The 72,089-nt window shown below is 37.5% G+C and overlaps 2 protein-coding genes across 4 annotated transcripts in view; one reads left to right on the forward strand and one right to left on the reverse strand.

Annotated features, from left to right (window-relative positions):
* Nucleotides 1-23,817: 23,817 nt before the first annotated feature.
* LOC121386180 (ATP-dependent RNA helicase cgh-1-like) lies at nucleotides 23,818-55,144 on the reverse strand. Its single transcript, XM_041516992.1, has 11 exons — nucleotides 55,109-55,144; nucleotides 47,141-47,399; nucleotides 43,786-43,846; nucleotides 42,604-42,838; nucleotides 40,546-40,689; nucleotides 37,010-37,104; nucleotides 32,546-32,668; nucleotides 32,032-32,160; nucleotides 29,740-29,920; nucleotides 26,173-26,326; nucleotides 23,818-24,402 (listed from the first exon to the last, which is right to left on the reverse strand). The coding sequence occupies exons 2-11, from the start codon at nucleotides 47,215-47,217 to the stop codon at nucleotides 24,249-24,251; spliced, it is 1,353 nt and encodes a 450-aa protein (XP_041372926.1). The 5' UTR covers nucleotides 47,218-47,399; nucleotides 55,109-55,144; the 3' UTR covers nucleotides 23,818-24,248.
* A 3,931-nt stretch (nucleotides 55,145-59,075) lies between these two features.
* The window catches only part of LOC121386492 (A-kinase anchor protein 9-like), a 15,601-nt gene continuing 2,587 nt past the window's right edge, over nucleotides 59,076-72,089 (forward strand). Inside the window, exons 1-5 of one of the 3 annotated variants that reach the window (XM_041517405.1) lie at nucleotides 59,076-59,136; nucleotides 62,773-62,832; nucleotides 64,513-64,631; nucleotides 67,892-68,018; nucleotides 69,460-69,645. In XM_041517405.1, the coding sequence (XP_041373339.1) occupies nucleotides 62,773-62,832; nucleotides 64,513-64,631; nucleotides 67,892-68,018; nucleotides 69,460-69,645 (492 nt within the window). In that variant the 5' untranslated portion in view covers nucleotides 59,076-59,136. Of the gene's footprint in view, nucleotides 59,358-62,772; nucleotides 62,833-64,512; nucleotides 64,632-67,891; nucleotides 68,019-69,459; nucleotides 69,646-72,089 lie in introns of all 3 variants that reach the window. The other 2 variants (XM_041517406.1, XM_041517408.1) reach the window with 2 other exon arrangements.

Consider the following 72,089-nt stretch of genomic DNA (forward strand, 5'->3'; position numbering starts at 1 on the left):
TTTTTTTTTGCTTAAGCAGGGGTGTTTCGACCCCGCACCAGTTTATTGACATATACAAATATTTTAAGAATCATCAAAACAGAAGACTTTGTTGATCTAAACTTTACATACCAGTACTTTTATATACATTGGATCAGCAAATATCTTAATATTGTCATAGAGAATAATATGTTACTGTTTAACTTCACATACATTTATTTTGGAAGTGATACTTTCTTTTTTTAACATACACGTGTAGAACATAAATGTAATTTGTTTTTAAAAGTTTAAATTCAGTTTCTTAATAGTTTCATCTCTTCATAATGTATTTTCCACCATTAATTTCAGCAGCATCATTGTCTGTAATAACAGGTTCATTCCTTCATTTGTGTGCTTAATTATATCCAGTTTTGGTCGAAGCATACTGTGCATGTATCATATACTCTTCAAAAAAAGTAGGGGAACTCTAATAAGAATTTACAGTGGTCACAATTGTAAGGTATATTAGCTGTGGAGAATGGTTATATGATAATTTTGAATTAATTGGGCAAACATTACAACCGGTAAATCAATATTACAGTAGGTTTTATGACCACCAAAGATCTTGAAGGACGATTGGGGTCAGAAGTCAAATTTGAAAGTTGACCTTTTGTTTTAGCAGTAAACCGACCCAGATTCTTAAGGAGAGACCTGTTTACGCCAGTGGCAGCATATTACATTTGACATTCATGGGTTAATTATGCAGAAATGATTTTTGTAATTATTTATTACAAATACAGATAAAAAAAAAATATCAGTAGTAAAATGACACTTGCAACATTGACAATGAACCTTACAAGGACGGACCAGTTTCTAAACACTATGCATATTTTTGACCTAGACTCGAGTAAGTTTGGTTAATTTACAAACCTGTAACAAATTTAGATACAACAGAGTGAAACACGAGTGTGTGACATTGAAACCCTTAAAAATAGACTAAAACGCAACTCTTATACGCGTAACTTCTCAGACGCACATGCATTTTTAAAAATATGAAGAAAAAAATGCATTTTGTGGTATTAGAAACACCAGAATGACCAGAAACACTTTGGTTATACGAAAATGGATTATCTAACTAATAAAATATAAGTGATGTTTCATTTCAATTATCATAAACGGCTCTGACAGTGATACATATGACTTGGGTGTTTAAAAACTAGGTCACTTTATTATGCATGCATTTAACACACATCGGTTTCATGTCCAGACAGGTTACTATATCTGCAATGTTAGGTATGTATTTTAGTGAGTAGATGTCAGTATTGAGGTATTTCTTGGTAGTACAGCATTACCATTTATGTTTATGTATAATGTTGTTACGTGCAAATAATTGTTGTAACAAATTTCAATAAATAATTTAAACATATTTGTTGATTTTGTAATCACCGTAGATTTTCAGTTTGCTTGGTCAGGTACAGCAATTCAATACACCGAGGATCAAAAATAAGTTGCTAAATAATGTGAGTATCCAACTGAAATTCGGAACCTAAAGTCTACCACATTAGAGCTATCAGCTAGGGCAAAAACTTACTAGAATGGCTAATTTTGCCAAGGGTCATCTTTAAATGGAAAACAAAAAGTTTGGTTGTTTAATGACACCACTAGAGCACATTGATTTATTAATCATCGGCTATTGGATGTCAAACATATGGTAATTTTTGAGTCCCAGAGGAAACCCACATTTTTTCATTAGCAGCAAGGGATCTTTTATATGCACCATCCCACAGAGAGGATAGCACACACTACAGCCTTTGATATGGCATCGGACTAGAGTTATCCACCCATTTGGTTGTCCAGAATACGGAAACTAATGCGAGAAAATATAGTTTTCTTCTTATGTGATTAATGGCTGGGGAGCTGCTTTGTATGCTGGATTGTTACACTGGGTTTGACAGGTAAGAGGATGCAGTTAGTGAATATGTGCACTTGATTTACACTGGATACTGCATAATGTCCCCCAGAGCACATTGAAGTCGTGCAACATTTGTGTAAAATGCACAGAAATGGGTGTGATTCGGTCCCTTAGCCCACGTGTGTTTGTTTACATTGATATAACGCGGAAAAGACCTGGACAACAGAGGTCGTCCTTTCGAGCGTTCATTGGGCCCCAGGCAGGTAATGTTTCCTGTGAAAATTTGGTAATCGCAACTCAAGAGAAAATCTGCTAGTCTTCCATTAGCTAAAATGGCTCTTTTATATGCACTTTTTAACAAACCGGATAGGAAATAACCTTTGATATACCAGTCGTGGTGCACGGGTTGGCACAAGAAAACCCCAATCAGAGGAGCCTACTAAGAGGATTCAAACGTCTGACTGAAGTATCTCAGGGGAGGAGAATTACCAACTGAGCTAGATCCCTCCCGACCCCGCAAATAAACATACAAGACACTTAGCTAAAGGTAGGGTTTTGTTTCACACCACCACTAGAGCACATTGATTTATTAAATCATCTGCTATTCGATGTAAAACATTTGGTAATTTTGACATCTTAGAGGAAAAGTTAAAGTTTGTTTGGTTTAACGACACCACTAGAGCACACTGATTTATTAATCATCTGCTATTGGATGTCAAACGTTTGGTAATTTTAACAGTCTCAAGAGAAAACCCGTTATATTTTTCCATTAGTAGCAAAGGATCTTTTTTACGCACTTTCACACAGACTTAAATGTGCTGATATTTCTTTACTTTGAGGAGAGAAACGTTACATTACACTAAGGCCAAACAAAATAAATGTCTGGTCTCTGGTCAGTGCTTACGTCAATTTTAACCCTCGCACGTCAATTGTTTTAGAACCCCCTGTCAGGGCTCGCGCTGTCGGTAGCCAAATTAGCCATTGGCTAATTTTTACAAAAAAAATGGCTAATAAAATTTGCAAGTGGCTAAAATTTTGGCTAAGCCATTTTCTGTCTTCTGATGTGAACAAACGGTTACATAATCTATCCGACACCTCAAACATAATAATACTACCAAATATTCAATTAGCGTAATAGCGATCTCGTGACCGGTAACGAGAAACGGTGTCATGCAGAATACAGCGTAGGCCTTATAATGTTTGCTTATTTTATTCATCACGGTTATTAATTTTAACGGCATGCATTCAACATGTATGACAGCAATGTCTGGAAAATCTGTAAGTTGTTATTTTTACGTTATAAAATCTTTGAACCAAAGTAGGCTAATAAAAACAGACCGACAATGCGTGTCAATTTGAATACACGTGCCAGTTCAGGGCCGAAAGACATGTAGGCCATCTCAAGGTCCGAGTTCAGCCAGACCGAGCGAAAACAAAACGTTCGCCTGACTGGTTTGTGCGCTTCATGTTAAATCAAATGGACACGACGAACACCAATCAAATAGTTCGCGAACGTTAGGAAGAACGTTCGTTGGCTGAACTGAACAGCTCTCGGTGGAATATACGTCACGTCTCAGTCAGCTGACACCCGAGTGTCAAGAGACATCGTTGCGGACATTAAACAGTACGATTACGCAAAAGTAAATCTTGATGTAAATTTGTAGAAAAACAATAGTTATTTGCATCAATGAATACCTAACTGCAGTTTTTGTTTATTCCTTTGTCTTTGTTAATTTCGTACCCATGGTCGAGAGCACGCATGCAGATCGCCGGAAATAAACATGCAGCATTTAAATTATACAAATTGCAGTTAAATGTACACTGAATAAAATTAGTTTACAATAATCATATTTGTTAGATAATTTTAGATATAAATTGTAAGACTGTTAGGTGACATTTAATAAGTTAGACGGATTTTTAAAAAGACCGTAAATTTGTATTTTATTAAAGTTTTTTTTATTTTTATAAATGGAGTATACTATGAAGTCGGCATTCTTAGCCGAGGTATTTTGTAAGCAGAAATCACAACAAGCATTTAACACGACGCTGAAATCAACCGCAACAACATGGCACAAATTATGAAATTATTTGTGGTGGGGAATTGATGGGTCACTTAAAAAAAGAGAGAGAGAGCAAAAAAAGCAATTCAAACTAACATAAATATTGCTATTTAAAGAAATAATGAGCTCTATATATAAAAAAAAAGCTCTCGAATTTTTATTTGGAAAAAAAAGGAAGAAAAAAACAACAACATCCATAAACATCCAACCCACCCCCATATTTCTGTATGTTTGTTAATTTAATGCCATATGCCTTAGAAGTGGGGGTGGGTGTATGGGGTACTGGCTTCAAACTCTGAAGATATTGCATAACCCCATCCCAACCCCATCCCAACCCCACCCCCGCTGAAAAATCGAAGTAATATATTAACTGCCCCTACCCTCATTGAGGTTTTGTTATTCCTATTTATTCCAGTTTGTACACAATTAGCTGAAAAAAATATATTTTCATATTCATATATAAATACTCTATACAGTACTGCGTAAAACAAATTTGGCTAAAGCATTTTCAATATGGCTAATAAAAATTCCATTTGGCTAATATTTTGGCTACAGGTATTTTTGATCCAGGGTGAGCCCTGCCCTGTGCTACTGTTTAGGAAAATATTTAGGGTATCAAGGCAAAGGAGGGGGCACCATGGCCATTGAGGATGGACCAAGGTAAATGAGGAGGACGTTAAAAAAAATCCTAAATATACCCACCTTTTTTGTGCAATCCATGCTTTAAAGAAATTTTTTTAAAAAGTCGCATTGCCGCATCAATTCTGGAACTTTGGTCTGACTAGGGACAGACTTTTCTCTTCTGTTTTTTTTGGCGTAAGACTGTCTTTTAAAATTTAAAATAATATCATAAAGCACATTTTTCATGAGGCATAGCTGTATCAAATGTATTGAATGGAAAAATAGCTTTAAAACTTTTAGTTACCATGAGACTAAGGTGGAGACTAAGGTTTTAGCCTTTTGGTTGATTTACCATAACACTTAATGTTTTATCATTTTAATCACAATGTTATTTAATTTTTCGTTATCTTTATACGGTTGTTTTTAACTTTTTGTTATTTTGAGACTAAGGTTTTAGACTTTTAGTTGATTTACTATAACACTAATGTTTTATCATTTTAAATCACAGCAACACCAGTGTTATTACATTTTTCGTTATCTTTACACAATTGATTTAAACTTTTAGTTATTCTGAGACCAAGGTTTTAGACTTACAATTGAGCTACTGTCAAACTAATGTTTTATTATTTTAGTCTGTGCGTGACACCTATGTTATTAATTTTTTAGTTATCTTTATTGTTTTAAACTTTTTGTTACCGTGTTAGGTTTTAGACTTCACACCATTTTAGTCACACTGACACGAATGTTCTTAGATTTTAGTTATCTTGTCACTAATGTTTTCTATTACTTTTTGTTACTATGAAAGCACAGTAATGTACTCTTATAACAAACCAGAAGGAACCATGGTCATTATAGCGGTAGTAATTTTTACACATTTGTGTAAGTCGGTTATTAATGTATAGGGAATAGAATACAATAGATGTTAAACAACACCCCAGCACGAACAATACATCAGCTATTGGGTGTCAAACTAATGTACAGGGCCCCGTTTCACGAAGCGATCATAGCGCTAAGATTACCGTAGGCGCATAGCTACCATATGCATTAAAGTTGATTTTAGGGCTAAGATTGCTTCGTGGAACGGGCCCCAAGGAGATAAAGTGGGACTTTATGATCAGTTCGTTCTATGCAGTAGTTCGTTCTAAGCATGTTCGTTATAAGCATACTTTACTGTAATGTTATTAAATTTTGGTGATCTTGAAACCTAGGTTTAAACTTTGACTTGCCGTCACAGTATACTTTAATATCCCGTGATGCCACCATAGGTTAGCTTTGGGTCAGCAGAAAATTTCGCCAAATAATCTATTAAACTTGCAAAAATTGCAGAAAACGAGTTATTTTCTATGAAAATATCAGTTATTTCATGAAATTATTTCACTAAATTAAAATAAAATTCGCCATTTGTTTTTGAAATTCGCAATGCGCAATTGTCGAATTTGGCGAGTACCAGAGCTAACCCTGCCACGACAGTATAGAGTTAAAAGTTGCATCCTGGCAGCTTCCCGCCAAACTTATTTATTATCTTTTGCTTTGAAATGTAAACAATATACCTTCAGCTTTATATACCCATATATTTTTTTACACCCAAGTAATTTAATTCACTAGCAGAAAAAACCCCAACAACACATTATTGGAGAATCTTTCAAAGATGGCCAATGGAATTGGACTCGTTCAAATGAGGCATACACACTATAACATTATGCTAATTGGATGTTTCCGACAAGTTTGCCGTCTTTGTGCATCTCATCTCTGACAGCCCTATGCAGCTGTTCACGGTCAATTTGCCATATTTGATGAATTCTACAATTCACCCCCAATTTATTATGATGTTGTAACACCAGGGGGTGGGACGTAGCCCAGTTGTAAAGTGCTCGTTTGATGTGCAGTCATTCTGGGATCGATTCCCGTCGGTGGGGCCAATGGGCTATAGGCCTATCTCGTTTCAGCCAATGCACTACGACTACCGGTAGTATATATCAAAGGCTGTGGTACATGTATGTGCTATCTTGTCTGTGCGATGGTGCATACACCAGATCCCTTCCTACAAAACTGTATGTTGCAATTACCGAATGTTTGACATCCAATAGCCGATGATTAATAAATCAGTGTGCTCTAGTGGTGTCGTTAAACAAAACAAACTTTAACTTTGTAAGACGGGGATCAGTCCCAAGCTCAAACGGCAAATCTTGAAATGGTTGAATCACTATCTTTCGTGAACTATTTGATTGGTTCTCGACATGGCCATTTGGTTTACTGTGAAGCGCATAAACAAAACTAGTGGACGTTTTTCTGCTCTTGTTTGGTTGGTATGCAAGCTAATTGTAGGTTCAATATGCCCTAATTATTTATGCATTATGTGCGGGATTGCATAATTTGTAGTTATTTAACACAAGTACATGTAAAAACAGCAAAATATAGCACATGTAACTATGATACTGTACTTTTAACATTTTGTGTTCCATGGCATTGTAGTTTTAGCAATAGCCGATGTATTTTTCGTGATGGGGTGTCGTTAAACATTCATTCATTCATTCATTGTAGTTTTAGCTACCTGTACATGTACAAAATTTATGTAAATCATTAGAGTCATCTTTAAAGCTGGGCGGATACCGAAATTTTAGGTTCGGTATCGATATCTGTATTTTGCGGGGTAATTTACCTCTGTATCGGTATGGTATTCGAGCAGTATTTTCGGTATACTCTACTTCAAATGCATGCCTGAGTTAAGACACACACTAATGTCATCTAAATAAAATTAATTTCCATACACAAGCCTCTCGTATGATTTATACCCACCCATTTTCATTTATCAGATATATTGTTAGTGCTTTACTAAATGGCGAGAAACATTTTTCAATACCGAAATTTCCGTATTTTGAAATTTGCTTGGTACAGTAAATAAATATTGATATGATGCCGATACCGAACGGTATATATGGAATACCGCCCAGATCTAGTCACATTTACAGTATGTTTAGTCATACCATGACAATGTTACCTTCTAACATTACTATTGTATTCTGGAGCAATAAAATAAAATAAAATACAAAATAATAAAGATCTCAGGAAATGAAAATATAAAAATAAAATTAAGTACCGGTAGCTTCACAAAGGGCAAACGGGTTATTTTTCTGTTGAAGTTCAGTGAATTAGATTCGTCTTGTCTGATTTTCATCATGAAAATGGTTAAAATAGTTGCCCAAATGTTCGCATCTTGCCCCGGTTTGTACAGCCATTACCGTTTCAGTATACATGTATTCACACATAATTTTGACATGTGACATCATGTTTAGCATTAGCCATCAAACTATGTAGTTAGTTATTATGGAAGTATAGTTGTAATTAACTTCATATGAAAGTATTTTTTACAACGATTTAATAGCTGTGGTTATTGACAAAAGTAACAGCTTAGTTGATATCACTGTAGTATAGTTGCCATGACAACTGTTTTATGTATGACATGCCATGTTAGCCAATCGCCTGGTCTGTATTATCTTATCCATGACATGTCGAGCTAGATATCACATACTATTATTTGTATAATAGTCTCGTTACCACTATATACTTACTTTCTTTGTAGTTTTATTTTACTATCCTAGTATACTTTTATATGGCGCTTGTGCGGGAATTTTAGCACGGGGTGTAGACTGTGGTGTACAAAGTTTATGGGAGAAGGAAGTTAAGGCTCCCCTGAAAAAATTATTGTACAATTTTTTTTTGCTTAAGCAGGGGTGTTTCGACCCCGCACCAGTTTATTGACATATACAAATATTTTAAGAATCATCAAAACAGAAGACTTTGTTGATCTAACTTTACATTACATACCAGTACTTTTATATACATTGGATCAGCAAATATCTTAATATTGTCATAGAGAATAATATGTTACTGTTTAACTTCACATACATTTATTTTGGAAGTGATACTTTCTTTTTTTAACATACACGTGTAGAACATAAATGTAATTTGTTTTTAAAAGTTTAAATTCAGTTTCTTAATAGTTTCATCTCTTCATAATGTATTTTCCACCATTAATTTCAGCAGCATCATTGTCTGTAATAACAGGTTCATTCCTTCATTTGTGTGCTTAATTATATCCAGTTTTGGTCGAAGCATACTGTGCATGTATCATATACTCTTCAAAAAAAGTAGGGGAACTCTAATAAGAATTTACAGTGGTCACAATTGTAAGGTATATTAGCTGTGGAGAATGGTTATATGATAATTTTGAATTAATTGGGCAAACATTACAACCGGTAAATCAATATTACAGTAGGTTTTATGACCACCAAAGATCTTGAAGGACGATTGGGGTCAGAAGTCAAATTTGAAAGTTGACCTTTTGTTTTAGCAGTAAACCGACCCAGATTCTTAAGGAGAGACCTGTTTACGCCAGTGGCAGCATATTACATTTGACATTCATGGGTTAATTATGCAGAAATGATTTTTGTAATTATTTATTACAAATACAGATAAAAAAAAAAATATCAGTAGTAAAATGACACTTGCAACATTGACAATGAACCTTACAAGGACGGACCAGTTTCTAAACACTATGCATATTTTTGACCTAGACTCGAGTAAGTTTGGTTAATTTACAAACCTGTAACAAATTTAGATACAACAGAGTGAAACACGAGTGTGTGACATTGAAACCCTTAAAAATAGACTAAAACGCAACTCTTATACGCGTAACTTCTCAGACGCACATGCATTTTTAAAAATATGAAGAAAAAAATGCATTTTGTGGTATTAGAAACACCAGAATGACCAGAAACACTTTGGTTATACGAAAATGGATTATCTAACTAATAAAATATAAGTGATGTTTCATTTCAATTATCATAAACGGCTCTGACAGTGATACATATGACTTGGGTGTTTAAAAACTAGGTCACTTTATTATGCATGCATTTAACACACATCGGTTTCATGTCCAGACAGGTTACTATATCTGCAATGTTAGGTATGTATTTTAGTGAGTAGATGTCAGTATTGAGGTATTTCTTGGTAGTACAGCATTACCATTTATGTTTATGTATAATGTTGTTACGTGCAAATAATTGTTGTAACAAATTTCAATAAATAATTTAAGCATATTTGTTGATTTTGTGATTTTGTAATCACCGTAGATTTTCAGTTTGCTTGGTCAGGTACAGCAATTCAATACACCGAGGATCAAAAATAAGTTGCTAAATAATGTGAGTATCCAACTGAAATTCGGAACCTAAAGTCTACCACATTAGAGCTATCAGCTAGGGCAAAAACTTACTAGAATGGCTAATTTTGCCAAGGGTCATCTTTAAATGGAAAACAAAAAGTTTGGTTGTTTAATGACACCACTAGAGCACATTGATTTATTAATCATCGGCTATTGGATGTCAAACATATGGTAATTTTTGAGTCCCAGAGGAAACCCACATTTTTTCATTAGCAGCAAGGGATCTTTTATATGCACCATCCCACAGAGAGGATAGCACACACTAGGTTGCAGAGAAGTAAATTGACCAATGAGCGTCGTGTTGCCCACGAAGATAGTGCTTTTAAAATACACCCCCTATTTGAATAAAATAATTTATGAGTTTGAAAATAGGTAAGAAATTGGATCTTTGACAGGAATTGCACCTACATTTATGGTGCACAGTTGTGTTGAATGAGATCTCACTTTCCATGAGTGATTTGTACATACCGAGTATGAATACATGGTCGGGGTGGAGAGACTTCCTAGCAGCCGTGAAATGGCAAAATGGGGGGGTGCCTCCAAAAATAAGAGATTATTTCCAGATTTAGGTTGACATCACCCAGTTCAGACATACTTGCTGCACAAAACAAGGACTGGCCATCATCACTACATGTGTGATTCACCTGGGAAAATTCTCTTTTTCTATTTTTTTAAATTTATGTTAATATAGTGGACAGTGTGTTATGATTTACTTCTCTGCTACCACTACAGCCTTTGATATGGCATCGGACTAGGGTTATCCACCCATTTGGTTGTCCAGAATACGGAAACTAATGCGAGAAAATATAGTTTTCTTCTTATGTGATTAATGGCTGGGGAGCTGCTTTGTATGCTGGATTGTTACACTGGGTTTGACAGGTAAGAGGATGCAGTTAGTGAATATGTGCACTTGATTTACACTGGATACTGCATAATGTCCCCCAGAGCACATTGAAGTCGTGCAACATTTGTGTAAAATGCACAGAAATGGGTGTGATTCGGTCCCTTAGCCCACGTGTGTTTGTTTACATTGATATAACGCGGAAAAGACCTGGACAACAGAGGTCGTCCTTTCGAGCGTTCATTGGGCCCAGGCAGGTAATGTTTCCTGTGAAATGCTAATGGCCTGGTGAAATTAATAAAAGTGCTACAGCCACTGGGGCTGCATGAGAATGCATAGTGAAATTAATTGTGGTCCGAGGTCATACACCAGTCGTGCTGCACTGGCTGGACTGAGAAATAGTCCAATGGACCCCACCGACATGCGGCTAAGAGTGAAATTCAGAACCTAAAGCCTACCACACAAGGCTGAGCAAAACGTTACTAGAGTGGCTAATTTTGCTAAGGGATCATCTGTAAGTACATATGCACAACCCCTGCTTCATACTTGGGATCATTACCCTCGCAATTGGGTGTACATGTATCTTCTATGTTGAAAATTATATCCGATACAATTAGGAGCTTGGATTGCATACATTTTACACCTAATAATTTTGGCACATTCTCGGTCGGCAAACCCGCCTTGCCCTGTAGTTTTAATATGCAATGCTCAATCCCCCTAACCCTTCTTAACATACACATTTATGGATGGCCCAAAATGTTCTTAATCATTTATTGCATGTCAAAATTTGGTAATCACAACTCAAGAGAAAATCTGCTAGTCTTCCATTAGCTAAAATGGCTCTTTTATATGCACTTTTTAACAAACCGGATAGGAAATAACCTTTGATATACCAGTCGTGGTGCACGGGTTGGCACAAGAAAACCCCAATCAGAGGAGCCTACTAAGAGGATTCAAACGTCTGACTGAAGTATCTCAGGGGAGGAGAATTACCAACTGAGCTAGATCCCTCCCGACCCCGCAAATAAACATACAAGACACTTAGCTAAAGGTAGGGTTTTGTTTCACACCACCACTAGAGCACATTGATTTATTAAATCATCTGCTATTCGATGTAAAACATTTGGTAATTTTGACATCTTAGAGGAAAAGTCAAATTTGTGTCAGGTCTTCCGTTAAGGCACTAAAGTTTCCACGTTTCATCCACAAAATCAATGCTAAAATACCGACACTTCTATCCACAAAACAGCAAGTCCACTTTTCATTTATTACTTTAAAAACATGATCACTGAATTGTTCTTTTTTTCTGGGAAGACCTGACACAAATTGTTCACATCCAGTTTGTTAGTACCGTTTCAGTAAATCTACTCATGTTTCAATGCAGGACACAACTTGGAACAGTTTATGCATCAGTCTATGTAACAACAGCCATTGTTCTTTTTTTAAATAAAAAAAAAATAAAAAAAAAAGTATTTACAATGTCTCGCACGTTGTGGAATGGAAGGAAATGTTTTATTTAACGACACACTCAACACATTTTATTTACTGTTATATGGCATCAGACATATGGTTAAGTAGCAAACAGATATTGAGGGAGGGAACCTGCTGTCGCCACTTCATGGGCTACTCTTTTCGATTGGCAGCAAGGGATCGTTTATATGCACCATCCCATAGATAGGATAGCACATACCACGGCCTTTGATGTACCAGTCGTGGTGCACTGGCTGGAATTGTGGAATGAACCAAATAAAATCAGCAACTTGGGAAGTGAAAGGTTTCAACCGTCAGCGGATCCAAATATGGTTTAGCAGAGAATACTGTCCAGACCATTAAACAAAAAAACAAAAAAAACAAAAAAACAAAAATAATAATAAAAAGCCCAAATTATACGAGTGATCTTTACCAAAACATGCCAATTGAATTACAGATTTCTAATTCAGTTTTTTAGGATCACCAATCTAGTAATTACAATGACCAATGCAAAAACAGTTCAAAGAAACAAATAACTTTGAAATGTACGATCACGTTGTTTTCACATCATTAATGTAGGTTACAATAAAAACATACTGGACAAAAGATTTTCAAATCAATTTTTTTCTAGCAAGTCGAGTCATTTCTACCGTGGATGGTGTTAGTTTTACAGGCAACGTACTCTGTCATAAATATGCATACACCATTTAACACTCTTTCAATTTTGATACTCCAGTCCGAGAAATTTACTTTGCCTAACCAAAGCTTTCATGAATTGGCAGAACTACTTCAATAACTATGAAAGGAGGAGTACAACTTAGTAATGAAATCTTTTTCAATTGCTCCTTAGTAATGAAATAATTTTTCAACTGCTCCTTGGTAATGAAATCTTTTTTCAATTGCTCCTTAGTAATGAAATCATTTTTCAATTGAAGATACTGCGACTTCTGATTAGATCTACACAGTCTTTTAGATTTGACTGTTACAAACATCAACTTGTGTATGCAAACTAGACCTCCATTTTATCGAATGATTAACAATTCAAATAGTTGGAGAGAATATTTGCTTCCATCTAGGTCTTGCACACAAGAGAATTTGCACATTCTAATGGTGTTCTCAACGTTATTTTTAACAGTGAAAAGTTTTCAGTCGTTTCTAACATATGCTAATTTTTCTCAAGCATCATGGACAATTCAGTTTTCAACTCCTACTTGACATAGTTGTGTAGTAAATGCATTTATCAACAGTGCACGTTGCTGCCGAAAGTTCCACAGAAAAAATTATCGTCTACCTCAACTTTAAGCAAATATCTGGACAAAATTACCGAATAATCAACAATTCACATTGTTCATATTGATATCAAAGTGAGGCTATTATCACTTTGTTGTGTCCAGATATGTGCAGTGTGTTCCCACTCGGTCAGTCAAAAAAATGAAATGCTGTTTTAATTGAGAGTATAATCTTTTGGCAATTATGGTAAAACTTCCAACCCTATTGTTCCTCAACGTACTATTCATGTGTTCAAAGTAGTTTATACAACAGAAAGGGTTAAAGTGTGAATGCCCATTCAGACGTAACTACATATATGCTGTACACAGTTGGGTGGTCTTTTTAAAAGGGACAGAGCATAGTTTCAACCCGTGAAAATTAACACTAAGTTTAGTTAATCTACAAACCAGCAACACATTTGGATAAAGTTGCAATTGAGTGAAACAGGAGTCCGATTTCGAAATGGTGAAATACCCTCTAAAAATAGCCTAAAACTCGACTCCATAATTGTTACTTCTCAGATGCACGTGCGTTTAAAAAAAAGAAGAAGAGAAATGTATTTTGTGATATTAAAAACACCAGGATGACCAAACCACTTCGAATGTACGGAAATTGATAATCTAAACAATAAAATCTAAGTAAAGTATGATTTTAGTTATCAAAAACTGCTGTAATAGCTAAAAATATGCCTTAGTGTTTAAAAACTTGGGTATGTCCCTTTAAGCTTGCACCTGAAACTATAAACCCAATGTTCATATTCAGTCTGGTTCTTATTCTTCACTGGCTGCACTGGGAATTTAATTTTTCTCTCCGCAAGTTTTTAATGTAAATACGTTTTAAAGCATCTACCAATTTTTTTTAATATAAACTTTCTGCAATAAACTACTTCAGAAATATGATCTCGGTGACACAGCTTAACTTGTTTCATTTAGAAAACATTAAAAATAACTACGACACATACCCAAGGAAATTAAAACAGCATTTCGTAAATTATGTATTTGCATTTTGTACATTATGATTTGACCATGGAGGGCAAAATCAACTGCAGGTAAATCCTGGTCTTGCAGTTAAAGAGAGTTAATTCAGTGTGAAAATTAAATACCAGGAATTTAAGAAAATAGGTATTATTTTGTGTTAAAAGCATTTAACATTTCGTACCTCCCGACGAAGTGAACTAGGAATAGCTGGGAATAAATTAACCTTCTTCAACAATTCATTTGTTTTAACTTTTTGTCAATTTTCACAATTTTTTAAATGATTGTTATTGCAAAATAGCTAATTTTATTTTATTTTTTTTCCAAGTCAAGGCTTTGGTCCCATAAATTTTTCCACCTTGTGTAATTTTCGAAAAACCCTTTTTCACAGGGTAGTTGTTAATATAGTTACATACATTTGGCCAAAATGTCACCTGCCGCCTTTCCAGGTGTAATAAATATTACAAGTGTCAAGTCAACGACAAGATGGCCACCGTCTCCCCACACCACAACACACTGCTTAGTCTGGTGGCGTGAGAGACGAGTTTTCAGAAAAACCGTCTGCATTCTACCTATTTACGCCTGATGCAGACGGAATTCTGGTTTCAAGCTTGTGCTCATCAAATTAGAAAACTAAAAGACAGAACGAAATAAAGAGATTAGTTTAACATTTCAAACCTGTTATGGTATTAATTCAAATATGAGCCACATTAATGTTGCATATTATCAAACTAGCCCCTGTTAATCAAGTTGGATAGGCTAGTGAACTAGCACATTTTGTACGTCATATTCCGAGTAATTTATGATCAACACAGGCTTTTGATTTTCTTCGCAACATATTGTTAACACGTTGGTTTTACAATTTGCCAAGTTATTTTCTTGCTTTAAAAACTAAAAGATTGTTTCTGTATAAGAATATCCCTATAGTTACTAACTAGACTCAGCATCTATTTTGATGAGCAGGGAGTATCAGCGAGTCCAGATGTTAACAGTTACAAATATCTGTATTCTTCAGAACAACAGTCAGGATCCAGAAGGATTCCACCAGGGGTCTAATGCACTAAACTCTCGCAACTTTGCAATCTTGCAGGATGCTTTGTTGTCTAGCAGAGCCTGAGAGACCTTTGTGAATTAGACCCCAGATGTGCCAACTGTTAAGTATTCATCAACCAATGTGTGTCCACCATTCAATACTTATTATTTAACCAATACACGACTCATTGTCCAACATATATTTGTTAAAGGCATACTGTCAGATTTAAGGACCTTATTTCTCTTAAAATGGATAATAAATAAAAATTACATTAATTGTTGGAAAGCAAATCTAGCTATTGCATCACCGTAACTGAACCATGATGGAGTGAAATACTTGTCATCCCTCTCGGCAATTTTAGTTTTTAAATTAGGGACCATTGCCATAATTTAATTATTTTTACAAAATGTCATTAATAAATGGAGTATGGTGGTTATGTAGATGGTTGAATAAAGTACATTTAGGGACAAATCAAATTATATTTTTTCAGGTAATACTTTGTTACACCATTAAATAGGTCAGTGGTCTGTGACAATATGCCTTTAACTAACAAGCAACTCGCTGTTTAGCACATCATCCAACTAATATTGGTCAATCACTATGCAATCACCATCCATCACATATTAGTTAACCAATACGTAATTTGACATCCATCACATCTTCGTCAACCAACACATAACTAACCATTCAACACATTAGTTGACCAATACGTAACTGACATTCAACACATTAAGGTTGACGACAGTCACTTTTCGCACCCTTGTTTTGGCTTCGTGCACAATAAACAGCAAATTTTACCGTAATTTCCACTTCAAATACATATTTCGTAAAAGGTACAATTTTTTAATCACCAGATGTTCTTAAAAAATTCAGGTGCATTAGTAACGTGCAAACAAAAAAATTTCAACAGCAACTTTGCACTGAAATCTTTCCAGGAATTCTTAAAACAGAAACGTCACGTACCCAGTTTATGGTTATTGTAAGAGATGAAAAGTGACATCATTGGAATACTGACCTCATTCAAATTCAAAATCAGACATATTTAATATTACTATGCTTCGCCACATTAAAATAAAAACTGGTCTACTAACCTTAACCCCTGTCAAAATTCTGTAAGCAGCAGACAACGCTGTGTACAGGTCGGTATTTTTTTTTCTCTCATAATTCTGGACAAAATATTATGTTTATGTTTTAAAAGATGACAGAAATAAAAAGTACCTTTTGTCAAATATATCATATTAAAAAATTACCGTTGCATAGGTTTTATTTACTGTATACGAAGCCAAAACCAGGGTGCGAAAAGTGACTGTCGTCGACCTTAGTTGACCAATATGTAAGTGATCTTCCGACTCCTATTCGTAAGACGATACATCTGCTGCCTTACTTTCTTCACACCAAGCAGGTTTTTACTGAGCTATTTAAAATGATTTTATCAACAAAAAATAAATCAGAATGACAATTTAAAAAAAAAAAAAAATGTTTCAACAAACTACGATTACCCACAACTGACCCTTGTCCATGGTACATGGGAAGAAAACAACCAACACGAAGAAATAAAATATTTTTCTAAATACCTTATCTAGAACTTATTTTATTGTTTATAAAACAGGGTTCATATACCTTGGCAACAAAAAATTCCAGACCTTTTCCACTTTTTCAAAGAAAAAAAAAAATATTTTTCAAGACTCACATTATTCAATAATCAGTGTATAAAATTACCTGAAATTGTATGTTAGTGCCGAGATCGGAAAACGTCATCAGATTCCGCCGGATTCATGCAACCGAAATTTTCTAGACGAGTCCTAAAGACGAATTTCCATACTTTTTCCAAACCAACTCGCAAAAAAGGTATTTTTTCATACTTTTTCCAGGTCTGGAAAATGGATTTTCAAAATTCCATACTTTTCAAGCTTTTCCAGACTCCGTACAAACCCTGATAAAAAGAATGTTTTACTGTTCAAACAAAAACTTGTATATCTGTAAACATTAATGAAATACTCCCCTACCTTCATAAAAATCCATTAAATTGCAGAATCAGTAAAACCGTCTTGGTGTAGAAGAAATGACTAGCGCACACACACTTCTGTGGTGAAGATAAACAGACATCAATGTTTTCATGACGACAGCTGCAGTCTGTTCTAACTTCACGCAACAGAAGTGCAACAGAGTGTTAATCTTACAAGACTGCTCGACTATTTGGGGTTTCTGAAACCAACTCGAATCAAGACTTCTTTATTTCAGGAACTTGCAACCCCCACCCATCCACCCAATAATATGATAAATGTCCAGCAGTTTCGCAAGTTTAACACAATATACATACATTTTATATATATATATATATATATATATATATATATATATATATATATATATATATATATATATATGAATGAGACATGTATACATAATTATTACATAATATAGGACAAAAATATCCTTTGTAAGTGTCTATTGGAAATTAAACCAGATCAAAGGAGTTTGCTGGTACTGACATCACCAACACCTGCATTTCTCAAATCAAAATATTAGTATTATTTTTTTCTTTTTTTAAATCACTAACTAGCTATTTGATATTAAAACAGAGCAATGATTTCTTCAGTAATAAGGCTAAAAACATGTTTTTTTTAAATAAAAAATTATTACAGGACTCAATATTAATAATTGCTAGTGACAAGTTTTAACTCGCCATTTTATAAAATAAAATGTTCTAAACTGTGAAAGCCAATTGAACAATCATCATTTCTTGATGTTTGAAAATCTAACATCGGATACCAACATAATTTTCTAACACACACCTGTTTTCGGTTTATTAAAAGATTTTGCCGCAATAAAACTACCATTTGTGTAGAGATTTGTTAAATGCAGGTGGAGTGAACAGTTAACGGCAGCATGTCTGGCTCAGCAGTGCGACACAACTAAGTTTTCTAAAACGAAATCTGCACACATCAAATCCACCTACTCCGATCACGAAGAACTAACAAGCCGGCTATTTTCTAGCCAATATGTTTTCGTCGTCTGCCAACTTGTTACTTCTCTCTTCAATTGCAATCCACCTACTCCGATCGCGAAGAACTAACAAGCCGGCTATTTTCTAGTCAATATGCATTCATCGTCTGCCAACTTGTTACTTCTCTCTTCAATTGCAAGCAATTCTTTTTATTGCTTCCGTTCATTTGATAGTAGCTGGTACTTTTGTTGTGTGCACACTTCTTCGTGTGTAATACTTTCAATGTCACAATCAAACGCAAATAATCACACTTTGCTCACAACTTCCCTTTTAATTCTGGACAAGGCTTAAATTTAAGTTTAAAAATGAAAAGAATACATTTTTTTGTTTTGTTATACACGTGATTAATTTCCACTCTTTCTTGTTCACAGTTAGCACCTCTTCAGAGTAAAATGCAGCCCTTTGAAATTTTTAACAGCAATCTGCAGTCTCAATGTAGAAAGCTGTTTCAAATTTGATTTGCACTCACATTTGTATAATGATAAAACTATCTTAATTATTAGTTGTACTAAGTTGCCTTCACAAGATGATGCCAAGTTCAAGGCTGTACAGTGTCATTCACTGGTATACGTGGAATGTTTTATCAGTGTGTCGCACACAACTTACAAAGACGGCAAAATCACCGTAGACTTATCGTTATTCTTTACAATCAAATCTATGTCCAGAAAAAAAGGGGACAGCTGGTTTTGCAAGTCAAAGTATGTTTCCATGGCAACAATAATATCAGCCGATTCAGTTTTAGATAAATGGGTAATACTGGTTAATCAGCAAGGTTATTTTAAGACTTCTGTAATTCTCATCTCAGATCTGCCAATCGTCATCATTGCCATGGCAACAAGCTCCTCAAAAGTGTGTGTGGTATCTATTGGTATGCAACATTTAATCATACATAACCCATATTCAAAATACACAAACACACATGTTGAGCATACAATTCTAAAGTTTGTTAAGCACTTCACACGTGTGACCATTTACAGGTGAAAAAAAAATCCCACACATTTTAGTCCACCTCTTTCATGTTATCTTCACACACGTATACCAATTGCACACACACACATCTTTAATAGCACACACACCAGCACTCATATGCACACACACACGCACGCACTTATACACGCACACACACACGCACGCACTCACAAACACACGCACGCACTCACGAACACACACACGCACTCACGAACACACACACACAGAGCACCACAACCAACAATTAACACCTGTGGCTACACGTAGGTGATAGATGTTTTTTTGTAATTTTGTTTTTTTCTATATTTCCTCCTCCTCCTCCACCCACCGATCGTGGTCCAGCAGATGACTGCGATCAGTCAGCCGTGAACTAGAGGTCCGTTTCCCTCCTATGAACTCGACCGTGTGTAGGATACAACACAACAGAGAGAGGGGTGCGAGTCTTGGTACAGTCGGTTTCTGTGACAATTGGCCACAATCCGAAATCATCTATGTGAGAATTGCCATCATTCAAGTATTTTCCAATCTAGTGTCCTCGTAACAGAATAGATTGTGATCCGATTCGTATTTTGCTAAGGAAGATGTCAAAAAGGACTTAACTTCCACATCTGGACTACATCCAACTGATCTTTAAACGGATCCAATGTAACAACTTGAAGCTGTGTCTGTTATCTGTTGAATGGTCTTCCTCATCTATCACACAACAGTATGCTGCCTTTCATTTCGTCGTCTGTGAAGAGAATTCACTTCTTTTCAATGTTGTAGAATTCACTTCTTTTAATGTTGTAGAATTCACTTCTTTCAATGTTATAGACTTCACCTCTTTCAATGTCGTAGAATTCACCTCTTTCAATGTTGTAGAATTCACTTCTTTTAATGTTGTAGAATTCACTTCTTTTAATTTCGTCATAGTCAGCATCACGTATACAACAGAGATGTTCTTGTTGATCACAATGCAATTTGGAATCAAGTCTCTGGTGAAAGCTGGGATGGGCATCGATGGTTACAGAATGAAAGTCTGCCAGTCGTATTCCAGCTAGGACTGTATTTCAAATGGGTGGTGGGCTGCCTTCTAGGGAATTAACAAAATAGCACTGGATGTTTTTAATGGCTGCAAATAGTACTCGAAACTGTCATGCCTACTCCCATCTTCAGTATCAAGCATTAGTCTTGTGTGATGCACGTTAACCCCCGAGATGTCACAAACAGCAGGCTTTTTTCATGCCAACAGAACTGTTTTACAATACATCTGAATCGCTGAAGACGTTTCTTCCACCTGTCCATCAACTGGAATCTACCTCAAGTTTCAATCGAGCTAGTGCTCGACATTCTCAACTGTCACAGCAGTCAGTCTTCAACGTCAAAGTCCTACACCGGTTTCCGAAGCTTGTACTCCTGGAATCAAGAGCTCTCCTACGACTGCAGTTTTAACAGCCAATCAACAAGACGAGTTGCTGGATGCGACAGAAGTGAATTAAAGAGAATATTACCCATCTCGTAGTACAGTCTACTCATCCCTTGTCTCACTCACACAGGAGACAAAACACAGAGATGGGCGACACGTTGCATTAGTAACTTTGGCGCGTCTCTTATCGAACATCCCATCACCTCTCGACAATTTGGAAGTTCATGTAGCACAAACTGTGAAAACCACCAACATGTTGAATGTTCGCATACACTGAATACGCTGCAACAAGTTGGGTGTTTACAGACTGGGCATGTGGGACGCGATGCATACAGCCTAGCGAGGGTTAATGTTAGCGCCGGGACCCCGCGAGGGTTAATGTTAATGCGAGTGATATGTTGGATGAGCGGGATTTTGATGACGTATTTACATGACACATGACTGGACACTTCCTGTGCAGACGATAGCCTCACGGTCAGTTTACTGAAATCTCATTTCTTTCGCAAATCATCTCTCCACCATGTTCATAGTCTGTAGTCACTTTTATCATTACATTCGTTTCATTACTTTCCCCCATCAATTCACTCAATAAGTAATCATCCACAATTTGTTATTTCTTCTTCCTGTCCAGTTACTTTGTCCCAAAACTGTCACTTTATTCTCATCACCAGAATCTGGCAAATATCATTTTTCCATGAGATTACTTTCTTGTCTAGTCAGTACACTTAATCGGCAACCCGACACAATTTGTCGTTTCCTCTTGTGCGGTTACACTCCGTCCCAGTCGTTAGTCAGTCGACAGTATCTGCGTCAACTTGGTCATTAAATACACAAAACACACAAAGTAATTTTTTCCATTTCTGCACACGGCTTCTTTCTAAGAGACAACACTTCATAAACCTACTACAACCTCTCCCATAGAAATGACAGAAGTACTTGTGCTTTCTTTTGTTCCAGTGTTAAGGTTTCCGTGTCCTACAGAGTCAATGAATGAATGTACACAAAAACTATACTTCCCAGTGAGTGTTCAATCGGGTCATGCACAGCAAGGCTAATGGAAGTCCCACGAATGATGTGAAATTTTGTACAAAAATATAATTTACAAATGTATCCGTTCTTGAATTCACACCACGCATCACACCTCTGCCTTGCAAAGTCAACTAAAGTACGATATACCCTGGAGGGAGGTAGAGGCTTATTGGGGGGGGGGGGGGGGGGGGGGGGGATTTATAGACCTCAAGCAAATTCTTTATTTCATTTTTAAAAGTACTGCCACCCACAAACTACCCTTTCATCTGTCAGTTTTCAATGCCAAGGTAGAAATGCAACCATTTCATCTGTCAAGTTTATATATATACTTTTAGCATTCTTTGACAGGCAGTCATTTAAAAAAAATAATTAGCGCATTTCATCCGTTGCCAGTATTATTGAAAACAATCTAGACTAAACACACACAACCGTGATTTAACCTCCAGGTATTTCTGTCAATTTTTTTTGCTTGGGCAAAACTTTGTAAATAAAACATGGCAGGATCCCCATACACCTCGACCTCAATCCAGTAAAAGTACAATGTTTAGCTGAATCTGCAAGTTGAGGCAAAGCTGTATTCAGAGTTTATGTACATCAGTTCTTTAACACAAAACCATACTATGATTCTGTAAACAGTAAGATAAAATTTTGTTTTTGGTGAATAAACTAAAACATTGCGACAGGTGGCATGAATTCCAGAACTTTTCTTTTGCACAAAATTATTCTATGTACATCATCAAATATTGTTTTAGCAAGGTTTTTTAAACATATTTTTAATCGTCGTCAACGCCTCATTGCATTCCAACAAATGAATGGCACAGCTTCAATAACAACACCCTTGTGTCACTGAAATTTACAAACTCCTTTTCACCATGCCTACATTTCACTGCAGCAAATGTAACATTCAATGCTTTGTACTGAGAAAATAAATTCATGAGGACAACGGCATTCTCTGCATTTCAGGAATACAACAACATTAAATATTAAAAAATAACATCTTCCCAAAAATCCTCCTATATTTTTTTACACATACAAAAAATGTTGTCATAGTGATAAGCTCTTCAAACGGGGTTAAAAACCGACAACAATAACCATTACTTTTGCCACTGTGAAAGAATGCGATGGTGAAAAATGACTGTCCACTTCAGCTTTAGACCAGTGTGTTTAAAACTTAAAGGGCATGCACCCACGGTGGACTCTAGTGTCCATCGCTGTGCATATCAAGATATACTTTGGCGACTCAGTTTGTCGAAAGTTTAGAAACATTTTTGTCATAATCTAACTCTTCGACAAATGCATGGTAAACCAAATAAATTATTTTTGTCTGTACAGTTAATAAATATAGCAATAGACCAACAAACTTTGTAGATCATAAAACGGCCTACAGGAATCATTTTAGCACTTGTATTACCCACCAACTCACCCAGAAAATAAAATTACAAGAAAATGATTTCAGCAAATCTTCCAGCTTTCTTTTTCTTCGTTTTTTTTTTCTTTCTTTCTTTCTTTCTTTTATCACAATGATGTACTTGGGTGCTATTTTTAAAAAACATTTCACATTATTACAATAACTACATTGCAAACAGGTGTACAGTCTTAAACTTCAGGCAAATTTCATTATTGTCGTTTCAAATAAGCCATTCACATTTACCACCTGTCAGTATATTTTAGCGTCTCGATTATCTGCATAAATATAAGACATCAAACCATGCAGAATAAACACAGCATGTCTACATGTTCCCAAAGTTAAATTGTGCATAGGCACATTTTGCGTGTTTTCATCGTCGTACATAAATGTTGTACACCCAATGATATTGGCTGGTGTTAGCACCGTTCAAACCAAATGCATTGCCTCACATGATGGTATGTTAAACACGAGACAAAAATTTTGAAACTTTTAAATATATTTTTTTCAGAGAAGCTGAAAAACTTGTATGAAGTCGGTTTTCTGTTGGACTTTGCTTTATCCTGTAGGCAAGTTGACTCTTGATTGGTTTAATATTACCACCCCAACCAGCCCGCATATTACAACAGTAGTAACGAAGCAGTTTGTTTTCAGCTCTTTTTGTTTCCCTAACTTGCTATGTATCTAACATAATGAAAAAAAAAATTACTAAAATAAAAATCAACAATAATAATAATAATCTGCTTATATAACAGCACATTCCTCCAACACTTTTGAGTTGTGCCAAGCAGATAACAAAAAAGAAAGAAAATTAATTTACAAATTCTTTGGCTGAATAAACATTACAGGAACTGCTTGTTTCAAAAAAAAAAAAAAAAAAAAATTCTCATTCAAAAAATATCCTGGACAGAGTAATCTGTATCAGTAAATTATGTACACTTGTAATTTGGCCATTTTACTGGAAATATCAGAAGACGAAAAATGTTTGTTTTTTTTAAAAAAAATGGACGAATTTTGACCAAATTCTGCCTGCGATTCTATCTCTTCCCAAATGGTTGTCATGGAAACGGTCGTTCAGCGTCTGTCTGGCCCGCCGGCGAACTGTGCTGGGTCGTCGTCATCGTCACGCTCGCGGTGGAAGTCCGCGACATACAAGGACGGGTCGATCTGTTTCGGAATGGGTTTGATTTCCGTTCCCAACTCCTGCTCAATCTTGTGCAGCGCAAATCTGAATAAAACAAACAAAAAATTAATCTTTAATCCTCCCTGGCACATTCTTAAAGGAAGGAAGGAAAGGTTTTATTTAACGACGCACTCAACACATTTTTATTTACGGTTATATGGTTTCAGACATATGGTTAAGGACCACACAGATATTGAGAGAGGAAACCCGCTGTCGCCACTTCATGAGCTACTCTTTTCGACTATTTCGATTTTTTTTATATGCACCATCCCACAGGATAGTACATACCACAGCTTTTGATATACCAGTTGTGGAGCACTGGCTGGAACGAGAAACAGCCCAATGGGTCCACCAACAGAGATCGATCCTAGACTGACCGCGCATCAGGCGGGAGCTTTACCACTGGGCTACATCCTGCCCCCATTCTTAAAGCTGCATGAGCCATCTTTCAATATTATTAGATATATTTGTGATAAATAATTACAAGTTGTTGGGGGTGGGGTTTTTGTTTGTTTAACAACACCACTAGAGCACACTGATTTATTTATCATCGGCTATTGGATGTCAAACAATTGGTAATTTTTGACATTAGTAGCCAGGGATCTTTTATATGCACCATCCCATAGACAGGATAGCACATACCTCGGCCTATGATATACCAGTCATGGTGAACTGGCTGGAATGAGAAATAGGTCAATGGGTCAACCGATGGGGATCGATCCTAGATCGACCGCACATCGAGCGAGCGCTTTACCACTGGGCTACGTCCTGTCCCATGAATGTTTAACGACACCCCAGCACAGAAAATACACATCAACTATTGGGTGTCACAAAAATAAGTATATGAAAACATTTATATAATTATGTAGAATCAGTGTAAGCAGCTATGGAGGAAAATATAATGCAATACACAAATCAAGGTAAAGTATATTTTAATTTTTTTTACAGAAATCAAAGTGTTTTAAAAAATTTTAGAATTCATTCTGGGTGGAATTTAAAAGATTCCAAAACATTTCTGTTGCCAAATATATCATTTTCCGTCGGCTTCAGATGATCACACTCCACAATAGATCGACCGCACATCGAGCGAGCGCTTTACCACTGGGCTACGTCCTGTCCCATGAATGTTTAACGACACCCCAGCACACAAAATACACATCGACTATTGGGTGTCACAAAAATAAGTATATGAAAACATTTATATAATTATGTAAAATCAGTGTAAGCAGCTATGGAGGAAAATATAATACAATACACAAATCAAGGTAAAGTATATTTTAAAATTTTGTACAGAAATCAAAGTGTTTTAAAAACTTTAGAATTAATTCTGGGTGGAATTTAAAAGATTCCAAAACATTTCTGTTGCCAAATGTATCATTTTCCGTCGGATTCAGATGATCACACTCCACAAAAATCATTGTATTTGCACTTCGCACAGGCAGGATAGCACAAACCATGGACTTTGTTGCACCTGTTATGGATCACTGGTCGGTGGAAGTGGTTTACACCTATCCATTGAGCCTTGCAGAGCACTCACTCAGGGTTTGGAGTCAGCATCTGGATTAAAAATCCCATGCCTCGACTGGGAACCGAACCCAGTACCTACCAGCCTGTAGACCGATGGCCTAACCACGAGGCTGGTGAATGTAAAAACAAGATCACTTAACCCAGTACCTACCAGCCTGTAGACCGACGGCCTGCCACGACGCCACCGAGGCAGGTGAATGTAAAAACAAGGTTACTTAAAATACCTAAAAGAGTCGAATTCGATTCTGTCCACATCACACTATGTGAGAGATCTAAACTGGGCTTTACCTGTCTTCGTAAGTGATGAGGTTTATGGCCACGCCAAGATGCCCGTATCTGCCGGAGCGTCCAATTCTGTGCAGATACGTCTCGGCGTGTTTGGGGAAATCAAAGTTGATCACGACATTCACCGCCTGAATATCAATACCTCTTGTGAAGAGATCTGAAACCACCACAACAATCTGTTAGTCTCAAACACAACAAAGTACTGCACATAATTCTTGAATCCTGTTATTCCTAAAAATAAGTACCATACATAACGGAATTTGGCACATTAAAATTTCATAAATTTACTTGCCAAAGTTGCATACCAAATTTTATAATTCAACTTTGCAAAGCTGCAAGTATAAAATATTATAAATCTAACTGCCACACCAACACACAGATCGACAAACACAGAGGTAGCTCTGACACTCGCGAATTGCAAATTTTAAAAACAAATAGCAAATTTTATTATAAATTAACTGGCGAAAAAATTACATGTACTAATTGATATTCTGTTAGAAAATAAACTCAGTTTCTGCAATTTTTTAAGTTTTAGAGATAATTTGGCAAAATTGTTTGCCCTGACACATTTTCAGGCAACATTTTGTTTTCAAAATCTTAATTACCTATATTTCTAGTCAATTGAAAATTGATCAACTACTGTTTAATGCTTTAAAATTGTGTAACGATTTCTGAAACTTGCATAGTGAATCGCGATACAATACTGAACAAAATGTTCCCGGACCTACAACACATTGATTTATTAATCATTGGCTAATTTTTTACATATAGTCTTAAGAGAGGAAAACCGCTACATTTTTTCACTAGTAGCAAGAGATCTTTTATATGCACCATTCCACAGACAGGATAGCAGAGACCACAGCCTTCGGTATGCCAGTTGTGGTGCACTGGCTAGAGCAAGAAATACCCCAACAGTTCCACCGACAGGAGTCAATCCCAAACAGGCAGTGCATCAGATTGGGCTACGTCCCACCCTTTTAAAAGTGCAACAAATACAACAGAGTTGTGTACAAGAACGTTGCCTCTCAGAATCATACTTAAGTCGTCATTCTTTCTCTGAAGCAGAACTGACAAAATATTTTCATCACAGAAACAACAAGACTTCACTGAACAATGCTCCTAACAATTATCCATATTCAGTTTTTGTACTTTACAGTTTTTATCATAAAGATGAAAACAACCACCCCAAAACAGAGATAAAATTTTGTGATTTTACAAGAAGCTGCATACAAAAAATGTTAATAAATCTGCATGCCAGAGCAACAAATGTCATTTGCCCAAGCTGCACACACCAAGCTTCATTAATCTACTTGCCCGAGCATAACAAGTTTGATAAATCTACTTGACTAAGATACAAAACTATCATGTTTTATAAATCAAAATGATCAAACAAACATCTGATATGCACATCTATTTGCCTAACACACCAGTTTTATAAATCTACTTGCTTTATTAAGTTGTCTACATTTTTTTTATACTTTCCAGAAAAATACAAATCAAATTTTATAAATCTACTTGCCCGAGCTGTATACACCAAAGTTGTTTTTTTATAAACCTATTTACTATGAGTAAACAAACTTCTATATATTCACCTGCCACACTCACACAAAGTATGATCAAAAGAAAAACATGTTTTGTTTAACGACACCACTAGAGCACATTAATTTATCATTGGCTATTGGATGTTAAACATTTGGTAATTTTGACATGTAATCAGAGAAAACCCGCTACATTTTTCCATTAGCAGCAAGGGATCTTTTACATGCACTTCCCACACAGGATAGCACATACCACGGCCTCCGACCAGGTGTGGTGCACTGGTTGGAACGAGAGAAAAACCCAATTCCCTGAATGGATCCACCGAAGTAGTTTGATCCAGCAACACTAGCACCTCAACCGAACGCTCAACGATTGAGCGAAATCCTTCCCCCGGAGTGAACAAACATTTATATACTACTCAAAAGAATTTAAGGGTCAGACGATATTTTCAACATTATTTTCTGAATGTCAATTATATTAGCTAGACCATAATGTCACGCATGGTATTGTTCCATTTTGACGAAAGTGGGTCTAAGCAACCCATAAATGAATTAAAATCCACTGTCATTGACACTGTTGACTAGTTCTAATGGCAAAAACATGCTTACATTTGCACGTAAATTAGGGCGAAAGCGAAAGGTCTGCTAAGTGCCCATAACTTGCTTTTTCACAAAGCGCTTCATTTGCACGCTTTGCATGTGTATTCCATGTTCCCAATGCTGAATTTCCATATAATTGGAGCTTGCGTTCGTGTACGGTGCACACTCCAAATTCGACAATGGTACGACGTCAACTGACTATCGAAGATCGAGGAAGGGCTAATGCTTGGCTTCAGGATGGCAATACGCAAAGAAATGTTGCTCTGAGACTTGGCGTCAGTCAGAGTGTCGTTGGCCGATTGTGGCAACGGTACCAAGCACGAATTCTGTTCGAAATCTTCCACGTTCAGGAAGACCCCGAAGCACTACAAATAAAGAGGACCGCTACATCACCAATATGGCTCTACGTCAACGCACAACCACTGCACGCCGATTACGTGACAATCTGCGGACTGCGACTGGAACTCGAGTGTCTGATCAAACCATACGCAATCGTCTGAGAGCCAATAATCTACGCTGCCGTCGCGAGGCTGTTCGACCACCACTCCTACCACGTCACAGAACGGCCAGACGTCACTGGTGCACGCTTCATCTGCGGTGGCAACGTGTTCAGTGGGGTCGAGTGATGTTCACTGATGAGTCCAGGTTTAGTCTCCAGTTCAACGACGGTCGGGTTCGTGTCTACAGACGTCCTGGGGAGCGCTTCGCTGACGTTAACGTTAGACAACGTCACCGGTTCGGTGGTGGCAGCGTCATGGTGTGGGGCGGCATCTCTATCCACCACAGGACCCCCCTCTATGTGGTGGATGGCAATCTGAATGGAATCCGCTATCTGAATGAGATTATCCGGCCGTTGGTTCTCCCGGGCCTTCAGCAGATTGGCGGTGGGGCAGTTCTGCAGGATGACAATGCCAGACCCCACCGCGCCAGGGTGGTAACGGACTTTCTCAGACAACAAGGTATCGCCAGGATGGATTGGCCAGCATATTCGCCTGACTTGGCCCCAATAGAGCACACCTGGGACGAATTAGGCAGGAGAGTTCGGGATAACCATGCCCCTCAGGCCAACCTTCATGATCTGGGTCAACTTCTTATGGCAGAGTGGCAGGCCATTCCCCAAGAGTTCTTCAGACGTCTGATCAACAGCATGAGGCAACAATGAATGTTCTAATGTGTAAAATCCATGTTTGACAACCTTCAACTTTGACAGCATGTCATGTGACTTTCTTGTATACAGTGACGTTTATTTGTTTTTTTTTGTAAATATGGAACAATAAATTAAATTTTTGGTGTAGTTTACATCATCAATCTAATGCACTCTGAAACTTATTTGGTTATAAATTTTTGACCCTTAAATTCTTTTGAGTAGTATATATTCACTTGCCAGACACACATACACACACACACACCAAAGTATGGTAAGTGTACTTGCCCGAGCAGACGAGGTTTCTGCAGAGGCCCTGCCTGAAGTCGTGGAAGACGCGGTTCCGGTGCTGCTGGTTCATCTTAGCGTGGATGTAGTAGCACGAGTAGCCGAGCTCTGTTATCTTTTTTGCCAGCAGCTCCACGCGCTGAGTCGAGTTGCAGAAGATTATCGACTGGTTAATTTGCAACTGAAACAAAAAGTAAAGTTTGTTTTATTTAACGACGTCACTAAAGCACATTGATTTTTTTCATCTTATCATCATCGGCTATTGGACGTCAAACATATGGTCATTCTGACACTTTTTTTTATATATAGAAACCCGCCATTGCCACATAGGCTACTCTTTTACGATAGGCAGCAAGGGATCTTTTATTTGCACTTCCCATAGGCAGGGTAGCACAATTCATGGCCTTTGTTGAACCAGTTATGGATCACTGGTCGGTGCAAGTGGTTTACACCTACCCATTGAGCCTTGCAGAGCTCTCAGGGTTTGGAGTCTGTATCTGGATTAAAAATCCCATGCCTCGACTGGAATCTTAACCCAGTACCTACCGGCCTGTAGTCCGATGGCTTAACCACTGCGCCCGGTTTAATATTAATGTGAAGTTAATATTGAAGTAAATATTGTTAACCTAACAGTATTTTTTTTATTATTATTATTATGGTTGTAATAATCAGATTATCATAATGAATAACTGGAAATACTAGATGTTTCAGTTTCTTGAGAATCATTTCAATAAACTTTTCAGGTTTAAAGGGGCAGAACATAACCCAGTGGTGAAGCATTCGCCTGATGTGCGGTTGCTCTAGGATCGATCCCCATCATAGGGCCCATTGAGCCATTTCTCATTCTAGCCAGTGCTGTGCTCGAAACAGAAAGCAAAATATGGTCTGCTGTTACGTTTATAAAATAGCAAGCTTCTCAAAATATGGCCTGCTGTTATGTTTATAAAATAGCAGGCCCCTCAAATAATGGCCTGCTGATGTTTATAAAATAGCAGGCCCCTCAAATAATGGCCTGCTGTTAGTTATGTTTATAAAATAGCAGGCCCCTCAAAATATGGCCTGCTGTTAGTTATGTTTATAAAATAGCAGGCCCCTCAAAATATGGCCTGCTGTTAGTTATGTTTATAAAATAGCAGGCCCCTCAAAATATGGCCTGCTGTTAGTTATGTTTATAAAATAGCAGGCTCCTCAAAATATGGCCTGCTGTTAGTTATGTTTATAAAATAGCAGGCCCCTCAAAATAATGGCCTGCTGTTACGTTTATAAAATAACAGGCCCCTCAAAATAATGGCCTGCTGTTACGTTTATAAAATAGCAGGCCCCTCAAAATATGGCCTGCTGTTACGTTTATAAAACAGCAGGCCCCTCAAAATATGGCCTGCTGTTACGTTTATAAAACAGCAGGCCCCTCAAAATATGGCCTGCTGTTACGTTTATAAAACAGCAGGCCCCTCACAATATGGTCTGCCGGAAATAGACAGCATGGGGGGAGTGGAGGGTGGGGTACAGTGAGTGGAAAATTACGACCTTTGAGATGTATTTTAGAGCTTATAAAATTAAAATAGAACAGGAAGGAATGAAGGAAATGTTTTATTTAAGAATGCACTCAACACATTTTATTTATTGTTATACGGCGTCGGACATATGGTGGAGGACCACATATATATTGTGGGAAGGAAGGAAATGTTTTATTTAACAACACACTCAACACATTTTATTTATTGCTATACGGCGTCGGACATATGGTGGAGGACCACATATATATTGTGGGAAGGAAGGAAATGTTTTATTTAACAATGCACTCAACACATTTTATTTATTGTTATACGGCGTCGGACATATGGTGGAGGACCACATATATATTGTGGGAAGGAAGGAAATGTTTTATTTAACAACACACTCAACACATCTTATTCAAGTTATATGGCGTCGGACATATGGTGAAGGACCACACAGATATTTAGGGAGAAAACCTGCTATCGTCACTTCATGGGCTACTCTTTTCGATTAGCAGCAAGGAATCTTTTATATGCACCATCCCACAAACAGGATCGCATATAACAGGGCCTTTGATGTACCAGTCGTGGTGCACTGGCTGGTGCGAGTAAAATATAACGGAATCACGAGTTCAGCCTAAGTTAAACAGAAGATGACATGATCATACAATGATACATACATCAGTCCCCTAACAAATTACCTGCAATTTATTTTTGTTTTTTATTTCACCTGCAAGGTCTAAAAAATGGGCTGCTTATTGCAGGCCGCCCATTAGAGCTGCAAGATGGTACTGACCTTTGAGAAGAGCGTATTGAGACAGTGGACCTTCTGTTTCTCCTGCACGAAGGCATAATACTGTGTGACTCCCTTCAGCGTCAGCTCGTCCATCAAGTTAATCTCATAGGGGTTCGTCAGGTACTTAGTCTGGAAAACAACAATGTTAAATGAAGACAACAAACTCTAGGTTCAAAAGGCTCTGTCAAAATAAAACATAAATCATGTTGAATTTTTTTATCTATATTTTTTTAATTTAATAAAAAAAAAAAAATTACAAAATCTCTCTCTATCAAAACTTCAAAGAAAAAGTTCACAGACTCTACTATTTCTAACTGCACTTCATATAAATATTACTGTACTAATTCTAACTGCACTTTGTATGACTATCACTGTACAATTTCTAACTGCACTTGGTACAACTATTGCCGTACAATTTCTTACTGCACTTTGTATGACTATCTCTGTACAATTTCTAACTGCGCTTAATGCACTTTGTAGGACTATCTCTGTACCATTTCTTAGCACCACTTACCATAAACTCCTCGACGGTGAGCGGGAACGTGGCCGAGTACAGGAGAATCTGCCTGCTGGACGGCAGGTAGCTGATGATGCCGTCCAGCATCCCCTTGAAGTCCTGAGATAACAGCTTGTCAGCCTGCCAACAAAACAAATCACGTAACAACCCGAACATGCCAGGGCAATCAACCAAACTAGACATAACGGGTTAAAAGTAGTCAGTTTGCCAACACTGCAAGACGTTTTCAACTTAATATAGAATTTTTAACATCTAGAATTACAGATGATTTACATTTTATTGTCGAGAATAGCAGTGTCTGTGCATCCAGTATTTCTGGCATCCATGTTTGTAACAGCTCAACCATCGTTTTATTTCCTAATAAATCTATTAATTCCAAAACCTAAAATGTCTTTATTTAAACATGCTTTCCGTTACTCTGGACCAGTACTTTGAAAAATTACCTAAAGCTTTACGATCATCACCAAATACTGCTGTTTTTAAATGACTCGAGGAATATTTTCTAAAATAATATCCTTTGTACATTTGTTTATTGCAATATACGTATTTTATGTATGTTTAGAAATGTAAGTATTGTAATTCTGTATTGTTTGTACCTGAGGGCCTCATGGAAGATTAGCTTTTGCTAACTGTGTTACCCTCACTAAATAAAGAATTTATTATTATTATATCGTTTTTTGTACATACAGATCCTTTGTATATAGAGATCCTGTATGCTGCAAACATGTTACAATAGCAGCAAACTGAGGATAGTATAATTTTTAATATAACTGATGTGGCATGTTTTAATGGACAGATAAGCTAGTGTATTGAGTTGAAAAAAATATCCAATAAATATACCAGTTAATGTTCCATTCTCAGGATAACAAATTAATAATAATCATTATTGCTCAGAAGCAGAACTGGATAAATGTTTTCATCACAGAATGGAATTATACAGATTTTAACATGGAACGCTGTATTTAGAGAAATTACTTATTTCCTAACCAACTTGGGATTCCTAACGTTTGTACAAATGAATTATGAAAAGAAAACAAAAGAATATTTAACGACACCACAGCATTTTAAAAAAAACTATGGCCATTTGATGAGGTTAACCCAATGTAGCATGTACATAACCCAGTGGTTTCAAGTTATTTGTTATTTTTGTGTTAACACATGTCATTGACCAAGCCTCGAAATATATTGTGGAGTGAAAAACAATCTGTGCTTTTTAAATTATAATTTCAAAGAAATGCTAGAAATTGAAAAGCAATTGTAGAAATTAGTTTCGAAATTAGTCTTGTTACTTAAAATGTAACTATCTCAACTACAATGTTGAAGACTAACATCAGGAAACAATATGTTTAAATCTTCGTTCACGCGATTTTCTCCCAGGTAACAGATTGTTTGCACGGATTACACTTGCACAGCGAGTAAAATTCTGATGTTCCTGTAGTTTGCGAGTTGGGTAACCGACACGGGAACAGAACGGCGGTTTGCCCGAAATATTTTGCCCTGAACATGGATTAAATCCTATGATGTGCATGTATATGAATATTACAGCAAAACCTGCTGGAGAACCCAATTATCAGAAAGTATACGGTACATTCTGAGCAGCATTTGCTACTATTCACAAACTAAACACCAGGTGCCGAATTTCCTAATCCTGTTTTTCTTAAACGCAAAGTAAATGTATGTAGTTACACGCATGTAAAGAAAGAAATGTTTTATTTAATGACGCACTCAACACATTTTATTTACGGTTATATGGTGTCAGACATATGGTTAAGGACAACACAGATTTTGAGAGGAAACCCGCTGTCGCCACTACATGGGCTACTCTTTCCGATTAGCAGCAAGGGATCTTTTATTTGCGCTTCCTACAGGCTGGACAGCACAAACCATGGCCTTTGTTGAACCAGTTATGGATCACTGGTCGGTGCAAGTGGTTTACACCTACCCATTGAGCCTTGCGGAGCACTCACTCAGGGTTTGGAGTCGGTATCTGGATTAAAAATCCCATGCCTCGACTAGGATCCGAACCCAGTACCTACCAGCCTGTAGACCGATGGCCTAACCACGACACCACCGAGGCCGGTTTACACGCATGTAAGTCTGAAACAGGCTTTGTAAATTCGGACCCCAAAGTTCTGCCAGGACCCGAATGTCGGTGGGTAATAGTAATTATTACCCATATGGGCTCAAATATACGGGGTAATATTTTTCGATCTCTGCACAGTGTGCAGATTGCTTCTACAGTCGGTGATTGGCTGGCTTTAAAAAGACAAGATTTGATTGGCAATTACATACTGCCGGGACTACTTTTTGTTCATTCATGATTCCATTCATCGGTCAAACTATTACTACGAACTTCAAATATTTTTTTACGATACGAACATTTACGGAATTAAAAATCAAAATATATGTACAAATGTTTAAAAATGTTTTTATTTTATTATTTTGACTGGGTTTTTTTTAAACTATTCTTTGGTGAATACTGTTGTGTGTGCACCGGTAACGGTGCGTATGAATATATCGTTATGGCTGGTAGAGCTTGTTAGTTGTTACAGCAGCGAGAATGTAAATATACTTTTAAAATCGTTAAAGATTGACAATGGGTAATAAAGAGAATAACCAACTCACTACGAGGAATTACGGATTATCTGTCCCTCATGAATTAATGCTGTAAAACCCTCGCCAGGGGCTCGGGTTTACAACATTAATTCACTCGGGACAGATGATCCGTAATTCCTCGTAGCTCGTTAGTTATTCTCTAAATATGATGATATTCCTTTAGTTACAATTCATTTCACATATTGGTATCAGGAAGGAAGGAAGGAAATGTTTTATTTAACAATGCACTCAACACATTTTATTTACGGTTATATGGCGTCAGACATATGGTTAAGGACCACGCAGATATTGAGAGAGGAAACCCGCTGTCGCCACTTCATGGGCTACTCTTTTCGATTAGCAGCAAGGGATCTTTTATATGCACCATCCCACAGACAGGATATTACCACGGCCTTTATTACACCAGTCGTGGAGCACTGGCTGGAACGATATTGGTATCAGATCTCCTCAACACAAGCTGTTTAACCTTTAGACTACTGGATTAATTTTTAACAAAAACCACGTTGAGTGGGTACAAGTTTATAATTTTTACTCACATATATTCACTTAAATGTTTCATAAATACATGAAATAAAGTTCATATATGAATCGGTAAGTATTATTTTCGTGTCTTTTTTTGTAATTTTTATTATTTTAGATCGGCTAATGGTGATTAAAATTAGGCAAAAAATCGAAAAAGTTGCGTTTACTTACGGGCATTTGTGGCCAGCTGTCCAGTATTTATGTCCATTATTCCCGATAACAGTGGTTTTCTGACCACAATTTTTTTTTAAACCCGAACTACGATTCATATTGCAATATTTGGTAATTTTCGTTGTTGGTAAAACGATCAAATTTATTATCAAATTAGCTGTTACAATCAGCTATCGATCCCTGAAAATTACCGCGACGTGCCGCCATTGTTGTCAAGCGAAAATACTTGCCGAAAACCACTTTTTGAACTCAAAATTTCAAGGTATTTTCAATTGAAAAAATCAAAACAAAAACCACCATTTTGAAAAAAAATCTTTTTTCTTTAATTATATTTCCGTTTCCGGTAAGTGTCGTGTGCAAAACGGCGGGAAATATGAATTGGGGAATGCACTGTATACAGTGTACAGTATATCGACTGACGTGACGTCGGGCGAGATATCTCGCCTGCAGTAGTCAGAAGGTTAAAACACTTTAATTTAATGTAACTTAATGTGGTTGGTTTACATTTGGTTAGAGAAACACTTTGTAAATACCTTGTAATTATACTTTCAGTTTAATATTCCATTCTCAGGTTAACAAATTAATAATAATCATTGTTGCTCAGAAGCAGAACTGGATAAAGGTTTTCATCACAGAATGGAAATAAACAGAGTTAAAACTGTGTGCATGATTTTACTATCAGTACTGTCTTAAATGAAAAGGCTTTCATGTCATAACAAACTTACAAAAATCTGTAACAACTGAAATATGAAAAGAAATGATATGGGCCCATTCTGTTTATATTCAGCAGCTGCTTGTATTCAGCAGCTTGCAAGTGTCGCAAGTTTAAAGAGATGAAAGGAATATTTAACACCTCAGCACATTATTATGACTTAAAATACATATAGCAATCATACTTGGTCCAAATTGTAAAATCACACATTGTTCAAGTTAATAAGCAGCTGTTACATATCACAGATATATTATTTACAAAACTTAATTTGGTCAATTAAGACAAGAAACCCTATTTTTCTATCTAGACTATTTCTTTTACTTAGCAGCAATGACTTATTTGCACTTGTCCCAAAACACGACAATACAAACTACAACCCTCACACAAAAGGTGGAAGGAACTAATAAAAATAACTTATCGTGTGGCCAACAATATCTTACCTCGTCTAAAACCAGTATACCACATTTGCCTATTTTCACCAGGTTTTTGTTCATGAGATCAAGGATACGCCCTGGGGTTGCTATGATACAGTGCACTGAAAAAGAAACATGACTTGCTGCGTATAACAAATCTGACAAAACAGTGTTGCTATAAAACAGTGTACTAGCAAGAAAAACACGTTACCAAACAAATCTTTTGTAATCGAAAAAAGGAAGGAAATGTTTTATGTAACAACACACTCAACAGTTTATTTATGGTTATATGACGTCCGACATGTGACGCACCACACAGATATTGAGAGGAAACCCGCTGTTGCCACTTCATGGGCTACTCTTTTCGATTAGCAGCGAGGGATCTTTTATATGCACCATCCCAAAGACAGGATAGCACATACCACAGCCTTTGATGTGCCAGTCGTGGTGCACTGGCTGGAGCGAGAAATCTTGGGTAATCGAAGTCTATTTTTAAAAAATATACCCCATAGAAACTGAAAATACTAGAGAGAGAACACTCTTCAGATCAGTAGTAATACTCCCCCTATTCAGAGTCAGACCCCCGATCCTATCGGAGGCCGGACTCGGGATAGGCGTGTTCGAAACCCTAGTGGTATATGGACATGTTAAACCAGTTGCTAAGCTAAGCAATACCCCATTCTCAGTGAAACAAATAATATAATCATAGCTCTCAGAAGCAGAACTGGATAAGATGTTTTCATCACAGAATGGAATAAATTTCACATACTACTAATCTAAGTGCCTCTGTTTAACAGAATATTTCACTCCCACTGGCGAGAAATGTGACAGGAATATTTATACCTGCATTGTATTCACTGAAAAGGTTTATGGATGTACAGCTTTAGCCACAACCCTTTTATGGCCTATCCTTTGATGTGGTGAGGGGCCCTGGATGTCTCAATAACCCAGAGCTATGCCAGCAGGAGCTTTAGAATGTAAGGGACACCCATACTGGATTGATCTACGAGTAGAGCAGGCCTTGACCGTAACAATTTTTTTAGTGGTAGCCCACCGGTCTACTAGGTTATACAATCTGGTAGCCCTCAGTAAACATTTGTAGCCCGATGAGTAAAAGGCAAAATCATTTATTTTTATATAAACTTGTTTTAGGTGGGGGTTTTAGGTGTTTAAGCATCTTGTTGACTGTGGAGTAACTGGAGGTGCAAAAAAAATCTAGTAACCCAGTGGACTACTGGATTTAGACATCTGGTAGCCCGAGCAACAAAGTGGTAGCCAAAACACTCCGGGCTACTGCTAAGGTCGAGCCCTGTAGAGTTTAGATTGATAAGGAACAAAGGTGAGATAACCGTAATAGTGCAAAGTCAAGAGACAGTGTTACATGGAACTATCATGTCTATACTTCTGAACAAGCAAGCCTTTGTGAAGATACGAACAGTCAGTGAAATATGTCATCCAAGACTGTCAAAACCTACAACAGCTATGAGACACTACATGGACAAAAAAAATACATTCAAGTAGTTGTATGGGACAAGAGCAAGTAAATAGCCCAGTGGTAAAGCGTTCGCTTAAAACGCTCTTGGTCTCAGATTGATCCCCGTCAGTGCGTCCATTGGGCTATTTCTCACTCCAGCCAGTGGTCCGTAACCATATGTTCGACACCATATAACTGTAAATAAAATGTGCTGGAGTGCGTCGTTAATAAAATAAACATTTCCTTCGTTCCTTGTATGGGACAAAAGATAAGCAGTAGATTACTATTGTTCATTGCCATTGCTGGTCTCGAGGCGTACTCACTAGTCAACAAAAAGATAACAACTGCTTTAGCCAAATAAGTTAGCTTCGTGCATGAGACTTTCTTTTTTAAAAAAACCACACACACACACACACAATATACCAACTAGTTTAATAAATATTGTTCAGTACTCCATCACGTAACTCTTATCACAGCAATTTTGAAAGGAAAGGAATTTCTCTTCAACACTACCTCTGCACCTTTTAACATGGACCTATTTACACACACACAGCAATACCCCATTCTCAGTGAAACAAATGTAATAATCATAGCTCTCAGAAGCAGAACTGGATAAAAATGTTTTCATCACAGAATGGAATATTTATTGTCAAAACTATTCTCGGATGCTTCTTTGAAACTAGTTTTTATTCTTACCCATCTTTTTCTTCTTAGAAATTGGTTAGTCTAAACCTAACCGTGCCTGTATGGAATACAAATATATGTACAAAGGATTCACATCATTAACAGGACTACTTTAAGTCTGCCACCATTGTATCATCAGTGGTCTCTCCAGTATTCAGGAAAGGGATGGAGGGAATCGGTAGAGCTCATTCCACTTAAATAGGAAGGGATGGTACCTAAGATTTGCAGGGTACAAGTACTTCGAAAATGTCTTGTAAACGACAATGAGCCTGTTTACTCTGGTAGTTCAAGACGATGGCATGACTTGTGATTTTGGATGGAGGCCTAAATAAATGGATGGCGGATATTACTATCTCTTCCAATGGATGGCGGGTGTATTGGAAATTAGTCTTAAGAGATGGCAGGCTCGTCATTACTTACGACATGTAGCGAGACCCCTGATCGTGTTTTGATGACTAAGATGACATATTAAAGATGTTTTCCTGTTTAGAATATCAATTTATTATCCACATAGTTCAAGATATTCAGGGAAATATAACTAGTATGACCCACGTGTATCATAATGATTTCACGTGCACAACGAATGACGTAATTTTGTGAAGCAACATCATAACTTAATGCGGCTTCCCTAGTGTAAATGTTTTATCAAAATGACTTCATTTCCTCATCTCTTTTTAGTTACGTTTGAAATGTTTTGACATGGTCCAAGCTTGCTATTCACGAAAATAATATTTTTGATAATGTGGCTAATAAAGAAATTATTACACTTGTGTGTGAATCCTACTTATTTTACAAAACTTGAGTCAGGATTCATGTATTACCCTCACTCTCGCTTGAGTAATACAATAATCCTGACACTTGTTTCGTAAAATCAGTACAACAGACAAGCTCGTATAATAATGTCTATATCTGCATGAGCAAGGTGCATATTGTCATCCTAACGCTTGCAGTAGTCCAAACCAGATTTTACCTTCCAATAATTCCATATATGTATATGAAAAAACATATTACAAAGTAAACGTCTTGAACTACAAGGGTACCGGAAGCACATTGGTTATTCAGACACTGATATGCAAAACAAGAAAATATACTGAATACGTAATTTTAGTCACCAAAAAGACTGGTAGACGGGAGCATCTTACAATGGCTGCCAACTCAAGACAGCCCCTTTAAGATTCATGTTTTGAGACGGTTGGTTCCGCCTGTTATCACTATCACATTACTCTAATCCTAACCAGGGGTGGGGAGAGATGAATGGGTAGGGTGGGGGTAGAGCTCGCTCTGGGCGAGCAAATTATTCGCCAAATGAAAATAAAATTTGTCAACTGCTTTCAAAATTCGCAAAAGTGCCAGAGCTAGCCCTGGGTGGAGGTGGGGTTGGGGGTAACGTCTGTACAGGTCTTACCAGGATCGTAAAGTCTCATAATGTCTTCTTTCAGATTGGTTCCTCCCGTTGTGACCATGACCTTGCAGCCAGTGTGTTTACACAGTTCGATACAGATCTGACTCGTCTGCAGCGCAAGTTCCCGCGTCGGAACTATTACCAGTGCTATAAACAGAAACATGACATTCAATAACAAATTAAAGGTAAATTACTGCATTGTAAGATGTTCCCGATTAATAAAATATGTCTATGATTAAAATTAACATATTAAATATATTTTCTTGTTGAAAATAGCAGTGTCTGTATATTAAATGTGTTTCTGGTCATCTTAATATTTGTAACAAGCTAAAACTGGATTTTGTCTTCAAATAATTTTGTACGTACGAAAAAATTATATTTTGGGAAATAATAAAAATATTAGAACGATCAGAAACACGTTTAATATACAGCCACTAATATTTTATGCAGAAAAATGTATTTGATAGTATGTAATTATAATCATTAAAAAGTCTGTGTTAGTTGACAACATCTTAAAAGTTGCAACAAACTCCGGAATGTCCCTTTAACAATTACCGTAAGCTAATTTAAAGTCTGTTTTAACGACACCACTGGAGCACATTGATTAATTAATCATCGGCTATTGAATGTCAAACATTTGGTAATTCTGACATGTAATCATCAGACGAAACCCGCTACGTTTTTCCTAATGCAGCAAGGGATCTTTTATATGCATTTTCCTACAGACAGGAAAGCACATACCACGATCTTTGTCCAGTTATGATGGACTGGTTGGAACAAGAAAAAAACCCAATCAGTTGAATGGATCCACCGAGGTGGTTTGATCCTGTGACGCAGTCAAATTCATTTCATTTCATAGACTAGTGGATATTTAATCATAACCCGATAAAGTTAAAAGTTTGTTTTGTTTAATGACACCACTACAGCACACCGATTTATTAATTATCGGCTATTGGGTGTCAAACATGGTAATTCTGAGTCTTAGAACGGAAAACCACTAGGGATCTTTTATATGCACCATCCCACAGACAGGATAGTACATACTACTGTGTTTGATTTACCAGTTATGGTGCATTTGGCTGGAATGAGAAATAACCAAATAACCTACTGACGGGAATCTATTCTAGACACAGCACATCAAGCGAATGCTTAACCACTGGGATATGTCCCACCCACTCATAACCTAATAAAACACAGTGAGAAAGGTACAATAATTGTTATAAATTTTTACTCCTAACTGGACTGAAACAATTTCAAAAACCTAAAGCATGACAGGATGTGACTGATCACAGAGACTGCAGCTGAAACGTTAAAATGTGGATGTTAACTACCTGCAGCAACCATGCCGACAGCCATTTCTGATAATCCGTTAACAATGACAACTGTGTATAAAATAAGCAACCATTTCTGTACATCTAAAGAACTAGCTGGCACAATACACAGTACCTACAAGTGCAATAATCAGTATTTGAAATATAATAATTAAGTCTGTTTGTGCAGACAAGTGAAAATGCACCTCAATGGTTATCTTGTGGGAAAGTATAATTTACAAAGCAGTTTCATAATTTAGAACAATACAAAACATTCTTACACTGAAACAAACCACTTGGGCCAAGTGAAAATATTGACACACAAGCAGATTTCAAGATGTACTTGTCTGGTGCACTAGTGAAACATTCTGGTCATTTCTAGTGAGGTGAACTAATGAAAAATTCTGGTCATTTCTAGTGAGGTGAACTAATGAAAAATTCTGGTTATTTCTAGTGAGGTGAACTAATGAAAAATTCTGGTTATTTCTAGTGTGGTGGACTAATGAAAAATTCTGGCTATTTCTAGTGTGGAGAACTAGTAAAAAATCCTGTCAATGTCTATTGTGGTGGAAAAATGGCTATTTCTAGTGAGGTGGCCTAGTGAAAAACCCTGGCTATTTCAAGAGTATGTTGGCCTAGTGAAAAACCCTGGCTATTTCAAGTGTCTGATGGCCTAGTGAAAAACCCTGGCTATTTCAAGAGTCTGTTGGACTAGTGAAAATTCCCGGCTATTTCTATGAGCAATAATCACCTTGCACTTCATCTTTGTTTGGGTCGCACCGTTCTAGAATCGGGATGGCGTAAGCTCCAGTCTTCCCCGTGCCATTCTTCGCCCTCGCCAGGATGTCCCGACCTGTGAGGGCAATCGGAATGCTTGCTTCCTGAATGGGCGAGGGCTTCTCCCACCCCTTCTCGAAGATTCCCATCAACAGCTCTCTCATCAAACAGAAGTCTTCAAATTCATTGCCTTTTGTATTGGTCACGTCCTGAAGAAGAAGAAGCGTTTTATTTAACAATGAAGAGAACACACATTTTTAGTTACACTCACAAGACATCCTACTACACTGATGAAATTGTTTCTTTGTTTTTGTTTAACGACACCACTAGAGTACATTGATTTATTAATCACCTGCTATTGGATGTTAAACATTTGGTATTTTGACATATAAGTCTTAAAGAGGAAACCCGCTACATTATTCCATTAGTAGCAAGGGATCTTTTATATGCACCATCCCACGGCCTTTGACAGTTGTGGTGCACCAGCTGGGACGAGAAATAGCCCAATGGGTCCACTGACAGGGATCAATCCCTGATATAAACATAGGATTACACACACACACACACACACACACACACACAAAAAATGTTATCGTATGAAAGGTTAACACAAATTATTAATTCTCCGAGACTGGCACAATCAAATTTACTCTTCATATTTGCAACATTGTAAAACAAGATTTAATATAATGGATTCAACAGTCGCATACCATCTGTAAACACAAGTATTTACTTATGGAAATTATATAGGTCCTTAATCAAATTAATTTAACCTTTAAAAAAAAAAATCTGTAAATCACTACTGATACAATTTGTGTTACAATGGATGCCAGCTCACTGTGGCATACCAGAAAATGAAAATGCAGACAGGCTGGCAAAACTGGGTGCAGCTAAAGAACAGGAGGATAACTGGGTGACATACAAAGAGATAAAATCCCATATTATATCTCTCTATAGACGTCCCAAACAAACCAATGATTATTATCTGCTGTTCCGTCAGGAACAGATCATCATTTTCTGACTAAGGACTGGACACAACAGACTGAACCAGCATATGCATAAGAGGTTCCGGCTGGTACCTTCTTCCATGTGTATACAATTTGTATATCATTACTAGTACAAGTTATAAAACGTTACGTTCTCATGTCATACTTACTGTAGTTCTAATTCTTGTGTCCCTTTTTGGCATTTTGATCTTGGATTTCCATCCCTGATCACTGAAAAAAACAACCCATCACACATCAATTATAATCCAGGAAACTTGGCGAAGGGTATTAATATCTTACAAATCAATATGCCAATGGAATGTACTTCTGACCGACCTTTTTAATACCTGAACATATTAAGAACATTTTCGAGGTTTTATTATACGTATCAGTATACTTTTAGTTTGTTTCTTGTTGTCCAATCAGACAACTGGTACAATCAGAAACACATGAAATATAGACACAATGAAATTCTAAACAAGAAAATGTAATTAATTAGCAATTTTAATCATAAAAAAGGCTTCGTTAGTAGGAAACATTTTAACAATGGCAGAAATATCAAGAGTTTGTAAGTGAAACATTGCAGGTGACAGCATGTCAAAATGTCAGATAACCACAAGTCTGTTCACATAATGTAAGCAAATGATCGGTCAGTTCTGTGAATTATATTTATGTAAAAAGTAAAGTTTGTTTTATTTAACGACGCCACTAGAGCAAATTAATTTTTTATCTTATCGGCTATTGGACGTCAAACATATGGTCATTCTAACAACGTTTGTTTTTTTTAGAGGAAAACTGCTGTCGCCACATAGGCTACTCTTTTACAACAGGCAGCAAGGTATCTTTTATTTGCGCTTCCCACAGGCAGGATAGCACAAACCATGGCCTTTGTTGAACCAGTTATGATCACTGGTCGGTGCAAGTGGTTTACACCTACTCATTGAGCCTTGCGGAGCACTCACTCAGGGTTAGGAGTCGGTATCTATATCTGCCTCTACTGGGATTTGAACCCAGTACCTACCAGTCTGTAGACCGATGGCCTAACCACGACGCCACCAAGGCCGGTATATATACTCTTCAAAAGAAGAAACGCAAAACCACATTGTCGTAACATTTGGAGAATTTATTTAATTATTGAATGGTGAGTCCGATAATTACCAAATGTTGCAGGATTGTTCACAATTCACTCTAGTCCATTGTGAGTAAGTGATAGGACACACCACCAAAGTCAAGGTCATCTGGAGTCAATACCGGGTGTGGCCTCCGCGTGTGTTGACAACTGCCTGGCACCGCCTGCCCATTGAAGCAACCAGAGTACGGATGACGTCCCGGGGGATGGTGGCCCACTCGGTCTGCAAGGCTGCTGCCAGCTCGGGCAGGGTCTGGGGCTGTGGTTGTCGCTGTCGGAGGCATCGGTCCAACTCGTCCCATAGATGCTCAATTGGGTTCAAATCCGGTGATATCGATGGTCAAGGAAGGACATTAATGTTGTTGTTCTGTAGGAAAGCCGTTGTGAGACGTGCTGTGTGAGGCCTGACGTTGTCATGTTGGAACACTGCGTTGGCGTTGGCCATAACTGGAACGATGTGTGGCCGGAGGATCTGGTCAATGTAGCCCTGTGCATTCAGGTTGCCCTGCACGTGGACCAGGTCAGTTCTGCCAGTGTGTGAGATGGCTGCCCACACCATGACACTACCCCCGCCGAATCTGTCCACTTCCTGCACGCAGTTTGTCACATAACGTTCACCACGACGCCTATACACGCGACATCTTCCATCATGACGTCGGAGCAGAAATCGGGACTCGTCACTGAACCACACCTGTCTCCATCGCAGTTGAGGCCATTGTCGATGAATCTGGCACCACTGCAGTCGGAGTCGACGGTGTTGTGGTGTTAAGATGACACCTCGAACTGGACGTCTGGCACGAATTCCTACCTCACGTAGGCGGTTCCGTACGGTCTGGTCGGATATCCTGCACAAACCTGGTATTGCTGCGGCTGTGGAGGTGGCAGTAGTCAATCGTTCCCGAAGGTGGCGTACCCGGATGTAGAGGTCCTGCCCGGGGGTAGCGACCTGTGGTCGACCGGATCTAGGGAGGTCACGTGTTGATCCATGTTGCTGGTAACGGTCCCACAGTCTGGAGATGGTGCTTGGGGACACATGGAATGCCCTGGCAACGGCCGTTCTGGATTCGCCTGCGTCTAGTCGGCCGATGGCATTGTTTCTCTGCGGTTCACCGAGACGTGGCATGTCCTGGATTGTCAACTGTCGGCCAGATACAGAGGCCAGGCAAGCGAACACCCTGCACTTTTATACTGTCGGTGTTCATGTTGCATGTGCAGACAACGCACGTGCAGTGGTGACATGGTTTGCACGTGACTGCGTTTTTGCGAATATTTCACATTTTGGAACTTTATTGTACAGTAGCTGCGTTTTATCGAATGTAACCGTGGGAATGTGTTTGGGACATGCAATGACCTTATATTCACCAAGCATGAACCGGTAGGAAACATAAAATCGGAGTTATAACCCATTTGTACCCTTTTGCGTTTCTTTTTTTGAAGAGTATATTTATGTAATGGGTGATATACAGTTGACTACTTAATTACTGCCCATCATCTTTGTTAAACATATGAATGAAGTTCTAGTGATCATAAAGTCTGTGACTTGTAATTTTACAATGTAACGATTTACCATGTAACTAGAGGCACTGATTTTCCATGATCGCGGAATCGCGGAAATACCTATCTGAAACGGAATTCCCGATTTTGTTCCAAAACACTATTTAACTTTAAATATTTTTCGAACTAGAAACTATGGACACCGACATCTGCCTGTGCTACGCTACGACACTAGTACCTTTGTATGTTACGCCAAATGTTTAATGTAGAGTATATAAACGTTTTACCAGTCGTGGTTTCTTCGCTTATTCCCGGCGATTTAACGAGAAAAAACTAACATTGTGAGATAAAATTGTCCGATATTTACTCAAGTGAAAGATATATTATGTTATGTTTGCTTATTAATTTTTAACATTTGAGGCATTGCCATATTTCCGATCTCAGAAAAGAATGCAGTAATTGCATATTGTATGCCAGGCTTTGTTCAAAATAAATTATACAAGGGAAGTGGTTTATAGTGTGATCATTTGTAATTATTTTCCCGATCATATCGTAAAGAAAACCGAAAATGTCCGAAGTCTGTGTCGTGGCGTATTCTTGTTTAAATTTAAACCGAAAATAAATATAAACTACTGACATGTTTTGCCTCATTGCATATTTATTTATTTTATACCAGCAATTAATTGTGGTGTGTGTATGTGTGAGAAACAAACAAAACAGAATCTGTTTAATACTGAAACCGGAAAAAAACGGAATTTGTAACATTATGGAACGGAAAAGGGGAAAATCTGAAACGGAAAATCAGTGCCTCTATGTAACCAAATGGCTGTTCGCGTAAATCTGTTTTTTTATTAACACGCAAACATGCATTGCGTTCTTCAAGATATGGAAGCTTTACTTACTTGGTTGTGGTCTTGTGCTCCGAATTCACCTGACTAGCATGGTTCAATTGTGGCGGTGATTCTACCTCGGTCGCCATGACAACACAATAAAAGAGTTTATCACTTGACAAGATATGGTGTCTCGTCAGCGGAGATCTCGAGATTTACAGAGTTAAAATAGTTTTTTGTTCAATCGTATGAAATAAAATTTCACTTTACACCTTCACATCCACTTGGAATAAACAACATGAAAACACAGTCCAACAGCCGCAATAGATACCTGGAAAACAAAACTAAAATAAAATACATTGGTATTATAAAATAAACAAACGGCCTGAAAAATTAAAATATATATTCAGATAACTCGTTCCCTTTGTGCACAATCCATTATGGTGCCTAAGTTTAATGCACTTATAAATGAAAAATAGAAAACTACATTTGCATGAGAAATGCGCAGATGAGACATCGACTGAAACAAATAATTGAAAAATATGAATACATACAAATTTACAATGTATTAATAAACAAAAAAAGTCTTAAAGCAACAAAATATATCTTTGAAAAATAATACAAATTTATTAGCAATAACCAACATGAAAATGGCTTAAAAACTTAAATAACAGGTAAGTGTGGGTGCGCAAGATTTAAAAACAAATAAAAATACAGTCTCTCAACACAATCTCAAACACAAGTTCAAGGTTGTGGAAGAGAGTAAAAAATAATTCCCGCCAATTTTGTGGGTTCCTGGCATAATCTATATTTTCATGGTACATTTCCTTTCTTGTTTACAATCTGGGTTTACCTTTAAACTGGAATCGGCTACAAAATACTTTGGTTTTTTTTTAAATCTTCAAAGTTAAGTTTGTTTTGTTCAATGTTCAATGACGCCACTACAGCACACTGATTTACTTATTTATTAATCAGCTACTGGATGTCAAACATTTGAAAAAGATTTAGTCTTAGAAGAAAAGCTGCTACATTTTTTCCCATTAGTAGAACGGGATCTTTCATATGCACCATGCCTGACAGGATAACACATACCACAGCCTTTTGTATACCAATTTGTGGTGCACTGGCTAGAGCAATAAATAACCCAATGGTCGATCATAAACAGATTGTGCATGAAATGAGCTACTACTAGGCTACGTCCCACCCTTTTTAAAGTACAACTACAATTGAAGTTATGTACACGAATGTTGCCTCTCAGAATCATACTTAAGTCGTCATTTTTTCTCTGAAGCAGAACTGACAAAATATTTTCATCACAGAAACAACACGACTTCACTGAAGAATTATACCCATATATAATACCATGTTTTTTTTAGTTTAGTGTTTTTATCATTAAGATGAGAGAGAAAATATTGACCGTTTGCCTGTTATTTTTCCATTGCTGGTAATGTTAATGACAACACTTGTGTACATTGATTTATTAATCATCAGCTATTGGATGTCAAACATTTGGTAATTCTAACATAATTTTTCCTAATGCAGAAAAGGATCTTTTATATGCACTTTCCCACAGAAAGGAAAGCACATATCACGGCCTTTGTCCAGTTGTGGTGCATTGGTTGGAACGAGAAAAAACCCAATCAGTTGAATGGATCCACTGAGGTGGTTCAACAGACTGACATTTTATTTGTGATTTTACAAGAATTCAACAGAACTGAATATTACTCACAAGATGATTTCACAAATAAAAGAAATAATTTGTGATGCAATACAGGATTTTAAATATATATATATATATATATATTTATATATATATATATTTAAAAATTAAAAAATTTAATTAAAAAAGAGTTAATTTGATAATTTCAAGTTTTTAACATATATAGTTACAATTTTTTTTTTTTTTTTTATAATGTTACATTTATTTAGGACAGTTTGTAAGAAATGGACCTAAATGTGAAAACTCAAGAGATAAAAAAGAAAAGAAAAGTGGATGTCGTTGAAATGGAATAGATATTGTATTTAATCTTTTGACTGTCAAAGCAAGACAAATACAAATACATTTCTTTATGACAATGTTTTAACTAAAAAGGGAAAGTGATATGCAAAAAAGATAAATTTATTTGAAATTTCAGTAGCTGGCAACTGGCCTAACAAACTTTAAAAATTGCAGAAATCAAGTTATTTTCTAAAAAAATGTCAGTTATTACATAGAGTTATTTCGCCAAATGAAAATAAAATTTGCCAACTGCTTTCAAAATTCGCAATTGGTGAGTACCAGAGTTAGCCCTGAAAATCACAATCATAAAAATATTAGCAACACTGCTCATTTCTTCTTTCTTGTGTTAAGTCTGGGTTTAACTTAAAACCAGAATAGAACAAAAGATAAGTTGTTAAAAATATATATTTAAGTGCTACAATGGCACTGTGTACAAGAATGTTGCCTCTCAGAATCATACTTAAGTCGTCATTATTACTCTGAAGCAGAACTGACAAAATATTTTCATCATAGAAACAACAAAACTTCAGTGAACAATGCCCATAACGATTATTTCCATTCAGTTGTTAATACCATGTTTTTGTACTTTAAAAAATTAACCAAGATAAAATTTGTGATTTTATAATAAACAAGAATACCACGAAACTGAACGTTTGACATCCAATAGCCCATGATTAATAAATCAATGTGCTCTAGTGGTGTAATTAAAAAAAAACCGGAATAGGCCACAAGAGTGTAAAAATGAATCGCCTGTTACACCGTTATCTAAACATTGCCAAATAAACATGGTATCAAAATGTAGTAACCTGATATATATATATATATGTCTATATATATATATATATATATATATATATATATATATGTCTATGTATGTCTGTATATATCTATATATATATATATGTCTGTCTGTATGTGTATATATATATATATATATATATATATATATATATATATATATATGTGTGTGTGTGTGCATGCGCGTGTGTGTGTATATATATATATATATATATATATATATATATATATATATATATAAACATTAAGGACACTTGGTACGTGGCAAACGATAGCTAGCAAAAATCCTCAATTGACAAATCTATAAATTTTAAAATATTCTGGTAAAGACTAGATTTTTCACATTCGTTTTATACAGATCTACAAAACTCAAATGACATCCCACAAGTATTTAACAAAACCATGCATTAAAAACAAACCAGCAACATACTTTCATTGTAAATATGCCATTTCAAGGAAGTATTGACCTTTGACCAGCACTATTTGCAGAATGTTGTGCTCGCGCAGTTTGAAAGTCCAAAGTTATCAACGCTGTCAGTACATGTGGTGTGTATTTCGTCTTCTTTTTTAATAATTTGTTTAAATGGTTTGGAATTTTGACATGTGCAGTCACAGATTTGATGAATAAAAAATTACAATAATTAGTCAGAAAAAGACAAAAGACAGATCGCCCGTTAGACTGGTAGTTGTATTATTTAACTCGGCCATCAGAATTTTTACTCACATATGGCGAGCGGACAAGTACTTTCTGCACCCCTGGGGCATAAATCACCTTTTTTTTATTAAATCTTCAAGTGCTACAACTAGAACAGTTGTGTACAATAATGTTGTCTCTCAGAATCATACTTAAGTCGTCATTCTTTCTCTGAAGCAGAACTGACAAAATATTTTCATCACAGAAACAACCAAGACTTCACAGAACAATGCTCACAGAGTACGGTAGCCCAATGCTCGACAGCAAGTAACAGAAAAAAAAGAAGCCAGGACTGTAATGTAACAACAGGCATGCGACAAATAGCAGTAATGTCCCTTAAATTAAAGTCTCACGGCCAAACTGGTTGGCCCTTATTTTGCATGGTACCAATTGGTCAACATACTCAAAGACAACTCCTGAAAGTGTGTGTGTGTGTGTGTGGGGGGGGGGGGAGAACACAGGGGTGGGAATTGGTGAACTGTAAAAAAAAGAGGAGGAAATCTAGAGGGTCCCAGAAATTCTTGAAATCCTAGGTTAAAATCTGTGCTACCGGACACATTTTGGAGGAAAGGACAATTAAAATGCGAGGAAACGCAATGTTCCATAAGAGAAAACAGCTGATCGTAAAATTCCCACCAATGAAAACATGAAACCATTATATATACACATATATATATAAACATTAAAGACACTTGGTACGTAGCAAACGATAGCTAGCAAAAATCCTCAATTGACAAATCTATAAATATTAAAATATTCTAATAAAGACTAGATTTTTCACATTTGTTTCATACGGATCTACAAAACTCAAATGACATCCCATAAGTATTTAACAAAACCAAGTATTAAAAACAAACCAGCAACATATTTTCATTGTAAATATGCCATTTCAAGGAAGTATTGACCCTTGAACAGCACTATTTGCAGAATGTTGTGCTCGCGCAGTTAGAAAGTCCAAAGTTATCAACGCCGTCAGTACATGTGGTGTGTATTTCGTCGTCTTTTTTAATCATTTGTTTGAATGGTTTGGAATTTTGACATGTGGAGTCACAGATTTGATGAATAAAAAATTACAATTATTAGTCAGAAAAAGACAAAAGACAGATCGCCCGTTAGACTGGTAGTTGTATTATTTAACTCGGCCATCAGAATTTTTACTCACATATGGCGAGCGGACAAGTACTTATTGCACCCCTGGGGCATAAAACACCTTTTTTAAAAATCTTCAAGTGCTACAACTAGAACAGTTGTGTACAATAATGTTGTCTCTCAGAATCATACTTAAGTCGTCATTCTTTCTCTGAAGCAGAACTGACAAAATATTTTCATCACAGAAACAAAGACTTCACAGAACAATGATCACAGAATACGGTAGCCCAATGCCTGACAGCAATTAAGAGACAAAAATGAAACCAGGACTGTAATGTAACAATGGCCATGCGACAAATAGCAGTAATGTCCCTTAAATTAAAGAGTCTCAAGGCCAAACTGGTTGGCCCTTATTTTGCATGGTACCAATTGGTCAACATACTCAAAGACAACTCCTGAAAGTGTGTGTGTGTGTGTGGGGTGGGGGGGGGGGGTAAAAAAAACCCACAGGGGTGGGAATTGGTGAACTGTAAAAAAAAAAGAGAGGAAATCTAGAGGGTCCCAGAAATTCTTGAAAACCGAGGTTAAAATCTGTGCCACCGGACACATTTTGGAGGAAAGGACGATTAAAATGCGAGGAAACGCAATGTTCCATAAGAGAAAACAGCTGATCGTAAAATTCCCACCCCTGAAAACATGAAACCATTCTCATTTATTAATTCTGAATGAGTGGTGGTGTGTTATATTAAGATTTTGGTTGAAGTTTGCCACCGGCGCAGTGGTTAAGCCATCAGACTACAGACTGGTAGGTACAACCATGGACCCATATTCACGAAAAGATGTAAAGTCAAGTCTACGACTAGCACTTACGTCTACCGTAGATTTACGTTTATGTGCAAGAAGCACCTTATTCTCAAAGATGGACGTAAACATAACTTAGCTGGATGTAAATCTACGACAACTCTCTCACCAGAGGAAAAAAAAAAAAACTAAAAAAAAATAACATTGGAAACAATGGCTACCGGGTAACTAACAAATGCACAAAAGGCAATTTTGTTTGTCGTCTGCTAACAATAACATCGAGAACCGTGGCATTTTGGTATTGGTGAGGATCCACGTTTTGATACGAATTTTAGGACATTCTTAAAAAGGTAAAGATAACTCAGGGGAAATGTGGCCGAGTCGACGATAAAAAAAAAACTGCTTCAATTATTGGAAATGCTGAAATTTTCCACAAATAGTAAATAACGGCGAACGTGCTTGATTTATTATATGTACATGACTTACTTGCCACGTTAGTTGTTACTTGTAACCGGAGGCACTCATATTTACATCCAACTTTACGCGTAACTTACGTTTATGATGTTTCGTGAATAGCTCTTCAGTCATAGATTTACATTTACGTGTAAAACTAGGCTTACAATATTTTGGTTAATTTCTTCAGGAAAACTTGAGTTTTCCACGAATACAGCGTCCATTATTGCTCATTGCCTTTGTTTTTAAAATATATTTTGTTTTGATTCATGAGCACCCTAGATCCAGTGAGTTTCCGCGATCACGGAAAACCGACGGAATTCCCATTGTGAAACACAATTACGATTTTCCGTGAAGTTACAAAAATTAATTTACTATTTTATTATTGCCACACGCTGTAAAACTGACGATTGACCCGTACGCAGTACTTACTATTAGTATTGGCAAACACTCGACTGGATTATGTGCTTCACAGTAAACCAAATGGTCACATTGGGAACCAATCAAATACTTTGCGAACGTTAGCTGGCTGAACTTGGAGCTGGTTTACTGCTTAGTTTGTTGCCCCTGTACAGATGGGACAGGTTGTTTCCAGGAGTAAGTGTAGCCAACAGTTTGTCACTAACGCTTGTCTTGGAAATCAGATTTTTACGCTACACATTAAACCGAATGACCATTTCGGGAACCACCAGTCAAAATATGTTTGCAAACGTTTAGCAAAAACTGGCTGACTGAACGTTGCAATGTTACTTTATTTCTGCTGTGTCATGCGCATACTTCAATTTGAATGCGTTAGACTGTCAAAGAGATGATAAAATAAATGTTTATGTTTTGTGAACCCTAAGCCCCATTGAATACAGCATGCTTTATGTAGTTATTATAATTGTAGCCTTTGCTCCTGATGTGATTTTTTGCTACTAATATGTAGGCTTACTTCAATTCAAATGATTTAATGACAAATAGTGACACCAGTCAATTTTCTGACCCTTTAGTTTTTCACAACTTGTGTTAGTTAAATTGTTAATTACATATTGTAGTCTGAAACGGAATTTACAAAAAGATGAAACAGAAAATTGCTTTTTTTTAAACGGAAAACCACCAAGTCATACTTGTTCTATTCATGGGTCAACAATTTCACCAACTATATGCATTACAAGTGAACTACATTGCACACGTCTGTGGTAACAGACTCCAGCCCATAGAGCCCCCCCCACCCAAATCCGCTGCTAACCCTAACTAAAAATAATGAAGAGGGGGGACCGGGTGGATATTATACCGCAATTAAAAACAAGTCAATATTTGTTGTGGGTGACAAATTCTCAAGTTCAACTTCAAGCCCTGTAATTAAAATGAGACATTGTTTACATTTTATTGTTCAGATTATCCATTTACAATATCCACAAGTTTTTGGTCATCACGATATTTGTAAGACGTTTTACGCACGTACCTCTGAGAAGTAAAGGTTAACTTATGGTGAGGCACTCGTCTATTTTTAGAGGTCCATTCCCTCGACCCCCCACTTCCATGTCAGTCTGTTCACTTTATACACCTGTTAAAGGTTTATAAATTAACCAAACTTAGTGTTAATTTTCATTGGTTAAAAATAGGGTCTACGACTTTAATGGTCTGGTAGTGGTTTTAAAAATAGTAAATTACCGAATTAATGCACTGTGAACCATATGAACATTTTTAGAGGCCCGTTCCCTCGACCCCCCCCCACCCCCACCCCACACTTCCATGTCAGTCTGTTTACTTTATACACCTGTTAAAGGTTTACAAATTAAACAAACTTAATGTTAATTGTCATTGGTTAAAAATAGGGTCTACGACTTTAATGGTCTGGTAGTGGTTTTAAAAATAGTAAATTACCGAATTAATGCACTGCGAACCATATGAAAATAGAAAATTAAGAAACAAGATGAATTTCATTTTCTAAGAAGGTAGTAGTGCTTTCACATTAAATAACAAATAAAGGGAACAAATTAAAAACAGTGAATAGTAAAATGATTTTTCTATTGTTGACACTTTTCCTTACGGTAAACTGGGTACCAAAAACCTTTCAGAAACAATGTAACAAACCTATTTAGTTTTAAAATTGCAACTCTCATACATGAAATAAACAACAATAAACATAAATCTGCTAAAATATTTCACATCAGACGCTTGGTTTTCATAAGATGCCACGGATATTTTTCATTGTACATACCGTTAAGCACCAAATATGGCCGTCATCTTATAGAGGGCGTCTGATCGGAAAACCTCGACAATGTTCGGGAATACGTTCGGCTAACTATTACTCAATAATTATGCTAATTTAATTCAAAATTGTAAATTTTTGTGAGTATTTGACCATAGTTAAATGATTTTTGCATACATATTACTGTTTACACTGGCATATTTATAAATAGGTATAATTAATTCATTTAAATTTGGGCTTTATTTCCGGGTCTCTCAGTTTACCAATATTTAAATTAGACCCAGAAACTGAGAAAGGTTATAATTGTAGTTGATAGCAAACGATAAGATAAAAGATAAAAAGATAAAAACTTTATTGCATATAATCATTCCACATACGGAACTGGATGCAAAACATATGTATAAACAAGAAACAAACAAAATGACTAAATAAGGACTAATTATGGGCAATACATGTAAAGAGGCAGTGGAAGATGAGGCAAATTTTCTCGTGGACTACAAACAGCTAGAAACGAACAGAAGAAAATATTTTATTACACTCGCACAAGAATTCCCAATATTCCAAACACTAAATAAATACGAAAAATGTTATTACATCATCAACTGCCCTAAAACACAACTCATTACAGTCGCACAACTCTGCTCAGATTTGGACACAGCACGAACTAGCCTTCTAACTAGACCCCCTGCCACTTAATAATATTTATTTATTTTAATTAACCAAATATCGAAGAACAGACAAAAGACAATAGAACCTGTTACACTACATGTACTTTATTAAACAAGAGTTGTAGTTTAGTTTTTTGGTGTTAGCGTTTAATATTTTATGTACTTTATTTTTGCTGGTCAACCAGACTATGTTTTTATTATACATATATGAACATGGAAATAAAGTTATTGTATTGTATTGTATTGTATTGTATAATCGTGAACAAATTTGCATACCGCACCAGCACAGGCTGGATTTTGGTTTTGCATAATATATATAAAAAAATTGCATACTCATACTTTTAAATAGGTAATTATGGAAAGTTAGATATGCATATAATATGACACGTTGACTATTATATTTCTTACATATTATGATATGATGGTATTCATCTTCAATTACATTGCAGTGGTCACATAAACGTTCTTCCACTGGAGTGAAGAGTTTTGTATGGCGCCCAGTCTCTATTTTTAATTTGTGGTCACTGAGACGTAATTTAGTAAAAGCTTTACGGTGTTCTGGATGTATACAGTGTAATAAATATGGCTCTAGTTGAATATTGTGTTTATATAATTTGTACGTTCGCATCTTATTACTGGATCCATCTCTTTTGGCTGGAGCTGTAAGGTTTTCTTTTAAAATACTGTGATATGTCTGAAGTTAAACTTTTTTTCTTTGTTCAGCGACACTACTAGAACACAGTGAATAATTAATCATCAGTTACTGGGTGTGAATCAGTGAGAAACCTTGAACATTTTCTCGTTTCAAGATTGGGGCGACCCAAGCATAGTCACAACGAACTGATCTAGATTGCGCCCATCTCACCCTCACCATGATCCCCCTCACCATGATCCCACCTTCACCATGATCCCACCTGCACCATGATATCACACAACCGATAGGTCCTATTACATTTCAGATGCTATTCACCATCGATATCGTCAGCATCATAATCACTGATCATCATCATAATCACCATCACCACCACCATCACCATCATCATCATAATCACCACCACCATCACGATCACGATCACCACCATCATCATAATCACCACCACCGTCACCGTCACCGTCACCATCACCATCACCATCACCTCCACTACCAATTATATATTCGCCCCCCCCCCCCATCCAATTCAGGGTTCACCCTGAATTTTTTATATTTTGTTTTGGTTCAGCCAATTTTCACATATGTAGAGAATTTCCTTGAAAATTATTAAAATGTGGTTAATTTAAGGAATATTTTATTAGCCAAAGAGTAAATGTTGTAGCCACTTTGTATAGGCATACAAATTAGCAATTGGCTAATTTGGCACTGTAGGGCCTATAGAGTGAGCCCTGCAAATAAAATTGAAGTTTGCCATTTAGCAAGAGCTTTCTGGTGTCAGGGCATATAGGTTTTAACGTGCACATTCAGAACAAGCTGTTGTAGCACATGCCTGTCATGGGCTCAGATGTCATCTTTCACCAGACCCTCCGTTCAGGACAGGACGAGCTTACTCTGGCTCTAGGTCCTAGCCTAGTTCTACTTGTAAAGTATCTATGGTCATGCACAAGTACTCACAAACAATACCCAATGGGGGTTGGGTAATACTGTACTTATTGTATGACGTAATTGTGGTTTCATCTACACGATTACGTTTAGAGAAAACGTTATCTAGCCTATGTGCGCATATACACGTTTGAAGTTTGTTTTGGCATTCTTTTTGTAGTTAAAGCTAAAATTTGTTTTGTTTAACGACACCACCAGAGCACATTGATTTATTAATCAATATTAAACATTTCGTATGTTTACTATATATAATCTTAGAAAGGAAACCCGCTATATTGTTTTCCTTTAGTAGCCTATAGCAAGGGATCTTTTCAGATATGCACCATCCCACAGGCAGCACAACACAGCCTTTGAACGAGAAATGGGCCCGCTGACGAGGATCGATCGTAAACAGATCGCGCATCAAGTGAGCGCTTTACCACTGAGCTATATGTCTCGCTCACGAACATTGTCAGATGAAGGGGCGGGATATAACACAGGCAGTTGAGTGCTCGCTGCAGGTGCTTGCGTCGCAGGATCGAACCACCTCGGTGGATCCATTCAACTTTTTTTTCTCTCGTTCCAACCAGTGCACCACAACTGGTCAAAGGCCGTGGTATGTGTTTTCCTATCTGTGGCAAAGTGCATATAAAAGACTTTCCTCTGATGACTACGTGTCAGAATTACCAAATGTTTGACATCCAATATCCGATGATTAATTAATCAATGTGCTCTAGTGGTGTCGTTAAACAAAACAAAAACAAATGTAGGAAAACGCCCCACAGACTCTCGAAGCAAAGCTAAATCTTGTATTGTATCATTTACAGTGAAAGAGGCCGAAAGCGCTGTCCAACATGCATATGTAATTCCTCCTGGTTGTTCGTTAGGGGCTTCATATAATGTAGCTCAGTGGCAGAGCGCCATTCTGAGATGCGATGGGCCACAAGATCGATTGCCCTCAGTGGACTCTGGGTTTTTCTTCTTCTCTTTCCCAACCTGTTCTCCCGCGACTGGTACACAAACAGTCGTGAATATAACTGTTCGCTCTCTCTCTCTCTCTCTCTCTCTCTCTCTCTCTCTCTCTCTCTCTCTCTCTCTCTCTCTCTCGCTCGCTCTTGTTCTGTCTCTGTCTGTCTGTCTCTTTCTATCTCTCCTCCCTCTCTGTCTCTCTCTGTCTCTCTCTGTCTCTGTCTCTCTGTCTCTCTGTCTCTCTCTCTCTCTCTCTCAATCCCCTCCTCTCTGTCTCTCTTGTTCTCTCTTGTTCTCTCTGTCTCTCTCTCTCTCTCCCCCTTTCTTGTTCTCTCTGTCTCCCCTCCCTCTCTCTCTTGCCCTCTCTCTCTTGTTCTCTATGTCTCTCTGTCTGTGTGTGTGTGTGTGTGTGTGTGTGTGTGTGTTTATGTTTGTGTTTGTGTTTATAGTATACCGCTTGCTCCTTTATCGGTATGGCAGACATCAGGTTTCTGGTCTAAGGGTTTAACGTGCACATCCAGAGCAAGCTGCTGTAGCGCTCGCCTGTCATGGGCGCAGGTGTCAACCCATGCCGGCTCCTCCTTTGTTGCTCTCTATCAACACAATTTATAATCATGTTAGACACCAAGTGGCACGAGTTTAAAATGATCTGAGGTGTCGCTATTCAAATATTCCTTTCTTTCGTCGATCCCTGTCAAATAGAGGGGGTGCCACCAAATAATGGAGGAAGGTACGATTACCAAACTGTCGGAGTTCGGGTGTTTCCGTAAATTGAAAAGTGAGAATGATGACCTTTCGTCAGTTTCATATCTGTCGCTAAGAACGCCGTGGGTTTTTGAAAAAACATGCATATATGTATTTCATTGACGCGTCTCTGATTGGAAAGTTTAGTTATAGCGAAATAGAAAGATAAGATGTTGTGTTGTCTGCATAGTGTCAACTTTTAGTTTTGTTGCAAATCCGTTATCTTGTTGAACTTGAAGTGTTCAATTCAACTGGTTGGTTCAGGAATTCCTCCACTTTGGTTTGAATAAAAAAAGAGAGTAAAGTTTGTTTTGTTTGATGACATCTCTAGACTAGTCTAGAGCACATTGACTTATTAATCAACATCTATTGGATGTCAAATATTTGGTAATTTTGACATAGTCTTAGAGAGGAAACCTGCTACATTTTCCGAGCTAAGGAAGGTCTCTCTACACAGATGTCATCTGCCATTGAAACATGTTAAATTGCCCAACTTCGAACGAAGACTGACAATAGAACGGGTTCTCGTTGGCACTAACAACATACACCATTGCGAACATACATTATATAAGCATTTATTTTCACTCCAAAATTGAGAACATTTCCGTCTCAGTCGATGCACAATATTAAAAAATAACATGGGCAAAATACAGCCAGAAGGCTTGCCACTAAACATACATATTGTTTTAATTCTTCACCATTTACTAGAAGTGAATATGTGAACCATAACGTGTCACAATTAGGAACTATAGTGGACAGTGATGAATGAACTCTCACCCGGTAGTGATCTGTGTAGTGAGACCTAAGGGATCTTATATGCACCATCCAGACAGGATAACACATACCATGGCAGGTGCACTGTATCATCAGACTAGTCCGAATGGATGTAGAAAGAAAGTGTGGTTCTTTCTACATCTGGATAGTTACATACCCTATATATATATATATATATATATATATATATATATTAGCTGGTATTCAAAACTTGTAGCACCATGTTTCAACGGTTTCTCAACCAAAATAGTGCAGCAAATGGACATACAAACCAAAAATGTATAACCTACCATACTCACTGAATCCCTATTGAAATACTTGCGTCATTATTAACAAAATAAATCCCACACAACTTTCCCCACCATTTTAAATTTGCTATTAAACAGGGAAGCAACTCACAACCCTGCACATTAAGAAACGTATTGACTTAATGTGCGCTCTGCACTAGTTATCATCAGACATGCAGACCTTGCTATTAAAAAAATGAAGAAGAGTGATCAATTCCATCTCTAACTTGGGGAAAAGACGTAGTCCAGTGATAAAGCACTCACTTGATGCAGGGGGTAGGACATAGCTCAGTGGTACAGTGCTCACACAATGCGCGGTCGGTCTAGGATCGATCCCCGTCGGTGGGCCCATTGGGCTATTTCTCGTTCCTGCCAGTGCATCACGACTGGCATATCAAAGACCGTGGTATGTACTACCCTGTCTGGGATGGTGCATATAGAACATCCCTTGCTGATAATCGAAAAGAGTAGCCCATGAAGTGGCGACAGAGGTTTTTCTCTCTCAATATCTGTGTAGTCCTTAACCATACCGTATGTCTGAAGCCATATAACCGTAAATAAAATGTGTTGAGTGCGTCATTAAATAAAACATTTTTTTCTTTTTTTCTTTTTTTTCTTTGATGCGAGGTCGATTTGGGATCGATCCCGTTGGTAGGCCTATTGAACTATTTCTCATTCCAGCCAGTGCACCACGACTGGTATATCAGAGGATGTGGTATGACGTGCTTTCCTGTCTGTGAGATGGTGCATATAAAAGATCTCTTGCTACTGACTGGAAAATGTAGCAAGTTTTCTCGCAAAGACTATATATGTCAAAATTACCAACTCTTTGACATCAAATAGCCAATGATTAATAAATAAATGTGCTCTAGTGGTGTCGTTAACCCCCCCCCCCAAAAAAAAACCCCCTAATGTAACCAGGGTGTTTTGACTATCAAATGGACTACCAGATGTCTAAAGCTGGTAGTCCACTGGGCTACTATATATTAGTTTTACACGTCCAGTTACTCCCCAATCAACAAGTACATGTGTATATTTCACGGTATATTTCTCATGGTTTTAAAAAACCCTATTTAAATAAAAAAATTAATGGATTTTAATATATTCTCTAATTTTTTTTATGTATTAAAATTATGGGGCTACCAGATTTTATAACCTGGTAGCCCAGATGGCTACTTGTGAAAAACGTTAAGGTCAAGGCCTGCATGATTCTACAAGTACAACTAATGTAACATGTTCTGCAACTAGCTGGGTTAACTAAAACTTTGGCTTAAAGTGACATACCCTAGTTTTTAAACATTAAGTTATATTTTTGACTATTATGGCCGTTTTTGATAACTGAAATCATACTTTACTTAGATTTTATGGTTTATAATTATAAATTTCCATACATTCAAAGTGTTTTTGGTCATCCTGTTGGTTTTGATATCACAAACTGCATTTCTCATATTTTTAAAAACGCACGTGTGTCTGAGAAAAAACAGTTATGGAGTCGAGTATTAGTCCGTTTTTAGAGGGTATTTCACCATTTCGAAGTCACAGACTCATGTTTCACTCAATTGTAACTTTATCCAAATGTGTTACAGGTTTGTAGATAAACTAAACGTAGTGTTAATTTTCACGGGTTGAAACTAGGGTCTGTCCCTTTAAGTTCTACAACTTGTATAACATGTTCTAATGTCGACTGACCGGCCTTGGTGGCGTCGTGGTTAGGCCATCGGTCTACAGGCTGGTAGGTACTGGGTTCGGATCCCAGTCGAGGCATGGGATTTTTAATCGAGATACCGACTCCAAACCCTGAGTGAGTGCTCCGCAAGGCTCAATGGGTAGGTGTAAACCACTTGCACCGACCAGTGATCCATAACTGGTTCAACAAAGGCCATGGTTTGTGCTATCCTGCCTGTGGGAAGCGCAAATAAAAGATCCCTTGCTGCCTGTCGTAAAAAGAGTAGCCTATGTGGCGACAGCGGGTTTCCTCTAAAAACAGTGTCAGAATGACCATATGTTTGACGTCCAATAGCCGATGATAAGATAAAAAATCAATGTGCTCTAGCGGCGTCGTTAAATAAAACAAACTTTACTTTACTTTAATGTCGACTGAAGAGTAATACATGTACATAGAGGTTATTACCAGAGCATAATACATTATTTTTATTCCTAATATATGATATTGACGATACCGAAATACACGAGGGTAATAATCTCTTTATCATATAACCTCAAGCTTAATACAAATTGTTTTTGTAAACTGTACAGGTAACTTTAATTCCAGTCTGCCATTACTAGATATTCAAATGATGTAAGAATATGTGGCGCGGTGTATTTTTGAATGAAAATGACGTCAAACTCGAATGACGTCATTTTGGATGTCCTTACATCAAAATAAAGTTATGCCTAACGTTTTTTGTTTTCTGAATGCTGGACAGCTTTCAGTATCAAATTGCCATTGAAATGTTTTAATTTGATGACTATGAATGCATACATCAATCATGGAGTGTCACCCAAGTACGTTTGCTTAAATATCAATAAACCTAGTTAAAAAATTCTTAAAGTATGTGATCTAAAAAATATCACATACTTTGATTGCACTGAAAATGTCAGATATTATATGATAAAATGCAATGGACTAAAGTGATAAGAAATTCTATTTTGTTACAGATGGCTTCAAAGAAAGATTCAAAGCTGAATGAAGCGTTGTTGAAAACACGAGTCAAAGAGGTACAGTGAATTATCTTAATTCTAAAATTTGACTTGACACCCATGGCTTTGAAATTGGGAAATTTAGCGTCGTTTTACCAAAATTAGGATTTGAAAAACATCTTATTAAGCCACGTTAGAATTTAAAAAGTAATACTATATATATGTATATACATGTACTTGTGTTTATTCAAATAAATAGATCTACTGTGCATTACAAAATGTTATCGGGGAGGGAAAGTTTGTCAAGTGAATGAGATTTACATTCAGATTGGGAATTTTTTACTACAAAATTGGGAATAAAAAACGACATAGCCTCTGTAGAATGGTGGGGAATGGTGCCTATTATCGGAGTATAGAAACATAGGTGATAAAACCCTGCAATAAAAAAAAGTTGGGCAATGATTATTTGCTATTTACATTATTAGTATATTACCATATTCAACACTGTTGGTTAATCTGACTGTTTGGCATGAATGTGACCTGTGGTCTCCTTTCAATGGTTAGGATTAGAGTCAGTCTTTAGAGACTTTGATATAGAGGGGTACGGGTCAACTTTTTCCAAATTAAAAAAAAAATTAATTTAGCAAATTGGGATCTTGTATGTATTATTATGTATTATTATTATCTCGGCATAAAAGGTTATTTTGTTCAATGACACCACTAGAGCACATTGATTTATTAATCATCGGCTATTGGATGTCAGACATTTGGTCAATTTGACACATAGTTTTAAAGAGGAAACCTGCTCAATTTTTTTCATTAGTAGCAAGAGATCTTTTATATACAGCATTCCTCAGACAGGAAAGCACATACCATGGCCTTTGATATACTAGTTGTGGTGCACTGGCAGGAATGAGAAATACCCCAATGGGCCCACTGACGGGGATCAATCCTAAACCGACCGTGCATAAAGCAAGTGCTTTACCACTGGGCTACATCTAGCATTGTTGTGACATCATAGCTTACGACTGTTTATGATATTGTAGCGCTAAGAATGGTTAAAAAGTAAATCTCTAACCAGGACTGTACATACACCCTTTAATGTACAAATCATAGTGAAATGGTTAGGACAGAAAAAAAACCTGAGTCTACTTATAGCAGTTGATCCTGTGACCTACTGTACCTCAGACAAGTGTTCTATCTACCACTGAGCTACATCCCGCTCTTTTCAGTTGGGGGAGGCGGGTTTAGCTCAGTTGGTTGAGTGCTCGCTTGGAGATGCTTGCTTTGCAAGATTGAATCATCTCAGTGGATCTATTCCAACTGAATGGTTTTTTTTATTGTTCCAACCAGTGCACCACAACTGTTCAAAGGCCATGGTATGTGCTTTCCTGTCTGTGGGAAAGTGCATATAAAAGATGCCTTGATGCATTAGGAAAAATATAATGGGTTTCCTTTGATGACTACGTGTTAGAATTATCAAATGTTTGACATCCAATAGCCGATGATTGACTAATCAATCGGTGGCAGATCCATTAAATCCATTTATAGGGGGCCCCAATGACTTGAGGCGGAATGCCAAGGGAACTTCAGGGGAGGTTTGGAGGGGGACTGCAAAAAAACTAAAATTAATATATAATAAAATTATAACTTTCGTCAAATTTAAGGGGGGGGGGTCCCGGGCCCCTGGGGCCCCCCTTAGATCCGCCTCTGTCAATGTGCTTTAGTGGTGTTGTTAAACAATCAAACTCTTTTCAGCTGGAAGATGAGGTGGCCAGTTTGAAGAAGAGGCTCGATGACTTGAGGAAGGCTAAAAGTACGACAGTTCTCAAACGAGAAAGGGAGGTTATTCAAGTCGGAACTCCGTTCAGCAGACGGTAAACGTCAGACCAAATGTTACGGCTTTGTTCACAATCCACTGTAAACACCAGTTATTAAAGAGATTTCAGGCGCGTGTGCAGGGGGTGACAGGGCTCGAAACGGCCTGTGGCCAGGTCGCCAAGTGCGACCAGTGTCCTGTTTGGGTGACTTGAATATTAAAAAATAATGGCATTAGTCGCCCAAATAATACTATTATTTGAGCGATCTACTTTAGATCTATAGCATATGAGCCACTATTAATATATGTATTGCATCTATTTATTCCATATTAAAATCGTGCTCCTGGTTCGTTTACCATAATTTGCCATCATCCATTATTTTTGAGGCCACCATATTTTTTGGCAAATTTCAAGCACTGGGTGGATTTTGCGGATCAAATGCCCCGCTCCCCCAGCTCAAGTAACATTTCTTTTGTTTTCTTCAATAATTTTTTTCTGGGGAAGTTATTCAAGTGGGGACGCCATTCCGCAGACGGTAAACGTCAGACCAAATGTTATGGCTTAGTTCAAAATCCACTGTAAATGCCAATTATTAAAGAAATTGACATGGTTTTAGGTGTGTGTGCAGAGGTGGGTTTTGGGAGTCAAATCCCACCACCTGTTCAAGCAATTTTTTTATATACATTTTCCAGGAGAGCATGTACATAAAACAAACATGAAAAGGTGCTAAAATAATCCTGGAACACCAGTGTAGCATTTATGGGCTACAGAGTGAGGTCATGGGCGGTCTATAAATAGCAGGGTCACCGGGACACATCTACTGCACCGAATCAACAGACAAAGAATTCGTTTTGGATATGTGGGAGGGTGCCTACATTTATCATCATCATCATTTCCTGTCATGCCTAGTGACATTTAGGGCAGCGATGAAGTTCCTCCACGCCGGTCGATCCCTTGCCAATCTCTCGATGGTGCCCCAACTGTGTCCTGTCTCCTTCATCTCTATTTCCACTGTTCGGGGCCATGTTGTTTTCGGACGTCTTCTCTTTCTTTTCCCTTCAGGGGTCCAGCGCACTGCAGTTCTAGAAGGAAGGAAATGTTTTATTTAATGACACACTCAACACATTTTATTTACGGTTATATGGCGTCAGACATAGGTTAAGGACCACACAGATATTGAGAGAGGAAACCCGCTATCGCCACTTCATGGGCTATTCTTTTCGATTAGCAGCAAGGGATCTTTTATATGCACCATCCCATAGACAGCCTAGCACATACCACAGCCATTGATATAACAGTCATGGTGCACTGGCTGGAACAAGAAATGGCCCAATGGGCCCAATGATGGGGATCGATCCCACACCGACCGCACATCAAGCGAGTGCTGTACCACTGGGCTTTGTCCCGCCCCCTTGCAGTTCTGGTGATAGATGTGTCTTCTTTTCGGAGCACCGGCGTCATGGTTAGGCCATCAGTCAACATGCTGGTAGGTACTGGGTTCGGATCCCAGTCGAGGCATGGGATTTTAAATCCAGATACCGACTCCAAACCCTGAGTGAGTGCTCTGCAATGCTCAATGGGTAGGTGTAAACCACTTGCACCGACCAGTGATCCAAAGGCCATGGTTTGTGCTATGCTGCCTGTGGGAAGCGCAAATAAAAGATCCCTTGCTGCTAATTGGAAAGAGTAGCCCATGAAGTGGCGACAGCGGGTTTCCTCTCAAAATCTGTGTGGTCCTTAACCATATGTTTGACGTCATATAATCGTAAATAAAATGTGTTGAGTGCACGTTAAATAAAACATTTCTTTCTTTCTTTCTTTTTTTCATTTTCGGAGCACATGGCCAATCCACTTCCACCGTCTTCTGGTGATGATGGTTCTCATGCTTTCCTCATTGGTCTCTTCCAGTACTTGCTCAGCCTACAATTTTAAAATGTTTATTTACTGCTGACAAAAAAAATGTTTACAGTGAAACCTCACAAAATCGGACCCTCTGTAAACCAGAATTCCCCCAAAACCGGATGTTTTTCATGGTCCTTTTAAAAAAAATCAGTACAGAAATAACCTCTCTAAAGTGGATACCTCTTAAAACCAGACATTTTACTTGGTCTCAAGGGTGTCCGGTTTAGAGGGGTTTCACTGTAGTATATTTAAGATTACGAAAAGCTTCGTTGGTGAGAAACACATTTTGCTACGTAATTCACAGTGTTCACAAAAACAAATAGCTTTGAATGCTTGGGTGCGCCAATACACTGTGTGTGTGTGTATATATTTACAAGAGGACTCTTGCTAGAAACTGTTAAATTAATTTATCCTATAACTTAGTCATGATATCCATGTCATAAACGTATGTGGTAATTTAGTTTATTATCCACATGGTTCAACATAACCGAGTTAATAATAACCATACGAAGCAAACGTGTAATAACAAGTGTACTGGCGTAATTTTGGGAAGCGACGTCATAACATGACATTGCTTCTCTAGTCCTAGCTCAGACTGGGCAGTTGAAACATGATGTCATTTCGTCATCTCCTTCTAGTTGTGGCTGAAACATTTTGAGTTGGGTCTTGTTATAGATAAAGAAAACAACAATAATAATATGGATAATAAAGAGATTATTACACTTTCCTGTGAGTCGTACTGATTTTACGAAACTCGAGTCAGGATTCATGTATTACCATCGCTCTCGCTCTGGCAATACAAAAATCCTGACACTAGTTTCGTAAAATCAGTATGATACACACAAGCTTGTTTAATAATCTCTATGTATTAACCTGGTTAATAATGGTATGCAAATTTAGAGGTATATGCAAATTTCCAAGGTCTTTAGGTAATAATGTGTTGCTGACAATGAGACCTGTATACTTGAACGTAATGTTTTCATAAGATTTAGTTAAAATGCGTGATGTCAAACTAATTTGTGCTAATCGTGATGATGTCATATTACCGATGGAGATGACTATACATGTAGCACTGTAATTGACTAAATATCGAATGAAAATGTTACTTACTTACTTATGCCCATCGTCTCTTCTGGGACATAGGCTTAAGTAAGTGTTGTAGGATAAATAGAATTCAACCTCGTTTAGTCAGTCGGTATTTGCCTCTGCAGAGCCTCGACAAATACCAATTAACGTAGACTCGGTTGATATTTTCCATATTAAAAAACACTCATGACGGATCCTGTCTCTCTGTATATACAGCTTTGATCTCTACAATCTTCAGATATTTAGAATTATTTACAATAGACAAAAGTGTTTTAGATGGGACAAAAAAACAGAGCCCATTGCATAAAATGATCGGGTGTTCGTTTCAGAGACTCTAAGACAAAGTTGTCGGATACGAAGTCGGTTAAAGATGACAGTGACTGGGAGAAAGAGATTGCAGCACTGCGAAACAAATTCGCTACCGAAATGGAGCAAGTTAAACAACAGATGTCAAAGGTATATTTAACAATCGGTGAGGCAAAAAGGATGCAGGGGTGTGTGTGTACACTCCTTCAAACTTATTATAGTAACCTATTATATACCAGTGGCAGATCTTGAAAATCCATTTGGTGGGGGGTGGGGGGTGGGGGGGGCAGGACGTAAACCAGTGGTAAAGCGTTCGCTCGATGTGCGGTGGGTCAAGGATCGATCTCCGTCAGTGGACCCATTGGGCTATTTCTCGTTACAGCCAATGCTCCACAACTGGTGTAACAAAGGCCGTGGTATGTACTATCCTGTCTGTGGGATGGTGCATATTAAAGATCCCTTGCTCCTAATCGAACAGAGTAGTCCGTGAAGTAGCGAGAGCGGGTTTCCTCTCTCAGTATCTGTGTGGTTCTTAACCATATGTCTGACACCATATAACCGTAAATAAAATGTGCTGAGTGTGTCGTTAAATGAAACATTTCCATCATTTCCTTTATATGCTTGTTAATTAGGAAAATAAAAAATGTTCAGCAATAAAAGCAACTTTTTGATGTTTATTATGTTTAAAGTTTGTTTTGTTTAACGACACCACTAAAGCACATTGACATATTAATCATCGGCTATTGGATGTCAAATATTTGGTAATTATGACATATAATCATATAGAGGGCACCGGCTACATTTTTCCATAAGTACAGGGGTGGGAATTCTCCTTGGATCAGCTGTTTTCCTCTCATGGAAAATTGCGTTTCCTCGCATTTTAATCGGCCTTTCATCCAAAATGTGTCAGTTGGCACAGATTTTAGCCTAGGATTTCAAGAATTTCCGAGACCCCTCTAGATTTCCTCCTTTTTACAGTTGACCAATTCCCACCCCGATTAGTAGCAAGGAGTCTTTTATATGCACCATCCCTCGGACACTATAGCATATACCACAGCCTTTGACATACCAGTTGTGGTGCACTGGTTGGAACGAGAAATAGCCCTGTGGACCCACTGATGGGGTGAATTCATTATGAGTGTTGTCGGTATGCAAAAATAAGTTTTCATAATGCTAATACAGTTTTCAGGTTGAATCATTATGTAGTAATTAACCCCCACCCACCCCAAAAAAAACAAAACCCAAAACAACCCAGTTGGGTATGCCCATGTAACTTTAATTAGAACTTTAGTAACATTACCGCCAGTGCACCACGATTGTTATATCAAAGACCGTGGTATGTGCTTTCCTGTCTGTGATGGTGCATATAAGAGATCCCTTGCTACTAATGGAAAAATGTAGCGGGCTTCCTCTCTAAGACTATATCTCAAAATTACCAAATGTTTGACATCCAATAGGCAATGATTAATTAATCAATGTGCACTAGTGGTGTCATTAAACAACTTTATTTATTTCATTATGTAATAAATAAAAAAACCAGTTTGGTATAATTTTGATTAGGACTTGAGTAATGTTTTTTCAACCTCCACAGGATGGTGCTTGTACTCACGAGGAGGAAATCACACAGCTGAGACAAGATATGGCGGAACTGACCAATGAGAATCTGGCTCTGAGGATTGAAAACAGTCAGCTGAGTGACCAAGTCGACTCCCTCAGACTGGAACTGAGCGTCAAGGAGGCACACTGGTGTGAAACGGAGGAGAAACTAGCAAATAAGGTTCCCAACTGGTTTTTCACACCTTTTGTTTAGCTCGAGTCACCTCCAGCCCCACCTCTTCTTGATAATAATACATGGGTTAAGGCTAGAGGAAAGAAAGACATGTTTTATTTAGCGACGTTCTCAACACATTTTATGTACGGTTATATGGTGTCGGACATATGGTTAAGGACCACACAGATATTGAGAGAGGAAACCCGCTGTTGCCACTTCATGGGCTACTCTTTCCGATTAACAGCAGGGGATCTTTTATATGCACCATCCCACAGACAGGGTAGTACATACCACGACCTTTGATATATCAGTCGTGGTGCACTGGCTGGAACGAGAAATAGCCCAATGGGCCCACCGACAGATTTAGGAAAAAAATTTGTATTTTAGACACAGTAGCTTGCAATCATTTGGTTGTCGAAGATTGACATAGCATTATGTAGAGTTTTCTCCAGCCTTACCCGACATATCAGTATTAATAACGGGGAGGGCTTGAGGTGACTCGAGCTAACCTTTTGGTGAGATAAGTAGGTGCAAATTTAAACAGGAACTCAAGGGTCTAGAGTCTCCACAAGTCCAAAATATTGGACAGTCGATGTAGCTGGGTTGCATGCCCAGGACAGATGTGCTTGAACCTTAATTGGATATAAGCACGTAAATAAGTTACAAACAACCAACCAACTAGGGCCTCCACGAGTCCAAAATATTGGACAGTCGATGTAGCTGGGTTGCATGCCCAGGACAGATGTGCTTGAACCTTAATTGGATATAAGCACGAGTTACAAACAAACCAACTAGGGGCCTCCACAAGTCCAAAATATTGGACAGTCGATGTAGCTGGGTTGCATGCCCAGGACAGATGTGCTTGAACCTTAATTGGATATAAGCACGTAAATAAGTTACAAACAACCAACCAACTAGGGTCTCCACAAGTCCAAAATATTGGACAGTCGATGTAGCTGGGTTGCATGCCCAGGACAGATGTGCTTGAACCTTAATTGGATATAAGCACGTAAATAAGTTACAAACAACCAACCAACTAGGGCCTCCACGAGTCCAAAATATTGGACAGTCGATGTAGCTGGGTTGCATGCCCAGGACAGATGTGCTTGAACCTTAATTGGATATAAGCACGTAAATAAGTTACAAACAACCAACCAACTAGGGCCTCCACGAGTCCAAAATATGGGACTCGAGTACTCGAGGGTCAAACTCCACCCAGACCCGAGTACCCGACACTAACACTAGATGATGATGTTAAGGAATAAAGTAAAATAGCATTATGCATCTTAATTCCAGCAAGGGCACAGGAAGTAGCCCAGTGGTACAGCGCTCGCTTGATGCACGGTTGGTCTGGGATCGATCCCCGTCGGTGGGCCCATTGGGCTATTTCTCGTTCCAACCAGTGCCCCGCGACTGGTATTTCAAAGTCTGTGGTATTTGTTATCCTGTCTGTGGGATGGTGCATATAAATGATCTCTTGCTGCTAATCGAAAAGAGTAGCCCATGAAGTGGCGACAACGGGTTTCCTCTCTCAATATCTGTGTGGACCGTAACCATATGTCCGACGCCATATATCCATAAATAAAATGTGTTGAGTGCATTGTTAAATAAAATATTTCCCTCCTTCCTTATTTCCAGCGCTGAACATGGATGCCAAGTCATGTCATTGTATTGCATTGCACACAGTCTCTCATAGCCCCATAATGTGACTAGCTGCAAGCATATGGCAAAAGGACAAAATTTAATTTTTTTTTAAATGAAAGCACTATTCCTTGCACAGGTACTCTAGTCCTAAGAACGGACTCGAGCCTTGTTAGACTTGGACCATGCCCGAGTACTCGAATATTCGTGGATACCCTACAAGGTTCCCCTCCCTTCCCCGACACACACACACTATTTTTTGGTCAAGCAATTAATTTTGTGTTTGTGGAGTTTTGTTTATCAATGCCACTGAACTAATTTACATTAATGTTATGCCTTGGACCTAAATAAATCCTATATCTGCATCTATTTAAAAACATTCTTGCTCCAACCAGTGAACCACGACTGGTACATCAAAGGCCGTGGTATGTGTTATCCTGTCTGTGGTATGGTGCATATAAATGATCCCTTGTTTCTAATCGAAAGAGTAGCCCATGAAGTGGCGACAGATGGTTTCCTCTCTCAATATCTGTGTGGTCCTTAACCGTATGTCTGACGCCATATAACCGTAAATAAAATGTGTTGAGTGCGTCGTTAAATAAAACACTTCCTTCCTTTCTTCCTTTTTTTAGCTCGAGTCACCTCCAATCCTACCTCTTATTGATAGTAATATGTGGGTTAAGGCTAGAGGAAACTATGTAATGGTTTGGCAAAACTCGACAACCAAATGGTTGCAAGCTACAATGTTTAAAATACACATTTTTTCCTAAATCTGATGCCACAGAGCTTTAGGTTGATTATTCTCAAGT

This window comes from Gigantopelta aegis, chromosome 12 (assembly GCF_016097555.1).
Source record: "Gigantopelta aegis isolate Gae_Host chromosome 12, Gae_host_genome, whole genome shotgun sequence".
Taxonomy (NCBI): Eukaryota; Metazoa; Mollusca; class Gastropoda; order Neomphalida; family Peltospiridae; genus Gigantopelta; species Gigantopelta aegis.

Excerpts from the sequence above, each read along its gene's own strand:
- LOC121386180 (XM_041516992.1), bottom strand. The coding sequence starts at position 47,217 with ATGGCGACCGAGGTAGAATCACCGCCACAATTGAACCATGCTAGTCAG. Across the intron at positions 42,839-43,785 it reads ACACAAGAATTAGAACTACA|GACGTGACCAATACAAAAGG; the intron begins GTAAGTATGACA and ends CTTCTTCTTCAG. Across the intron at positions 32,669-37,009 it reads GTATACTGGTTTTAGACGAG|GCTGACAAGCTGTTATCTCA; the intron begins GTAAGATATTGT and ends TTTTGTTGGCAG.